General features: G+C 40.5%; 1 protein-coding gene and 1 long non-coding RNA gene across 3 annotated transcripts; one reads left to right on the plus strand and one right to left on the minus strand.

The window, feature by feature from the left end:
- The first annotated feature begins 394 nt into the window (after window positions 1-394).
- pkib (protein kinase (cAMP-dependent, catalytic) inhibitor beta) lies at window positions 395-47582 on the plus strand. 2 transcript variants are annotated; one of them, XM_047383035.1, is made up of 4 exons: window positions 395-642; window positions 1667-1720; window positions 42649-42800; window positions 45910-47582. In XM_047383035.1, the coding sequence occupies exons 3-4, from the start codon at window positions 42659-42661 to the stop codon at window positions 45990-45992; spliced, it is 225 nt and encodes a 74-aa protein (XP_047238991.1). In that variant the 5' UTR covers window positions 395-642; window positions 1667-1720; window positions 42649-42658; the 3' UTR covers window positions 45993-47582. The 2 variants fall into 2 exon arrangements, with proteins under 2 accessions (XP_047238991.1, XP_047238990.1); XM_047383034.1 differs by lacking the exon at window positions 1667-1720 and having other exon boundaries at window positions 399-642.
- A 13380-nt stretch (window positions 47583-60962) lies between these two features.
- LOC124879039 lies at window positions 60963-62095 on the minus strand. The gene is made up of 3 exons (XR_007040938.1): window positions 61826-62095; window positions 61436-61476; window positions 60963-61037 (listed from the first exon to the last, which is right to left on the minus strand). It is a non-coding gene; the product is annotated as an uncharacterized LOC124879039 (long non-coding RNA).
- Window positions 62096-72089: the final 9994 nt, after the last annotated feature.

Raw genomic sequence — 72089 nt, forward strand, 5'->3', positions numbered from 1 at the left:
TTACATATCTATATTTGTTATGTATTCTTACTGCATCTAATAATTCCAAATCTACTATTGTGTGTGGGAATATCCATGGATGTATGATTGATAATGGTAATATTGAACTAACATTAATATTATCGATTTGAATTTCTGCAGTTTTCTGGTTTATGATCCAACCCAAACTTTGTATGTTATTTGTCTTCTTCCCAGCATTGTTCTAACACTTCTTGTGTTAGATGGTTTTGTTTATGCCCTTTTCCATTTGACCAATAGTTTAAAGCTAAATGATTCATTTGCATGCTTGATGGTGGTTCTACCATTTCCTCTAATAACCATCCTGTTAATGTTCCTGATGCTCCAACCCGATTTGATTTCTAAGGCTCCTCCTCCCCCTCTCATCGTGCCCGCGCATCTTGACGCTCCTCTCTGTTGCTAAGCGCGTTGCGTGGCGGAGCAGTCAGGCTTTCTCCGCCGCTTCTTACACCTTGCGCAGGCCAACTGGACACGGCTTGATGTGCCGTACTGGCCGGAGTTGCTGAACCAGCGCACTTTTTCATCGTCTCCCCTCCCCGTGTCTGTCATGCTGAAGATGATGGCTGGCGGCTAATTCCAACTTCGGACTGCTTTGTTTTTCCTTCTCAGCAGCGCACTTCATTGGTGAGTGTTGGTCTTTGGTGCACGTCTACGCGGTCACCTGTTCTGCTCCACAGGTAGGACAAGCTGGCCTCAGCTAGAGATCCAGCTGCTGCTACATTAAATGACAGACACGGAGGGAAGAATCGGTAAAGCAGGGCTGAAACTGACGTATTATTTCCAAACAAAACGATAATAGAAGCTTGAACAAGAACTTATTTGGTCAACATGTCCGCCGATATTAGTTATAGTTGTGTATCGAAGTGTGAAATCTAGCGACCAACCTGTCACCTTCATCTGAGCTGCTAGTATTGTGTGCATCAGCTGTTCCTATTAAAATGCCACCCGGCGCCCAACAGTGATCCCTGGGGCACTTGGATTATCTGCTTCGGTTTATTTTAATGTGTGCTGACCGTGACCTTCATCACACACACAAAATAATCGTGTCAGAATTCATTTTTCAACATAGGAAATTATATTTCAGTGCAGGCTGTGTATAAAAGGGATGCATGGTGGGAAATAATTTACAACCTGCACCACGATGGAATGTGGAGAAATTAAAAGCGGTGTTGAAAACATTAGATACTCTAGGTCAAGCTGACTCCATAAGGTCGTAACCTCTTAATTCTCTTAGGTTTTGCCTTCATACCATTATTCCTAGTTCAGAATGCACTCTGTGCAAAGAGCCTCAAACAAGCCTGAGTCTTTCTGCTTTGGTGAATGTGGAGCTAAAAATATTCTCCTCAGAATTTTACACCCAGTCAGGCTGTCTGGCGTTGTCACGTCTTCCCGTGTGAGATGCTTAGCAGATCAGGAGTTGTGCAATGTCAGGTGTAGAGAAATGAACTCCCAGATTTTAATATTCATTTCAGCTCCAGGGCAGCTGCTTTCATTTGTGCTTTTGGTCTTTGTTAATTGATTTTGCATAAGGTTGCATCTTAAAAAATTCAGTTTATAGTTTTAGTTCAGTAATAACACGTGGTTGCTTTTTTTCTTCTTCTTCTTATTTGCTGAATTTAACATAGTTTTTTTTTACTTGGACCATTAGACACAACACTTGTGCGGGGCGGGGATGAGCGGCTGCCCGGACCTTACAAGTCAGGTGTGCAGAGCTGCAATTTTTATGCCGTCTTCTTCAGGCAGTGGAGAAAACTGTCTTTTCTTTAGGAATTTCTGGCTTGGAATATTTGTCTGCAGAAGCTCAGAAAGAAAGATCTTATTTTGGCCGATTTATGGTTGATGGACACACGAACATCAGCTCGTAATCAACTTTGTATCCTGGATGTAGCCCTTTATTCTGCTAGTGAGATCAGGACATTCACCTGCATGGTCTCCCCGATGCAACCTGTTGAAGGTTACAGGTAAAGAGAACAAATGGGGGTGCGTGGCACAGTTCTGTACTTTGATGTCAGGGAGATTCCAGCTATGACTCCTCCTTCCTGGGGCTGTCCTGAAAGTAGGTTGATGCTGTGCATTCTGGGATTCAGAGTTCTACCAGTCTCTTTTGTTTGTGTAGTTCAGTGGTTGTTCTCCATCCATGGCTTGGTCCAACACAATAATAGTTCATTACATTTAATAAAAATGCACAGTCTGTACATTACGGTCAAAAGTGGTAGACACACTTTCTCATTTAATGGTTTTCTTTGTTTTCATGACCATTTACATTGTATGTAGCGTCTCACTTAAGGCTTCAAAACTGTGATTGAACACATGAAATTAAGTAGCAAATAAAAAATTGTAAAAATAACTTGAAATATGTTCTATATTTTAGATTCCTTAAAGTAGCTGCCGTTTGCTGTGATGACTGAAATATTAACCTCTGGCTGTCTCGTGAATCTCTGGGAAGTTCTGTCAATACTCTTTGCAAAACCATTTCAGGTGACCACCTCATGAAGCTCATGGAGAGAATGCCAAGAAAGTAAAGTAGTAATAAAAGAAAAGGGTGGCTATTTTGAAGAATCTAAAATATAAAAATGTTTAGTTATTTCACACTTTTTGTTTACTGTCTAATTCCATGTGTGTTCATTCATAGTTTTGATGCCTTTAGTGAGAATCTACAGTGTAAATATTCATGAAAATAAAGACACCCATTATGTGAAAAACTGTTTAAAACTTTTAACCTGTGGTTAAATCTAATGCAAAATAAAAATAAATCAGAGATGAATAACTTCTCATGATGTGAAAATGCTTAATAAATACAATGTTCACCTCTCACCCTTTATGACACCAGTTTTTTAAAGCCAGGTGTTAAACACCAGTGTTTTATCTTTAGTGATGCTTTTTGGCTTTCCTGTATACCCATCACTTAATCTTCACTGATATCGTAGATAATCTGTAACCAATTCAGTGTTTTCCCCAGCGATGGTATCTTTTGGGGAGCTAGTAGCAGTAAAAGAATTGGTTGCTTTAATCAATATAGATGGAGCATAATTTATTAGTTAATAAAACAAACACTTGTTGTGATTATGAATATATTATTTAATATTTAATATTAATACTTTAATATTTTATTAAATAATATTTAGGTCTGTTAAGAGTTGTCCCGTGAATACCAGCCTAGTAAGGCGGTGGTATTAGGACAAAATTGAAAGGGATGAGCCAAGCTCTGGCATTATTGAACAGCAAAACTCTGCACACACACAGAATGAATTCAAACAATTTCTTAAAATACAAGAATTTATTAACAAAAATAAGTCAACTCAAAGTCAAACATATTTCAATTAACAAACTCTTTACTATGCTAAAACAATCCAACTAAACTACCAAGCAGAATGAAAGAATAATGAAGACCAACTATATTCACAATGAACAAGTAAATCAAAGATGTTTGAAAACTATGACCGAAAGAGTGATGCAACATTACCATGCAATATTTATGTTTGAGAACCAAGGATTATCTTGAAGTATCTGGAAATGAAGTTAATTTAGTCTTGGAACTAACTTGAGCAATAATTGGTATACCTTCAAACAGCCATTCACAATGCAAGATCATATAAAACATTATTTTAATAAAATTTTAAAGAATGATTTACTAAATAAAGCCAACCTTCTGGATGACTGATTCTCAACGGTGTTTAATTAGCTGGCTTTATTTATTAAAATAATATTTTAAGAAATATTAAGGAAATATAAAAATAATATTTAAGGAAATATTATTTTGAATTAGAACCAAAGCTTTCTGGATAAATGGTGTTTAATTAAATATCATGTTTAGTAAAATAATATTTAAGGAAATATTATTTCTTAGATTGGAAACCAACAACCTTTCTGGGTAAATGACCTTCAGCTGACTCATAAAGTGGGCGAGCACGTGTTCTTAGCTGTTAGCTAACAAGAGAAGCTTATAGCTGGTTACCAGAATCAAACACATACCTTTAAAATACCACTAATAAAAGGGTTGAAGTGCATAAGCATGGATGGCACGTTATGGCCGATATTCTTTTTAAAAACCACCCTTTAAATAAAGTTTGTCTTAATTTTTAAACACAACACAGAACACATCCTTAGCTGAGTTTCTCAACACCAACAAAAACAAACGTCATTGATTGAACGTTATTTAGATTATTTAACTCTAAACTAATCTTCTCTGCCCAAAAATAGCTTTTTACTTGAACCGTGCTGAGGAGAACTTTCTGGGGCGTCGAGGGAAACATCCACGTGTGGGTAAACAAAGGGTTAGCTTGCAGCTAACCTCCGTAGCTGTGGGAAAGGGCTTTTAGCTGGCCCGGCTGAAATGTACGACAAAGGCATGTTTGGCCTCTTAAGTGGCTACAATGCGGCGGGGTAGCTGTCGCTACCTGGACGTGCACGCAGGAAGGTGTGCGATGCGGTCCTGGCCTTCTTTTCCAGGCTGCTTCAATTAGGGCTGCTTCTGGAGGCATACTTTGTTGCATGTGATCGTAGTCACTCTGGATCCAAGTTGAAGAGTTATGTTTGTTTGCCTGCAAGAGACATTAGCGCGTTGTCCCTCCTTCCAGCTCTGTTTGTTGGAACGAGGGGTTTTATTCAAACAGTGACGTCACGGGGAGTCCGCTGTTACTCTCGTCTTGTTCCTGTTCTTGGCTGCTGGAAGTAGATTAATGCGATTTATTTTGAAAGTTCCATTCAGGAACTTTCAGAAAGTCGGGAGGTGTTTCAGAAGGACACCCAGGGGACAGCCCGGGACATGCTGGAGGGACTATGTCTCTTGGCTGGCCTGGGAATGCCTTGGGATTCCCCTGGACGAGCCGGAGGAGGTGTCTGGGGAGAGGGACGTCTGGGTGTCTCTACTGAGTCTGCTGCCCCTGCGACCCGGTCTCGGATGAAGCAGAAGCCGACGAGTACGAGTTTTTGAAAGTTCCACAAAAGTTCAAACTGGCCTTTAAATATTATAATCCATGGCTGGACCCAACACACTATACCAATGTCCAGCTTTGTTTTCTTTATCTGTCTTTCTCTGTCTGTTTCTTTCCATCAATTAATCAATCAATCAAAGTTTATTTATAGAACACTTTCCAACTATCCAAACAGTGCTCAAAGCGCTTTACATGTTGAGAATTTTAAAGCAAGAAAGAATAAAAGAGAAAATAAAATACAGTAACAGTATATAGAAACATGGTGAAAAGAGTAAAAAAGATATAAAGGTTTTTGAAAATGTATAAAAAGACGGGTAAGCTGGAGCAAGGCCCTCTCTCTATCTCTATCTTTGTCTCTGTTTCTCTCCATCTTTATCTGTTATACATGTATTTACATACATACTTACTTACTTACGAATGTCACTCTTGAACAACCAGGAGGAGGTTTCCCCTCTGACAGCCAAACCAAGTCAGAACATCTCCCAGTGACATGTCAATTTGTTTTGCACTATTTTCTATAGTTGGTTACAGAGTAGGAGAATAAGTGCTGCCTTCCTTACAACTATGGGGGCGTTTAAAACAGGCAGATATTTTAGCTTGTTTTGCAGGTGGTTGCAACATCTTGTCTGCGTCTTTTGGTGGGAGTTTGCGTTCACCTGTATGTGTCGCATATTCGTCTGCTTTGGTCCCAGTGCCTTGTTCAAGCTAATGTTGTGTTGTGTGCTGCTGTCAGTAATTGCTTTTGGCAAAGAACATCTGGGTTTGACCTTGACCAAATACAGGGATATCATGTGTTCCCAGCACGTAACATTATAAGCAGTGTTATCTGTTTAAGCAGTGTTATCAGTTTATCTGTCAGTGGTCACAATACTGATTGATACGTGTAAATACACACACCCAAGCAAAGTACAGCTGCAGGAACACATGATCCTTATGTCAAATCAGAGTTAACGGCACATGAAAAAGAACAGACAGTGAGCAACAAGTGTTCAGAGAATTCAAGCTTTCTAAGAAAATGTTCTACTTCAAAGATAAACATGCCGATTCAGCAGATCTGCTTCTTTGGTGGAGAATTTGCAAAACTTGGCTCTTTTGTGGTGATCTCCTTTATTTTCTGTTGTCCATCTAAGTTGGAGTTGGCTGTAATTAGTAACAACAGGACGAATCTTTAAAAAAAGATTTTAAATCAGGCACAAACTTTCAGCTGTGGGCTCTAATGGCTATAAGGCGAGGCAGTTCTCTTAAAAGTGTGTATTACTTCTCCTGTTTAAAAAAAACTGAATAATTCATTCAGCTTCCTGTTATTTCTTAAAACAGCAGAAATATATATAGTGCAAAATACACAATTTCCTTCTTAAAGGTTTTTCCAGTTTTTGCTTCTTCTGTCAGCTCAGTGGTTTAGATAATCAAACAGATTTTTCTATCAAAGATAACATGGGTAAATACAAAATGCTGTTTTGAATTATTGCTTCATTTATTAAAGGGGGAAAAAACTATCCAATTTAACCTGACCCTTTGGGGCAGGTGTGGCTGACTTACCAAAGTTACTCAAGAAGATCAAGTTACTAAAGGAGATCATAAATGAACCAATAACAACTTGTACAGCGCTGCCGACCTCACTTTCCTCAGTTAAGATCAGTGTTCATGATTCAACGATACGAAACAAACTGGGCAAATGTGGAATCCATCGGTGTGTTCCTTAATTAAAACCAATGCTGAAAAGAACATAAAACCTGTCTTACATATGCATGTAAGTACTCTTGTTTTAAAACTAAAGGAGCTGTTTAGGAAAAACACCACACTGACAGTCAAATCAAAGAAAGAAATTAATCCTGGTCTGAAAGAGAATGTCCTGCCATCAGTTTGTCACCTTAAGGTCATTCTCACTCCAGATATACAGCAGGATGATGCTCCAAAGCACACCAACCAGTCCAGAACCGACAAAATGAACAGTGTGGTTTGGCCTAGTCAAGGTCCAGCCTTAAAGCTGATTGACATACCATGGCGTGACCTTAAAGAAGCCACTCCAGTGTGGCTGAATTAACAAAATTCTGCAGAGAATAGTGGGCCAAAATTCTTCCACAGCAATGTAAAAGTCCAGCTTTAGATGTTCAGTTTTTAGATGAAACATTCAATTGTGACAATAAAGTAAAGCAGAAGAATTCCAAAAGTATGTATATTTTACGTATATAGTCTGCTCACGAGAGCATAAACATTAAAATGCTATTAAATTAAATGTAACTAAAAAGACAAAAAACACACTAAATGTAAATATTCAAAACGATAGAAAGTCTTCAGCTGCTTTTTAAAGACAACATAAAAACAAAGGAAGCTCATTCTATAGTGCAGGTGCAACTGTCTGAAAGTGGGGGCAAATAGTTTTTCACATCTCTGAATAAACATGTTGGTATAAACGGCAATCTAAAGGGGTCCAAAGCTGGCAAACAAAAACACGAAAATGGGGCAGAACTGACACATAAATCTTTATGGGACCACAGTCAGCTTTATGCTCCTATTCAAACCCAAGCTAATATTTGGTCTTACAGATCGCAGCTACATTGCCCACTCTGATGTCCCCCAGGCAACCTGCTGTCTTCTGTCACCCTTGGGTGAATCATCTGGCTTCCTCTCTCCCTGCATCCTGCTCTTTCTTGGAAACCAGACCACATGTCACCTAGGTTAACATAGATGAGGACAGACAGATGATGACGTCGCCTTGCACGAACCTTCTCGTCACATCCATTCTGATTGTGTAGCAGAAGAAGTGATAGTGTGACTGGTTGCTCAGCTCATTATTACCAAGCACCTCACCCCACCCCCTCCCAATACTTCCTCTTTGTAAAAAGAAGCAAAGGTTATTGGCTTTGTTCTAGCTTAGCAGCTTATCTTCATATGCTATCTCACTGTTTCTCATGAAAGAGCAAGGAAGAACAGAGAAAGTTATATATGTATTCATATCTAAGCAGGATATACTGTAGAAGTGACTCCAGTGTTTTTAGACTGAACGTGTCAGAGACTGATTATTATTATTGATTACTGGTTATCAATGATCTTTGAAATCTTTCACGTCATAGGTGACATGGGGAAGATTTCTCGGTCAGATTTGTTTACATCCGATCATCATTTTGTTATGTAGTTATGAGGAATATTTCCTGTAGCTTTGTCCATGTTGATGTGTTGACAGAAACATCTAATGGAGTTACTGACTAATCTCAGGGAACATACAGGTTCCTTCATATTTGTAACATTTGTTTGTACCTCTGGTAAAAACAATGCATTAAAATAAGTTCATGTTTTATAATAGTAGCATAATCTCACATAGAAAGTTTACCCCTAACAATTTCTAATACATAAACAAAATTTAAGCATTTTGTCATTTATGTTGGGGAGCTAAATTTGTAATCTTGGACTTCCTGTTTCCCAGGACTATAAATATGATAGGACCTAGGGGAGCCTTTCTCTTAGCCACTCTTGTGGCATGTTAAATTTAAGTGAGGCAGATGTTTGTGTTGATCTTCATAAGTCAGAAGGCTACTACAGGGAAATATATTCTCACCTACATTTGCCACGTATCTACAGTCACATCAATAATTTAAAAAGTTTTAAATGATGGGAACTATTACAAACAAGGCTGGACAAGGACCCATATTTTTCTTGTCACCGTGCAGGATGGTTAGTAACATAAAAAAATCTTCAAAGTTTACTGTTGGAAAGCTGCAGTGTGAGATTATGCCATAACTGTGAAAAGTTATGAATCTAAGTTCTAAAAGTGGTGAGTATTTATGTAATCTACATTATATACATTTCCAAGGCCAATAAACTGGCATTATTTGCTGATTCTGATCGATTTAAGAGAAAAAAGACAAAAAATATGCTGTTGTTTCTTTGATAAAAGTAGCAGTTTTGAATCCAACCAAAAGTGAAGGAATTACAGAGTTATCACTATTTAGACTTCAACCATACAGGTGAATCTCAGTAAATTAGAATATGAAGTTTATTTATTTTACAAATTGAAACCAGAAAATAAAACAGGAAGTGAAAAATGAAACACCCTTTGACAGCACATGTGCTTTTCTGCATTCTGTAAAACACTCTGTAAAATGTTAGGAAAATACAATTTCTGGACAGGAATAAATTAAGACACCCTCATAATTATTACCACTACTACCAAATTCACAAATCAGGAGCATAATTAGAACATTGTAAGGGAGTTTTGCCCTGTTTAAACCTCAGACATTTAATCTAGGGTGCCGCCAACTATTAAAGTGAGGTCGAACACCATGGTAAGATTGAAAGAGCTGTCTGAGGCCTTCAGAATGAAGTTTGTTGGAGCTTATAAGTCTGGTAAGGGATTTAAACTAGTCTCAAAGGAATTAAACAGTGGCCATGGCACTCTTTGGAAAAAAGCTCTACAAGTGTGGGACCTTCAAAGCTACTGCCAAAATGCCCAGGTCTGGCAGTCCAAGCATATTCACCCTGAGATCAGAACGCAATATGCTAAAAGAAGTCCCCAAACAATGTCATCACAAAACCCACAGACGGCTCATGTGAAGATGTGGAAGCGTGTGCCTGGAAAATCAGGAGACTCTGCAAGTTTATATTTCTTAAAGGTGTCTAAGGAGAAAAACGTTGCTCTTTAAAAAAACAAGAAGGAAAGACGGAAGGTTGCCAGAGAGAACTTGAGGGAGGGGTGGTTGAGGAAAAGGCAGGAACAACTTAAAAAAATTCAAGCCAAAGTAGAACTATATTTTGCAAGATGACATTGAATCCACCTAGGACTAGCTAAATAAAAAAGGGAAGATCTGTCAAAGACTAGATCTTGATCTGATTAAGGTTCTGTACAGTGGCTTGAAGCAGACCGATGTTTGCACCCCAGCCATGGGTTACAACATGGATGAACATGGACTCTGAACTGTACATAATCAAAGGCCGGTATGAACTTTTATGGAACTTTCAAAACAAATCACATTAACCTACTTCCTGAAGAGTCAGAGCTGAACAAAAACGCTGTTTTTCCAACATGTCGCTCTCAATCAAAACGGAGGGACACAGCACACGTGAGTTGTGTCCTTGCTGGCAAGAAGGCATTCTTCATCTTGGATCCAAAAGTGTCTAAGATCACGCCGATTGTATGCAACAAAGATAATTATTGATTTGCTGTTAAGAGTACCCAGCATTCATTCGTAAAAGGGATGTAATAAGACAAGTGTGGCTTGACTTTTCTTCTGAGGCCTACAGAAGCAGCATGGGTACCAGAGAACTTCCCCACAGCAGCCCTAATTGAAGCGGTTTTTGCCACAACCTGGAGGAGGTATCGGAACTGCAGTTCGGCCGGCTGAATACAGCCACCCTCCACAGCTGCTGAGAGTAGCTGCAATGCTAGTCACTTTGTTAATGCCCACACGTGGTGACGAGTTTTGCTTTCCTCAACTTGTCACCGACAGGACATCTTTACCTCAGCACGGTAAATGTAAGAGGTGGTGTTTGGGCAGAGAAAATTAGTTAAGATGAAATATTCGGAATAATATTTATTCCATGACGTTTGCTTTTGTTTGTGTTGAGAAACTCAGTTATCCAAGTGTTAGCAGACTAGCTGCTCAGCTAACGATGTGTTTTGTGTAATGTGTTGTGTTTTAAAGATGAGACAAACTTTATTTAAAGGCTGGTTTTTAAACACAGATTGGCCATAACGTGCCATCAATGCTTATGCATTTTGTTTCTAATTAATGGTATTTTAAGGTACATGTTTGACTTTAAGGAAGCTATAGGCTTCCCTTTTGTTAGCTGAAACCGCTAACGGCGAGCATCGGTCAAGACAGGGGTAACAAAAATAATATTTCCCTAAAAAATTATTTTACTAAAGGTGATAGCTAATTAAACACCAGTTAAGAATCACTTACACAGGAAGGGTGTTGGTTCTTATTCAAAATAATATTTCCTTAATAATATTTCCTTCAATATTATTGTACTAAATAAAGACAGCTAATTAAACACCATTCAGAATTAGTGATCTAGAAGGTTGATTTTATTCGGCAAATCTTTCATTGAAATATTATTTTACTGAAATAGTGTTTTATCTGATCTTGCATTGTGAATGGTTGTTTGAAAGTATACCAATTATTGCCAAAGTTAGTTCCAAGAATAACTTAACCTCGTTTCCAAATTCCTCAAGTCCTTGGTTCTCAAACATAAATAACATTGAATGGTAATCTTGCAGAATTTTATTGGCCATGGTTTTCAACCATCCTTGATTCACTTGTTTATATTGTACATAGTTGGTCTTCCTAATTCTTTCATTTTGCTTGGTAGTTTAGTTGGATTGTTCTAGTATAGTAAAGAGTTTGTGAAATATGTTTGACTTTGACTTTGAGTTGACTTGACTTATTTTTGTTAATAAATTCTTGTATTTTAAGAAATCGTATGAATTTATTCCATGAGTGTGCAGAGGTTTGCTGTTTAGTAATGTTAGAGCACATTTCACCCTTTTCGCTATTGTCCTAATACTCCAGCTTATTGGACTGGTATTCACAAGACACTTAACAGATCAAGTTATTATTCAATAAAATATTAAAATATTTAATATTGAATAATATAATCATAATAATAATTACAACACCAAGGTCAGCAACTGTTATATTACTCCAAATGTGATTTTCCAAGGCCTTTTTCTCTTCCTCTCGGTGGAAAACACGCATTTTCTCTCCCTCCCTGCTGATCCCTGCTTCTGCTTTTGTCTGTATTTTTCTCAGAGCCTCGCTTTGCATGTCCTCCAAACTTGTAAATTATGGATTTGGTCAGCTGGAGTCTCAACGTAATTGGTCAAAAAAAAAATTTTCCTACGGGAAGACAGGGTAAAGGATACCTTCTTGTCCAGGCGGGACATTCTTCTTTGGATACACAATGGATTCTTGGCAGCAGTGGAAGATTGTGTGCCTGACTACAATGTCGGTCGCGGACGTAGAAAATGTGGACATATTTGGACTTTGATAACAGAATTTCTGCTTTTTGGAGTTGGTGGTTACCTGGCTTATCGAGTGATTCGCAAAACGTGGGCGGCTGTTCAAAGCATTCCAAAGCTTCCTGCAATGTTAGATGGAGTCTAGAGCGATCAACACTCAGACTGAAATGTTAAGAGAGCAGAATCGCAAGCTGGACACGATTCTTGAACAGAATCACAGCCTGGCAGCGGTTGGACTCAGAGGTTAAAGGATATAATCATGGAGAAGTTGTACGCTCCAGATCTGTGGAAAATACCAGAAATTTGGCTATTTGGATTCGCAATTGAAACATACCAGTAAAACTCTTAAGGTGGTTGGAAATTCACAACTGCCTGAACCACAACATTTTTTGTTTTTCTAAATCTGTCTCCCCAATATGTCCTTGGCAACTTCTGCTAACTGGCTATCGACAAAATATCTCCTGGATGTTATATAAACACGACGCTCTTCCCCAGCGCTCCCCTACTAGCTGTGTGCCGATAGGACTATGCGGCCGATTGATAAAACTTCCACCTCTCTTCTCAAGGACAATGGCGCTTCTATCAGTGTTGACAGTCTAATTCTTGCAAACACACTCAGACTTATATATTCGCACCCTCAAGTTTCCACCGTACCCTTGCTGAATCTTTACTTATGTGTGTGTTGCTTACCCCTGCTGAGGTTTTTTTGTACTACTTCAGACTCTATTCTTAGCAGAATAGAGTCTGAGATATGATTTTTTTCCCCTCCTATCTTACTTTACCTAAATGTGTGATTTCATTACTTTTCATAGATTTTACCAGTGAAAACCAAACATTATTATTAACTTGGACTTTAGCTGCTCTTACACCAATGACCCAGCTTTCTTAATTAGATTACTTAGTTCAACTTCAGCACCAGTAAAAGCAATATATTATTAGCACCTGAAAATGTGGATTATAGCTGTTTTGTACCAGTGACTCAGCTTCACTAGTTAGAATTCAGTGGAATGATGAGACTTCTTAGCACAAGATGCTTTCCCCTACATAGAGGACGTAATGATATAATTACCTCTTTAGAAAGATTGGTTTAGAACCAGCTCTTACCAGTAAAACCCAAAGGATTATTAATGTTATCTGTATCATTGTAATATTGACCAGAGATTTTTAGATTTCTCAGAAGGATTCATAGATTTTTAGATTTCTTAGCATTTGATTTGTTTTTCTGTGTTTTTTGTGATTGTATTGTAATTGTATGTACAGCGCTTTGAGTGTCTTGTTACTGAAAACGCTATATAAATAAACTTACCTTACCTTACGTTACCTTAAATGCATTGCCTATAATAATAATAATGCAGGAAAACTATGGATAAAATGTAGGGCCCACATTGGTCTTATTGTGTTGTGAAATTTGGACAGATTTTCTTAATACCAACTGAATACCCAGCTAAGACCTATGTTGGCTAGGCCTCAGGCTGTTGGAAGAGGAGGGCTTTGTGAAAGAAGGTTCAAAGTCATACTGTCACTTGTAAGAACTTCCTTCTCTATTAGAATGATTCATGAGGAAATTCTATTAAAACGTTATGAAAGTTTGCTGGTTGAGGGTTATTTAGGTTGTTGCAGTCTGCAACTTCCCCATTAAATGTTTCTTTCTTCTTTACTCTGCACCTTTAGAATGAAATGAAAAACATTGTAAAGACAATTAGGAATAGGGCTGCACTATATGTGGCAAATTAATCATTATCACAATATCACTATATGCAGCAGGAGCTGCTTGGACTGCAACACATTTTTGCACATCTTTGCTATCCTAGAAATATACAGGTCCTTCTCAAAAAATTAGCATATTGTGATAAAGTTAATTATTTTCCATAATGTCATGATGAAAATTTAACATTCATATATTTTAGATTCATTGCACACTAACTGAAATATTTCAGGTCTTTTATTGTCTTAATACGGATGATTTTGGCATACAGCTCATGAAAACCCAAAATTCCTATCTCACAAAATTAGCATATCATTAAAAGGATCTCTAAACGAGCTATGAACCTAATCATCTGAATCAACGAGTTAACTCTAAACACCTGCAAAAGATTCCTGAGGCCTTTAAAACTCCCAGCCTGGTTCATCACTCAAAACCCCAATCATGGGTAAGACTGCCGACCTGACTGCTGTCCAGAAGGCCACTATTGACACCCTCAAGCAAGAGGGTAAGACACAGAAAGACATTTCTGAACGAATAGGCTGTTCCCAGAGTGCTGTATCAAGGCACCTCAGTGGGAAGTCTGTGGGAAGGAAAAAGTGTGGCAGAAAACGCTGCACAACGAGAAGAGGTGACCGGACCCTGAGGAAGATTGTGGAAAAGGGCCGATTCCAGACCTTGGGGGACCTGCGGAAGCAGTGGACTGAGTCTGGAGTAGAAACATCCAGAGCCACCGTGCACAGGCGTGTGCAGGAAATGGGCTACAGGTGCCGCATTCCCCAGGTCAAGCCACTTTTGAACCAGAAACAGCGGCAGAAGCGCATGACCTGGGCTACAGAGAAGCAGCACTGGACTGTTGCTCAGTGGTCCAAAGTACTTTTTTCGGATGAAAGCAAATTCTGCATGTCATTCGGAAATCAAGGTGCCAGAGTCTGGAGGAAGACTGGGGAGAAGGAAATGCCAAAATGCCAGAAGTCCAGTGTCAAGTACCCACAGTCAGTGATGGTCTGGGGTGCTGTGTCAGCTGCTGGTGTTGGTCCACTGTGTTTTATCAAGGGCAGGGTCAATGCAGCTAGCTATCAGGAGATTTTGGAGCACTTCATGCTTCCATCTGCTGAAAAGCTTTATGGAGATGAAGATTTCATTTTTCAGCACGACCTGGCACCTGCTCACAGTGCCAAAACCACTGGTAAATGGTTTACTGACCATGGTATCACTGTGCTCAATTGGCCTGCCAACTCTCCTGACCTGAACCCCATAGAGAATCTGTGGGATATTGTGAAGAGAACGTTGAGAGACTCAAGACCCAACACTCTGGATGAGCTAAAGGCCGCTATCGAAGCATCCTGGGCCTCCATAAGACCTCAGCAGTGCCACAGGCTGATTGCCTCCATGCCACGCCGCATTGAAGCAGTCATTTCTGGAAAAGGATTCCCGACCAAGTATTGAGTGCATAACTGTACATGATTATTTGAAGGTTGATGTTTTTTGTATTAAAAACACTTTTCTTTTATTGGTCGGATGAAATATGCTAATTTTGTGAGATAGGAATTTTGGGTTTTCATGAGCTGTATGCCAAAATCATCCGTATTAAGACAATAAAAGACCTGAAATATTTCAGTTAGTGTGCAATGAATCTAAAATATATGAATATTAAATTTTCATCATTACATTATAGAAAATAATGAACTTTATCACAATATGCTAATATTTTGAGAAGGACCTGTATATGGCGACTCTTGTTCTACTCATATTCTGGAGCATATGTTTGCCATGAACCCAAGGCAGAAAGCATTAATACTGTTTGCTCTTGTGTTCAGTTATTGCAAGTCATTGTTTCCATATTCACTAACGTTATTGCATATTTTCCCAATGTTGTGCACTAAAAAACGACGCAACTTCCTAAAAGGTTAGAAACACAGTAAAGGCTTTTAAACTGCCTCGTGTAAGGGGGGTGTTGGTGCCTATCTTCAGTGGCCACTCGGTTGAAAAGCAGGGTGCACTCTGGACATGTCTCCATAATAGGTCAACACTGAGAGACACTGGAAAAACAACTATGTACACACTCACTTATAGAAAAGTTTCATTTTTAATAGATTTTTACAATTCTGTGCTTTCCGTTCTTCTTGCTCATACTGAATTTAGTTAATGTTGAGTGTTCTTTCACTAACAACGTCCACACGAACCCGCTTACGAAATTAATTGATGTTCCAACTAGCTTTTCACCAGTCAGGACCAGTCAGGTTGACAATTACCTGATTTGAATCTCCAGCCAATTTAGCTGTCACATTATGAATTATAGCTTGAGTTGCTTCACTCCACCTTGTTCTGTTGATCATTTTATTGATCGTTACTTGCAACAGGCAGCTATCATTGAAGCAAAAAAAAAAAAAAACAGACACAAAATGTAGACTACTCTGTGGGACTCTGTGGGACTTTCTGTGAAGGAAATAGTAAATTCTGGCTGTTCAAAGGTAAAAACAAAAGCACATTTCAAGCCGGACTGCTTGTTTTCTCAATAGTATATGTCTTTCCATTGTTTATATTTTTAAATAATGCTACCTGACGTTGGAAGGAATGACACATTTTCAAAGAAAGCACTGATTTAGAAGTAGTTTGAAATGCCTACTCCCTCACATTTGGCTGAAAAGATTGCTGTACAATTACCAAGTGCCTGTCTGTAGGGGTTGATGTCTGTTCCTTTCTCACAAAGCTGCCAAAAATGTGCAGCAACAATGCCTTGAGCTCAAATCCCAATCTAGGAATTTTCTGCATGAAGTTTGCATGTTCGCCTCATCCACCCACAGCCCCAAAATATGCTTGTTCATTAGTCTCTCTAAATCCCTCTTAGGAATGTGTGTGTGTGTGTGTGTTCTTGTACTTGCTGCTGTGTGAGAACCATTTTTTTGTATTTTTATTGCAAAGTGAGGACATTTTGACAAAGTGAGGACATTTTCCCGGTCTCCACTTTTCAAAATTCAGTTCTTGGTACAGGGGTTAGATTTAGGACTATGGTATAAATTGAGTTATGGTTAGGGTTAGGGTTGGGGTCAGGGTTAGGCCCTAGAAATCAAGGAAAATGAATAGACGTCAATGGAAATAACTGAAAAGTTCTCATAAAGATAGTAAAACATGTGTGTGTGTGTGTTCCTGTTTTGGCATCACAGTGAGAACCATTTTCCCGATTTCACCATCAAATTGAGGACCATTTATTCCAAAGTGAGGACATTTTGCTGGTCCTCACGACCTATTTTGCTAACGGTTAAGTTTAGGTTTAGGACTAAGGTGTGAATTGAGTTTAGGTTAAGGTTAGGGTTAGGTAATGGTTAGGGTTAGGGTGAGTTTAGTGTCAGGGTTAGGGCATAGAAAGGGTTGACAATGACTGAACATCTATGGAAGTCAATGGGAGTCAACACATGGTCCTCACTACATAGAGCAAAACAAGAGAGAGTGTGTGTGTGTGTTTTTATATGCCTTCAGTTAATATTGAAGCGGCTCAAACGGATTTGCGCAAACCAGGAGGAATGCGTTCTAAATACCAATAGATTTCAGTTGGTTTCTTGAATTTTGTGTCTTTTTGCACATCCTTTTCTTCATGTGTTTGATACTTATTCTCTGTCATTATAATTTTTCATGCACAAGTTCATTTGTGGACTAATTTACTTTAATTTCTTTATATCTGGATTACAGATCTTGCTGACATCTGGTGTGAATTTTAGATATATTTTAACTGAGAAACTGGCTGAGGTGTTCAATACGCACGCACGCACGCACGCACGCACGCACGCACGCACGCACGCACGCACGCACGCACGCATAAATCAGGCCCAGGACCTTGACTCCGCTGATGAAGGCTGCCAGGTTGTGTGTGTGCCCTCACAGAATCAACTGCGTGTCAGCCGTTGCCCCCATTTGCCCCAAATGTTGTGAGCATGTGCCAGAGGCCCATTTGTGGTCGCTAGCGTGCTGGAGCAGCACATGCAGCTGCAGCAGTCCGGTCTGTGTCTCTGTCGACATGATGGTCTACTTCCGAAAGCGCCCGGGGTGCAAGATGGCCTTGGCGGCGCTTGTCCGAACAAACAGCCTATGTGCTGAAATATTGATGTAACGGAGGTGCATATTATACAGCCATTGTCATCCATGTTAGATACAGGAGATTTATTCAATTCAATTCAGTTTATTTATATAGCGCCAATTCACAACACATGTTGTCTCAAGGTTCTTCACAACAGTCAGGTTCATACATTCTAATTAATCCTAACCATTGAACAGTGCAGTTGGAGTTAGTTTTTATTCAAATTGGATAAAAAGTTTTTTTATCTAAGGAAACCCAGCAGATTGCATCCAGTCAGTGACTTGCAGCATTCACTCCTCCTGGATGAGCATGTAGAGACAGTGGACAGTCACTGGTGTTGACTTTGCAGCAATCCCTCATACTGAGCATGCATGTAGCGACAGTGGAGAGGAAAACTCCTTCTTAACAGGAAGATACCTCCAGCAGAACCAGGCTCAGTGTGAGCGGCCATCTATTGTTAGGATCTATCTGTTAGAATGATATGTGATTGCCTAAGGAAGCTGATAATAGTAGTTTGGGCTTAATATGTGCTAAAAGAAAAGTAGAATGCATTTTTTTCCATATGATATTGCTACTGCAAATCTTGCATGGTTTCTTTGTTTGCAGCTTAATTATTATCTTGAATTTTAATAACAGATGTGTTCAGGAAGAGAGGAGCAGATGTCACCTTGGACTAAACAGGGGGATCATCAGCATGTATACTGCATTAGCTATTCACTTCACAGGTGTTGCTGCTGACAGATAAGGCTAACTGAGGTCAGGAAGCTCAATCTGTGGACACTGATGCTGGCCAGAGAGCACAGTTTGTAAAAAAGAAAAAAAACTATATACTTGAAATGCTATTTATGTCAGTTCTTACTAAGGTTTCTTGTCACATTAAATCTAACATAAATGTAAGCTGATTGTTGGTTAAAACATTTACTGAAGTTTCCTTTATTAGCAGCAAGGTCTCATTTGAATCTTTTTAAGTGTTGTTCTTTGAGTGATTTTAAAATCAAAGCTCCATTGGCCAAAATACAGAAAAGGGTAATCACAAAGCACAATACTAACCCAGTGTCCAGAGAGACTTTGGGACTTTCATTGTCCTCATTAAGCAACTTTGGCAGATTCACTTCACAAAGCAAATTTTGAGTTTTCTGTCAGCAGCTCAATACGAGGTAAAGAATCTAAAAATGTATTACTTAATTAGGGAAGGGTACCTTTCACATTTGGACCGATAGGGTACCGATGGCCGGTACCTGGGAATTGGCATCGGTACTCAATGGTACCAGTTTTCGGTACTTTTGTGTGTGTTTATGTGGTAATAAATGTTAATTCATTTAATAATAAAATCTCATAATTTTTTGATTTAACATATTTATTTGTCAATATATAAACTTGAATGAATATATCAAAACAACATCCAGCTGTTTGTATTGTAACATCTCAGTTAATATAATAATAATAGTACAAATATTGCAGTGAGTGAACCTGCATCACATTTTGAAAAGTGGAGCCAGACTTTCAAGCGCTTTCTATCAGACATGCTTTGTTGACGGTACGAGCAGGTACTGACGTCATTACACTCTTGTGGGTGCAATGCTGTGTTCATGTCTGGCATGGAAAATCGCCCACTCTTCCACTCCCTCAGTGTCACAATGATGCGTTTAGGTACCGAAACATGGTACCACTTGATTTTATGTGAAACGGTACTCTGTAGTACCAACGGAATTTGGTCGGTACCTATAAGAGTACTGAATTTGGTACCCATCCCTGTAGCTATCATTTCTTTTTTCTTCATTTTGTTTTGTTTTACATGGAGTTTTAACAAACCTTTTTCTGTCTCAGTGTCTGTTTTTGGCTTAGTGTGATGTCTGCAGTGTTTTGCATGTTCACCCTCACCAAGATCTAGTCCTCAGTGACATTCACACCAGTAAAACAGATTTACTAGTTTTCTTTTACTTTTTTGTCTTTTTTACAAAATAAAGTCCTAAGTAATATATAGACTATGTGATAATTTAGAATTTGGATTTCTAAAAAATAATCATCTAACATATTTAGCATGGCTCTTACCAGCTGCTTTATCAATTTAATTCTCTCCTGCTCTCTTTGTTCATATAAACTGTATTTTAATGTTGACGAACTCTCTACAAAGCTGCTCTCATTCAAATATTTCCATGTTTCAGTTTTCAAATTAAGACTCCCTCAAAGACATACAAAGTTGGTCTTCCCCTCGGAAAAAATCCAGATTCTGTCTTAACACCTCGGCTCATAAAATTGTCACTCAAAACCTTTAAAGAAGGCATCTGTGCTTTTATTTTTGCTGTACTTAATGCTACATTCGTCAAAGATCAAAAGTAGACCTGACTTCTCACATCCTGCAGCAGCCTCCTGCTCAGTAACAACAGGAACTAGATGCAGTTTAGATAGGCCTTCAATTAGTATAGAAAGATTTAAAGAGATCTATACATTATTAATAAATGCTCCCCACAGAGACAGATATATGTGTGCACAATAGGTTTCACCTCACGCCGACACTCACACATGCACAAAAACACCACAGTCACCAACCCTTTACCTTTAAGGATAACTCTCATGACTGTCCTCTGTGTAATGACGCTGAAATTTGTTCTAAAAGTTTCTCAGTTTATGTAACTTGTTCACTCCTAAATAAATCACAGTTCAGGGGGCGCTGCACCCAGTTCAAATTTGTCTTTTAAATACAAGACAGCTCAAAATTCCCCAAAATGTTAATGCCACTCATAAATGTGTTCATTTGAACACCTGTACACACTCTCGTGTTGTGCTATGCAGATGCTCTGTCTGCACTAATGAGGATTTACTCACCTCCACCCGCTGAATGCTCTAACAGAGGACAACCCAACCTACTTTCTGATTTCTTCAGCTCAGAATGTTTTGACCACTTTGGAGCAATCATAAGAGTGGATTTTGGTTTTTTGTTTGAAAAAATCAGTGAAGTTAGGGTAAAAATAAAGTCTGCAAATCTACACTCTTCATCCTAGTTCACATGCACTGTACAAAATAGAAGCACATCATAAGTGACGCATACACTTCAAAAATGTGACAGGAGCTAATGTTCCACAAAAGGCATTTTATGCTCAGTTCTTTATGTTCTTTATGTTTAGACTCATGTAAAAAGTGTTTTTAGACACACCGACATACGTAGACACAAATCACGCCAGAGCAAAAAGAAGGTTGCTTTTAAATGTGTTTTGCTCTAGTTTAAATGTAGAACTAAATGTGCACAGAAAATACATATCTCTAAAATATTTCTTTTAGTTCAAGCAATTATGTGAGCATGTGTCCAAGTGACCACATGAGTTGTGGTCATGTTTCAGCTCCCTTTTGGGAAATAGGACACCATCAATGATAACTAACACCATATGTTGCCCACAATTTTTGCTGACAAAGGAATACTGTCTGTTGTAAAACTGCAACACTTAGTATTCTTAGTTCCCTAATTCTTTAAAAGGGTATGTAGAAAGAAGAAACTATGTAATACAACTCTTCTTGGGCAATTTTTAGGTGTTCCTTGGCATGGGTGTTTTCATTTGTTCAGAATGTCTAAATACAATGGAAAGAATTTTGAAAATACTTAGTTTTGTGTATTAGATTTAGCTAAACTGGTGCAGCAGGCAAAGAGAAACGAGGCTTCTTTGTCTGTGGTACATAAAACATGTGGTGTCTAATCTTTAAAGGTCCACAGACTGATCAAACTTAACATGTAGCGATTGGTATTAAAGGCCACCATCCATATTCTCTCTTCTTTACTCTTATTAGACTAAGTAATCAATAACCACACCAGACGCAAAACAGGGAATTCTGTGAGGTTAGGACTGGCCTCTGATTTTCTTGCTTGACCTTTACCATGCAGAAGCTGTATCTGTGAAGTAATCAATAACCTGGACTCATTTAGAACATGATGCTGAAAAAAAAATGTGCAGATCTTCCAAAGTGGCCTGTTCTGACTTGTCCTGTCCCGTTCCCTTCACGTTCTCTTCTCCTCATAGTGGGACCTTTGCCAGTGCTGCTGGGCCTCTGTTTTTTACAGCTTTCTGTCAAGTGTGCTAATTTCTGTAAACAGCTGAGTGCTCTGTTGTTTGGATTGACCCTTATTAAAAGCTGTTCAATCTGTTTCCTATTTGATAGTGTTTGGGCCTCTTCTTGTTAAATGGCTTGTTTTTATTATTGCACATTAAAGTCATTACAGAGAGGGTAGCAAGCTTTTAGGCTCTAATTAAGGGATTATGAACTAGCTTTCCATAACATTGAACTAAGCTGAATATATATTTATAGTCAGTCAGTCATTCAGTCATTTTCTACCGCTTATTCCATAGTGGGTCGCGGGGAAGCTGGTGCCTATCTCCAGCAGTCTATGGGCGAGAGGCGGGGTACGCCCTGGACAGGTTGCCAATCCATCGCAGGGCAATATTTATATTCATATATAATTATATATTTAATACTTTTTTCTGTTTATTTTGATCATTATGGCTTGAAATTAATTCAAATCCAACATTCAGTTTTTCAGAAAAATACAATTTTACTTTATGCCACAGCTGTACCATATCATGTAAAGGCAAAATAACTGATAAATATTTAACTGACAATATCACTTGCAATTAATACATATTTTCTTTACTCCTCTGTTTCTCATCTGTGATTCCAACACTGTGTCTTTAGCATTTTGCATATTGTAATCTGTGTCAGGTGTGGGCATCTACTGCTGTGAGTGTTCATCCAACTGGCTAAATATTACATTGACATGAAAAGTGGGAACTCATGAAGCTTGGAATAAATCAGCCAACAATTATTGAATTGCATTTCTTTGCCACACAAATATTGCACAAACTGACATTGGGATATCAATATACTCGCAATATATTGTGCAGTCCTACAAAAGAGCAATATATTTTTTTTCAATACAGAAATGTCTACTGAAAAGTATTCCAATGTACTACACTGCACATGCATGCAATAAATGCTCAGGTTCCCTTTGTGCAATTTTTTACCACACTTTTTCCTTCCACTCGACTTTCTGTTGAAATGCTTGGATACAGCACTCTGTTAACAGCCAGCTTCTTAATAACCTTTTGTGGCATACTTTCCTTGTGGATTGTGTCAGTGTCTGTTGGACAAATCAGGAGTCTTTATGTTAATTAAGTTCTAATTGGTCTTATGCAATTTTTAAGTTGTAAAAGCTAAAATTTATTTTAGTCACTGTGGAATGAATCGATATATTCAAAACACAGCTTCTACTTTTTGAAGTGAAGTAATGAAATTACCTTTTAAATATTTTATATCTTTAGGATGCACCAGTAGATGTTTGGATCTATTTCTCCCAGCACAATATTGCAGGAAGATGGGAAGTGAATATAATGTTGAGTCGACCTGAATGACTCTTGTCTAATCTAAGTGTGGAGATAAGAGGTGCAGTCTCAGCACTTAGCCTTTGCAAACATCCGTCCTTTTGAGAGACAGAGAATAGTAGGAATTAATTGTGGCCAAACTTGAAGCAACAGACCTTGAAATTTCTCTCTGAACACATTTGTCCCCAAAGCCAAAGATCTAGAAGGTTAGGATAGGATTTAGTCAGGCCTCACATTACAGCAGACAGTTTGAGCAGGAAAAAGGCTGTGCAGAGATCTTCCTGTTATGTTTTTCAGATCTGAGGGAAGGCTGTGATCGCAACATCTCATTAGATCAGACTCTCCTTTCTTTTTCTCCATCATACTTGCTGTGTGATAGCAAAAATATAATTTTTACATGTTTTATTTATTTTTTTATTTTTTATCCAATCAATATCAAAGTTGAGGATCACTTTCCACACACGTATATGACCCTCTCTGCTCTGGTGAATGCAGTTCAGTTGATCAGTCTTTTCTCTCTTTCTCATTTATCTCATTTGCTACATGTGTTACTTCTGCATTAAATACATTTGATATTATCATACATCCTGCATCAGTCAGTGCACATCATTATGTTTTGAACCAATAACCAGTAGCCATAACAAAATGACCAGGTTTACATTGTTCTGTGTTGTTGCCATTGTTTAACTGCTGACTCCTTTTCCCCTCCAAGCATAAAACGACACTCTCTAACAGAGGAAGTCTCTGTGAGCAGAGGAAATAACAATACAAATGCCATAGAAAATAGTCTTCTTCTACGTTGGCTCCCCTCCTCCACTATTTAACTGCCTTTGTACCAACAGTGTAGTTTCCATGGCAGCTAGAGCATGTTGAGCTTTAAGATAACAGTGAAAAAAGTGGGGAGAAGGATGGGGAATGATCACTGGCTAAGAGGAACTAAAAATAGTGAAGCACCTAATCCAGGGCATTATTTATTCATCCTAAACTTCTCATGTCTGTGCCGGCTGTGCAAACATGCCTTGTGCAGTTCCTTGTTGAGTGAGCTACCAGCTTTCTAACCTTAGCCACCACAGACTTAGTGACTAATGCCCCAGCTACAGCAGGGAAGGGGACTGCAACACAGAGAAGAGACACCTTGGGTGGACATTTGAAAACATTGAGAATACTTAGTTTTTCTTTGTCTGCAGAGTAAAAATCAAAATAAATTAGGTTAAGTTCTATATGCAAGTTTTTGATTCTGGCTAATTTGCTTTAGTCAAGTTCTCTGGTTAAATAATACTACCGTTGGCTTTATTTGTTTCCTTAGCAGAAATGAGTAACCGCTAGTACACAAGTTCTATAGTGTAGTTAAATGACCCCTTAAATGATGCCACAAACAATGTGAACCAGTTTAATCTGACCGGTGCAGGGTACTGTAGAATGAATGGTCTGTAGCTATCACTCTGTGGGTGTTAGATTGATGAGAAGCAGAGGAGAGGTCAGCCTCTTGCAGCAGGCAGTGCTGGACTGTTTGATTCATAGAGCTGATATCATGCTATCATTGTTCCTGGTTGAGAACACTGCAATTGATTAATGTTGATTACCAGAACCAAGCAGCAGTACCAATTTTGCATGCAACAAGAGACAGAGAGTAATGTCAAAACGTGGAAGGGTTGTACTAGGCTGCAGTCTAAAATAAGAAATTATTCTTAATCTCTTCGGCCTGTTTAAATAAACATTGATTAGAAAATAAAATACAATTCTTTAAGAAACACATTTAGAATCATGTGTAGCAAAACATGGCTGGCACCAAGTCAAATGATCTTGATCTTGATATGTAGAAGTGTACAAACTAAATTAGAAAATGTGTAAATGGAAAGATGAACATCAAAGCTTCCTTAGACTGATTCTTATACTCCCATCACACAGTTGTGTGTTTGCTTTGACATTCTATAGCACATGCATCTTCAAGATAATAACAACTCAGACAGATGATGCGCTGCATATTTTCCTCTAAAAGGATGCACTTGAATAATTAGCCAGTGATGTTGGTGGAACATGGGCTGTTAATGGCTTATAGCAATCTGGTAATGTTATCTCTATATTCATAATATTGATCATGCTGTTGTCTTTCCAGCTGTATTAAGTAACACCAGACCATTTCAGAACAAAGTTACTCTCACTTTTGACATTCTCTTGCTTTTAAGCTAGCTGTGTCATTACGAAGACATTTCCTATCACAATAAAAACACTTCCTGTTCAGTTTCTGTTCTGCAGAAATTTGACATTGGACAGTGGATCGGATGGTAGGGTTTCATCCTGTACCTGAACCTGCCAGTTTGAACCCCCGCTCCATCCATCTTAGTCATTGTGTCTTTGGGCAAGACACTTCACCTATCTTCCATGCTGATGGTGGTCAGAGGGCCCAGTGGTGCCAATTGTATGGCAGCCCCACTTCTGTCGGTCTGCCCCAGTCGACCAAGGGAAGCTGTGGCTACAATGTAGCCTACCACTGTCAGAGTGTGAATGTGTGTATGAATGGGGGGATGACTGATTGAAGTGTAAAGCGCTTTGGGGTCCTCAGACTTGATAAAGCGCTATACAAGTTCAGGCCATTTAACATTCATCAGATTGTATTTGTAAAGAATGTTTATTGTTTAGACTTGACAACCAACATTCTTTCACACTGCTGCATATCGGCCGTGTGTTTTAATGGTATATAAAGATAAGCACTTTCCTGCAGCCTTCCTGCAAAACTTTGTGAAATTTTGTGAAACAAAATGGGATTTGTTTCTTTACATTGGAAGCAGTTTAGTTTCTTTAAACCAACATATGTGGCACGATAAGAAACCAGAACAGAGAACCATTAGAACCAACATGTTGTGTTAATTGTGGCAAAACTTGGTTGGACCAAGTCAACTGATATTACCTTTTTAACAGAGTAGGAAACTTATAAAGGGAGACACACAGATCGATATCACAGTGTCAGAATACTCCAGAGCCAATAAACACTGATCCTTATAGGGACTCTGTCAGGGATGGTTCTTGGAGAAGACCCAAATGCAGACACGCAGACAGGAGCAGCACGCTGAGTTGAAAAGGGTTTAATATGATGAAAAGCAAAATCTTACAGACTGGCAGAAGCAGCTAAAGCTGGCATGGACATAGACAGACTTGGACTGAAGTATAAAAATAGTCCAACAAACAGGTGAAACAGGGAAACTAATTGGCATTACACAGGTTTGAAGCTAATGAGAGTGGAGAGTAGTGGCATGAAAATACAGTGTAGACATGAAATGTGATCAAGCAGAAATAACTCAAAATATACAAAGAACATAACATAACCACCGGAAAAGGGTGGCTTGTCCTCTTAAGGTTCGAGGGGAGTTCCTGCCTCAAGTGGAGGAGTTCAAATATCTACAGGTCTTGTTCACGTGTGGGGGGAGAATGGAGCGGGAGATCGACAGACGGATCGATGCGGCTGCCGCAGTAATGAGGGCGCTGTGCCGGTCCGTTGTGGTGAAGAGAGAGCTGAGCCGAAAAGCGAAGCTCTCAGTTTGCCGGTCGGTCTACATTCCTACCCTCACTTAGTCTGGGTCTCTCTGCTGAATCTGCTGCACCCGCGACCTGGTCCCAGATAAAGCGGAAGATGACGAGTACGAGTACATAACATGAGCAATAAATGCAACAACAGGAATAAAACTAGACAAAGATAAAGCTAATCTAAAATACACAATGTACAGAATACTAGAACTAACAAAACATAGAGTACAGAAAAACCAAAAGAGATCCAAAAGAAAAACAAAACCCAAACACCTACAGCCTCAGTTTTGATAACAGGCACATACCATTAAATACGATATGATATAAAATCCACCTGATGATAATCACCATCATATTTATCAGAGACCAAACAATTCGTTCATTGGCCCATATACAGTTCACTTCAGCAGACCAAAAACTGCTTTTTTTAATCAACAGCAAAAGTAACAAAAGTGATCGGAGAGTAGACTTTGACTATTATAAATCTTAATGAAAACCATCCAAGTACACAACACATGATTTAATTGACTCATACCAGTATCATCTCAACGTGAGAATTTAACACAATATTTATGAAAGATATAAATATCTAATGGCCTTATTGCAGAACATCTCACCTCAGTAATGCAGTGCTAATTATGCAAACAGCACAGTAGAAACAACAGTTAATACAATTGCACCACAGTGAAGCCCTTCTAAAGATTAGATGTAAAAAATAAATATGTACTTCCTTAATTCTGTGTCACCCTAAGGGTCATTCCCAAATCCCTTAAGATATCACATGGTTGTACAATGTGCTGTTAAAGACTGTGTGATCATGTTACACTTAAGAAAGAGTTTCAAAAAAAGTTTTGGTGCAGATGTTTAAAACCAGGTCAAGAACAAAAACAAAGGGTAAAGAACTCATGTAATCAAGGAAACCTGTTTAACTCATGTGAAGAGCCAAGACTTTCTAAATCCTGAAGAAATAAGAATAATTTATTTTGCTATCATAGAAAAACAAATTACTCTTATACTCACCGACTTAGAAAATGTATTTCACAGCCCTTAGACTTGGTTTATTGTTAAACACAGCACTGTTTTTTCTGCAATCACTCGTGGAGATGAGAATAAAGAAAACATGTAATTTATTCTGACATAATTACTGATTTTATAATGGAGATGACATTTTCAAAGGTCCTGCTGTATGCACTTGATTTACAGCTGGGTAATTCAACCAAAGCATGTTAAGAAGGAACCATAGATGTAGGGTTTGACATTTGATTTGGGTACTGATCACAAAGTATTGATCTGCCCATTTTAACTTTCTCGTACAGTAATAACTAGGGATGTCCTAATCAAATACTGATCAGAGTAACTTAGGAATAGGCATTTGCTGATACACAGTATGAATTTGATTCTTCACTGAAACCCATGCTATGTTTGCCTTCGAGAACCCAGTAACTTAGAGTAAGTAAATAACACACTACATTTCATCAGTATTACATGATCTATATTAGTATTGTGAGTAGGGCTAAAACAATTTATCGGATTAATCGTGATTATTCAATTATTGAAATAATCGTCAAATAATTTAGTAATCTAATAATCGTTAGCTGCAGTATACAGACACTAAAACATGCCATTTGCTGAAAGAACCACCCAGTCAGAGCAGTAATTAAGCCAAAACTGTACAAAATATATACATTTTGCATTTAAGATTAAAAACCTTTTTTGTCCATTTGCTATTTGATTATTATTTGATTAATTGAAAAATATTGTCAACAGATTATTAGTTGCAGCCCTAATTGTGAGTGTGTTCCATGCTGTAGTCTCTCAGTCCGATTTTCTTTAAAGCAACAGATTTTTGTCCTGCAGGAGCTTCAGCAGGATGACCTTAGTTCTAAACTTACAGTACATCTGAGTCAACAAGTACAGCTACAGGCAATAATAAAACCCTGTCTTGCTCCTGCTTACAAGGATTTTATGTGGAGCACTTTGCTGTTTTGATATGATTTGTTAATAATTTTACTCAAATCATACATCACTGTTATTCCTCTTAATTAGTAGCAGACAAGACTTACAGAAAAAGTTATTCCCCTGCAAAATAAACTTAGCCCTTTTTCTTTGAACATCATAAACTTTAATGACTTGAGTTTCAGCAGCTCTTCCATGCACTGATGTCTGGGCACAGAGCGCAGAGCAGGTTAGATCCCATAGTAGGTCTGCCACAAATAGTCGATGTAATCCATGGCACTGATCAACACATAATTTTTGTGAGTTTGTCTTTAAATTTCTATTTCTTAAGCTTTTCAATCAAAGCAAAGGCTGTTTTTCTACAAACTGCTGTGTGTGTGCAATGTCACCCCTGGCACCCTCTGACAAATTAACAGATTTTAAAAAGTTCTTTAACGTTTTCGAAGACCAAGGAGGTGACATGTTTGGCCACCTCTGTGCTCTTTATGAAGGTAGACAGGTTACCTGTCTGCTACATTTTCCTCTGAATAAATGTCTAAAGAAACGTTTACAGAAGAATTTGGCACAGACTGTGATTGATTAACACTTGTTGTGTACATTATGCAGCCTACCTTGTAAATATGGGTTCTGCTTTTTTATCACGTTTAACTGTATAGAAAATGTCAAGGTCTCAATGTTAAACAGTTGAACATTCATAAGTAAACTCATAAGTAATACACACATTTTATACATACATTTGATTTGTATGTTACTCACTATTATTAAATTTTTAACAGTTTTAAAGGGTTCAAAAGACAGAGTCTTTTTCATAAGGAGTATCCCCTAATGAATCAACACTAATGCACTCATGACTGAAAGTGGTACTAAACCTATGGGCGAATTTGTATTTTAATTTGTCTGAAGTCCATAACATTTTTGTGGCCTGCAATAAATGCCAAAATGGCTGGCAAAAAAAACTGCTTAAAAGTCGATTTGTGGAAGAGAATTTGTCATTGAGATGAAATGATTCATTGAAAAATCAATTTACAGATTAATGGAAATAAACATATTGTCCATGGGAGCCCTGTTACACAGGAAGTTGAGGTGGTCTCTCTTTCACTGTGAATGTCATTGTAAAGGGTGTAAAACACTTATGGAAAGCCAAAAACCAACTGATGAACAACAAAATGTGCGCACAGCCTATAATTCAGTTTTCATGCCCTGCAAAAGACAATAGTATGTGATTTTAATAGATCTAGTCCAAGGGCGCCCACAATTTATCAGCTTGCGAGCTACTGTACTTATAAAGTCCAGCTGATCATCAGTCACGGTGGAACGATATTTGAACTTTATTATGTTTATGTGAGAAAACGCTGACTTGCATAAATAAGTGGAGCCGCATAATGCAGTCAACGAGGTAGTACATTTTCTCATGTTAGGATATTTTTCCTCTGCAAGTAGGTTCCAGAACTGTCCGTGAGCCCTGGACTTCAGCTGAATGTCAGATTGTTGTGTCAAAATTTCATCCTCCACTGCAGACACATTCAGGTGAAATAACATTGCAATTTTTGAAGAAGGTGACTCAATCTGAGCATCTTCTTTAAAAGGATAGCGCATGAATGTAGCAACTGGCTCAAGTACTGCAAAGTCTTGAAAGCGTTTGTCAAACTCTGACAGTCATTTTTCAATCTGCTCTGTGTAGTGTGCACTGTCAAGTTGTGCACACACCTTTCCATCTCTAGCTCTGACACAATGTTCAGGAAGTTGGCTAAGTCATGACGCTGCAGCTTTGAGGACAGATATAACATTTTCCGTTTGAAAGCATTAACTGAGCTGATCATATTGATCATGGTTATGTTTTTTCCTTGCAGCTCTACATAAAGGTAATTTTGTTAGATTGGTTAGAAATGCCAAGTCTAGAAGCCATTGTTCGTCATTTTGTTAGTTGTATTCTGCATGTTTCATTTCAAGTAAAAACTCCTTAATCTCTGGACAGAGCTCTCAAAACCTTTGCATGTCTCTTCCCTGACTCAGCCATCTTACGTCGTCTGTGGTTATGGACACCAATTTGCACACAGCAAGTTGCTTTTTTCAGTGAAGTTTAGGAAAAACTGAAAAATATCCTGTCCCCATGTGTGTTCTTTCATGGCCAGTACTCCTCTTTAGCAGTTGTATCAGCAAATACCATCCGGATAAAAATGCACAACAGGGCTGTGTTAATAACATCCGTTGAGTCGTCTAATTGCAGCGAGAAACACTCGCAGTCTGCAATATTCTTCCAAAGCTGATGGGTTAAATCATCGGCGATGGCTTCAGAGCGCCGTGTAACTATTCCTTGATAGATGGAGAGCCTTTATTGAAGACAATATTACAGAGACCCAAAACAACGAGTTAGCTGCTTCAACGAATGCTTCTTTTATCATCTCTCCGTCTTGGAAGGACTTCTTGTGTTTTATAATTAAGTGTCTCACCTGGAATGATGCTTCAGTGGCTGCTTTTGCTTTAAGTTCCTTCACTTTTCTCTTTCTCAGTTCGCTTTTAGGAGGAACGTTAATGTCATAGTTTTTATGAACAGTGTGAAAATGCAGCTCCACATTTCCCTTCTTTGGAATAGCAACAGAAGATTGACAGATGAGGCAAATGCACTTTGAGAATGACATGAAAAAAAAGTCCTCCCATCCCATATGGAAGTTGTTGTTTTTTTGCCTTTTGCTTGGTCCAGGTCCACCACTCATTTTAAACCCTTTCTTAAGTTTATTATTATTAAACTGGAGGCTAACTAGCTACTCAGTACTGCTAGGCTCTGCTAGTTTTCCAGTAGCTGGCATAAATCAACGTGCATGCGTGAGGTGGTGTCAATAAAGAGATGAGATGTCATACTGTATGTCCTGTATGTCAATCAAGTGATAAACGTCATGATGGTGATTTTTTATTTATTTCTTTCTTTCTTTTTGGTCTTGCGATCTACCAAAATTACCTTTGCGATCGACCAGTAGATCGCGATCGACGTAATTGGCACCCCTGATCTAGTCACACAATTACTGCTAGTCAGCTCGATGGCAGTGGTGCAGATAGTACACCAACAACACGTACCTAGAGTAGGGTTCAGTTTGGGACTATGATACCATATCTTTTAATTGTTTTATACACTGATCGGGGACAGCCCTAGTAATAACTCAAGGATCCTGAGGTTAAAACATGTGGAATGCCCCTGTTAGACAACAAGCATTTTGAATATATTCTTTGTGTTTCTTTATATCCACTAAAACAGGCTTTCTGACCTCTATACAAAATCAACATAAACATAGTGCTGTATATTTACAACACGTATTGAATATCGAACGTTTTTATAGAGGGGGAAAAGTACAGATTTGCTATTTTGCTAAATGATCTATACTAAGTTTAGCTCAGTCATTAATTGTACTTGCCTGGTTTGTCCCATTTAAGTTTGTGAAGGGGTCGTCTGGTGTGAGACCCTGGTAAGATCCCTATACATCCCTCACTGTAATCATATAACTCAAGCAATATTTCTAATGGCCTAAACCTTTTAATCAGTCCTTAATCCCAATGGGATGTTTAAAAATTTTTTTAGCTGATAGTTTGCTGAGCTAGCATGTAAACAATGCATTTCTCTCTAAAACTTATTCAAACATTAAAACCTTCTTAATAACCTTGTTGGTTATGTACTGTTTATAAAAAAAAAACCACAAAACAACAGAATATCAGTCTCTGTGTTCTCTTTACTTCTTGCACCTGTAGAGGCAAACTAATCGGGTTTCTTTAATGACCAATGCTGGTGCCGATTTGTTAAACTCAGTGCAGCTCACAGGTATGTCTCATTGGTTTTTCTTAAGCATACTCAAGAGTGGGCCGATAACGAGCACATCATTTCTTGCCATTAACACTCATTGGACGGGTTACTCTGAACCGAGACAGAACAGATCAAAAAAACAAAATGGCGTCACACACCAGCAATGTTTTCAACGTTTGTATAGTATTTGTAAAGAACAGGAACAAAAACATATCCAACATTTTCCTTCTTCTAAGAAAACACTAGTGAAGTAAGCTGTCGTTTTGTTGGTTATACAGAGAATTAGTTGATTTGGAAAAAATCCTGTTTTTCCAGTTTTGTTGCTTTCTCTTTGTTACAGGGACATTTACTTACTGGAAGCTTGGGTAAAGTTTGGTTTTCCTCAGATCTCCAGACAACAAAAGGAACAAGATGTCAGGACTGGTTGCCCAAAATCACCAGATATCAAGCTCTAAGCATCTTTCTTTTTGCAGTTCCTGTTTTCTTGTCTGTGCCCTGTGTGTTATGTTGACATCTTTCATTGTCAGTTAATGTGTACTGAGAAAAGGTTTCCTGATCTGGATTTTGTGAAATCCATCAAGGGGTCTACTGCAAAAACGCATAGGAAAACCGGTGTGAGTCAAAACCATTGGTTCTCAAAGCTGTACTTCAAATATTTAATGAGTTTAGGGTTAAATATGCCAAAGTCCATTTCACTATATTATTATGTTATGGTTTGCCTCAATCCCAGTTAAACTACTTGAACCTTCAACCTTATCCTAAACCTTTTGTTTGGATAAAGGTTCCTTATCTGCAAATCTAAGGGTTCCTACACAGTCCTAAAAAGTTTAGATAAGTGTGCAAAAAAGTTTGAATTTTTTTTGAGTTTTTAGAAATTATTTCCCCTTTTTTGGTCATATGGGGAAAAACAGCCTTTACATTAATTTACAGTCAGATGATGCCTTGATGATCTTTGTGTTGGATAGGGTGTGATCACCAACCATGGATACCTTTATCTACAGGAGGCTCAATAGGTGTGGGATCAGGGCAACAGCACTATAGGCATTGAGGAATGATGGGTGAGTTTTCTTTGGTAGGGTGGGATGTTGGCTGTTAGCAGGACATAAGGATGCTGAGCTTGTTTCTGAAATGAACCTATTGAAGAATATGTTTAGTTCATTGGCTCAGGGCAGACATCCATGTCCGATGGTCCCTCTGCTTGAAGCCTGTGATCTTCTGCATCCCTGACCACACATCTTTGACATTATTTTGCTGATGCTTGCTCTCCAGCATCTTCCTGCACACCTCCGTCCTGCCACTAATGACTTTAAGTTGCTTCTGTACGCTTCTCAATAATTGGGAGACAGGGAATATATGGGAGTTCTGAGCAGTTTAACTGGTATTGAGGCAAACCTAACACTAAATAAAACAAAGATTTGATTCAGTTTGTGAATTAAAGAGTCTGTCTCTAAAGTTGATGATCCAGTAAAGATTTTTCATTAGTATAAATTTTGAAATGGAGCTGATCTAAGTTTGTCCAGAGGCCAATAAAGAGAAATACCCCTTTAGCAAACTGCCCAATCAGAAACCAACTTAGCATTGTCTTTTTAAATGATTTGTCTAACATGCAGGTAATAAAACCCAGCCAGGTAAAAGTTGTGTGCTAAAATATCCAGAATATTTTAAATATAAGTGATAAATAGTGAATTAACATTTTGAAATGTAAGCTTTGTAGAAATCTTGAGTAGTGGTCACCTACCCAACCAAAAGCTTCTCGATACTTTGTAGTAATAGATTGACAGATGACCACTTCTTTGCATGGGGAAGGTGGTTGGGTCAAAATCTTGGCAGTAATCAAGTCAATTGTTACCTTTGATGTTTCTATAAAAATAAGGGATTTTTAAGTGTATATATAGCCCTAACCCAGTGACAGAATATCTGTTCTCATTAAAACAGTTTTTCTTTGTCAGACACTTTTAAACTGCAGCAGTAGGCTCACCACTAACAAGCTTTCAGTCAAATCAAGTCAAGTTTATTTACAGGGGTTGGACAATGAAACTGAAACACCTGCCATTTTAGTGTGGGAGGTTTCATGGCTAAATTGGACCAGCCTGGTAGCCAGTCTTCATTGATTGCACATTGCACCAGTAAGAGCAGAGTGTGAAGGTTCAATTAGCAGGGTAAGAGCACAGTTTTACTCAAAATATTGAAATGCACACAACATTATGGGTGACATACCAGAGTTCAAAAGAGGACAAATTGTTGGTGCACGTCTTGCTGGCGCATCTGTGACCAAGACAGCAAGTCTTTGTGATGTATCAAGAGCCACGGTATCCAGGGTAATGTCAGCATACCACCAAGAAGGACGAACCACATCCAACAGGATTAACTGTGGACGCAAGAGGAAGCTGTCTGAAAGGGATGTTCAGGTACTAACCCGGATTGTATCCAAAAAACATAAAACCACGGCTGCCCAAATCACAGCAGAATTAAATGTGCACCTCAACTCTCCTGTTTCCACCAGAACTGTCCATCAGGAGCTCCACAGGGTCAATATACACGGCCGGGCTGCTATAGACAAACCTTTGGTCACTCATGCCAATGCCAAACGTCGGTTTCAATGGTGCAAGGAGCACAAATCTTGGGCTGTGGACAATGTGAAACATGTATTGTTCTCTGATGAGTCCACCTTTACTGTTTTCCCCACATCTGGGAGAGTTACGGTGTGGAGAAGCCCCAAAGAAGCGTACCACCCAGACTGTTGCATACCCAGAGTGAAGCATGGGGATGGATCAGTGATGGTTTGGGCTGCTATATCATGGCATTCCGTTGCCCCAATACTTGTGCTAGATGGGTGCGTCACTGCCAAGGACTACCGAACCATTCTTGAGGACCATGTGCATCCAATGGTTCAAACATTGTATCCTGAAGGCGGTGCCGTGTATCAGGATGACAATGCACCAATACACACAGCAAGACTGGTGAAAGATTGGTTTGATGAACATGAAAGTGAAGTTGAACATCTCCCATGGCCTGCACAATCACCAGATCTAAATATTATTGAGCCACTTTGGGGTGTTTTGGAGGAGCGAGTCAGGAAATGTTTTCCTCCACCAGTATCTCGTAGTGACCTGGACACTATCCTGCAAGAAGAATGGCTTAAAATCCCTCTGACCACTGTGCAGGACTTGTATATGTCATTCCCAAGATGAATTGATGCTGTATTGGCCGCAAAAGGAGGCCCTACACCATACTAATAAATTATTGTGGTCTAAAACCAGGTGTTTCAGTTTCATTGTCCAACCCCTGTATATAGCGCTTTTCAGTAACAAGGCACTCAAAGCAGTCCACTATGTTGTTGCATAACATACCTGCAGTTTGTTCCAGTCACTGCAGTAGCAAGGATTTTGAGGTATGTAGGTCAATTTACTTGACAAGATAATCCCCTCTAACCTGTTGTTGGATTACAATCTAAAATAAACTTGATCACATAATAGGTCACTGCCTGTTTAATGTTTAATCCTCCAGCTTAATGAAAGTTACCAGATGTTCTCATTAGAATAAGACTAGCAGTGGTTTTACAAGGCGGATAAGAAAGTGCTGTTGTTCAGTTGATACTGCAACGATTTACAGCTGGTTAAGCAGTTGACCTGTCAGCCATCACTTCATTTTACAGTCTTAAAACTGAGCCGTACCACAAATCTTGACACTTTAATAAATAAGTACATCAGCCAAAGTCAGCCTTTATTTATCCAGATTAAGAATCAGACTGGGGCTTTTCACTGATAATCAGTTTCAAGAGCCAACCAGACTAAATCAGCAAAAATGGGCCCAACTCAATTTCACACCCTTTTTGAAGGCTGGATTGTAGCCTCCGATTCAGCACAAAGAGCAGGTCCAGAATATGGAAATAATATGAATTTCCTGAATACCCATAGCATTCCACTACTGATAGGCCTAAAACAGATTTACAATCGAAGACTGGAGAGCACTTCATTTCAGGCCTGAATGGAGTGGTTATCAAAGAGAGGTCATATCCTCTACATGTTCCTGTGCAGTGATGTTGCTGAGTAACACAGAGATTGTTACGGCCCTACATTTGGCCCCACTGACCTACAAATGAAGTGTCTCCATTCAAATAGTGCGAATGTCTTCCTTGACCCTCTCTGAGTTGCGGTCAAAGGGTACTCTTTACAGTTGCTTTATCCGCATTGCGTTGCATTTTGGGATGCAATCAGTGGTGGAAATTCTGACACTCTTGATGCCTTCAAAATTCACATGGTCTTTAATGATTTTCTGCTGTATTTCAAGCTGTTTATTGGCATTGTCTTGACTGACCATGTCAGCAATGAGGGTCTCTTAGTGTGAGAACAACATAGATGTCCTTCCTACTGATGTGGCAGTTTTGAGATTCTACAAAGGACCATACAGTTACCCCAAAATACATTCAAAACCAGGCCTGCAAGTATAATGGAAAATTCCTGTAATGAAACACCTTTTTACAGAACTGTATTGAGTCATATTGTAAACATGTACGTCATGAAAAAAGCAATTACCCGTTCTCCTGTCTGAATTTACTTAGGTTGGGCTGAACTCGTAGTCCCACTTCCCTCATTGTCAAAGCACAGACAAGAATATGATGGTCTATGACAGTTGCCCGTATTTCTTCTGAAATTATTGTTCTTTGTCTCATACCCCCTCTTCCTCATCTTCCTTCTCTTCCTCCTCTTATACTCTGCCTCTCTGGTTTTTACTATCCAAAGTGAAACTTCAACAACCATGGATCCTTGTACTGTCTTATATTGTTTTTTTTTCACATCACTAGCCACACGTGTGATCAGTGTTGAGTTGCTGTGTTTAAATTCAGACATCGGGGCTTTAAATGAGTTTCATGATTGCTACCTGTGCTTACCATTATGCAACGCAAGTGCATCACAGTGCTCCATGTGTTTTAGTAGGTGAAAATAAGGTTGCAAATTAGTTTAACTGGGTGAAAATTGTTTATGCCAAAAAAATGACAATTTCAATAAATGGGTTCAGGACAATTCAGTTCAGACGACAGGGCTTCTTGTTTAAGCAGTTGAGAAAAACTGTATTTTCTAGAGTCACCCAACTACATTTTCATACACTGGCAAGAGAGTAAATAGTAGTGGTAGTAGTAGTGGTAGTAGTAGTGGTAGTAGCACATGGTGTGATTTGAAAACAAAACACAGCTATTTTCCTTCCAATGAAAATCTGGGATGAGGAAACTGCAAAATTAGGGGAAATAGAAAAGGAATAGCCAGGATCCATAAAACATATCTTAAAAAAATTGTCTAACCACCCAGACAAATATGTTGGAAAAGTTAAAGAAAACAATTTTTAAATAGCAGTTCTAGGTTTACCAGACAGAACAGTGTTCTACTGATAAGTTATACAGATTCCATGTGAAATAATGATTCACTACCTGCCATAGCATAAATATTTGCATCTTTATTGGCAAAACAGATAACAAAATTGGCACTGTTTTGAGGTTGAAGTCAATTTGACCATTATTCTCACCCCATACATTTTAATTAGTGAAGCGACCATGTGACAAAACAGCTGAATGAAGTAAAGCTTCAAATGTTTTTGTCTTCTATTCTCATTTCAGCACAGTATGAATTGTTTCCTACCTGAATGTGCAATGTGTTTTCAGAGAATTTAGCAGAACTTTATTTTGGTCAGACCTAGCTAGTAAAACTTGATTTATCTATTCGTTGTTTGCATATTAAGCGCAAAACATAACAGAAAAATCTACTTTTGGAAAAGTATCATCAAAAAGGGTCATTTGAAGAGGCCGTCTAACTCATTCAGCTTTTTCATTAAAGTTGGTGGTGATCTTACTTTGGTTTTGTGTGGTCAGGGTCTGAATAAAGATAGTCCTGTTTCCATAGTATTAAGTATAGAGTATTTAGAACTGCTACACAGCAGGTACCAACAGTGGACAGTCGCTGGCGTTGACTTTGCAGCAATCCCTCATACTGAGCATGCATGTTGCGACAGTGGAGATGAAAAACGCCCTTTTAATAGGAAGAAACCTCCAGCAGAACCAGGCTCAGTGTGAGCAGCCATCTGCCATGACCGACTGGGGGTCTGAGAGAACAGAGCAGAGACACAAAGAGAACAAAGATGCACTGATCCAGGAGTACTTTCTATGGGAAGGAAAAGTAAATGTTAATGAATGTAGCTCTTTTAGTGGTTTCACCTAGAAAGAAAGAACAGATAAACTCTGAGCCAGTTTAGAGTATAAAAGAGAACACATACAGTTAGTCACAGTAAAGCTCAGTCGGTAGCTGTGTCTAGGAGAAAAAAAGGGTTAAGGTTAGGGTTAAACAGAAATCTTGGAGGAAGTATTTCGATGCTAATGGAATAATGAGCATGTTTTGGTATGGTTCTGCTCTGCCGTAGCCTTTTTTCCCAGAGATCAAGATTGTTTGTGTAAAAGTGTGGGTGCTCATTGCTGTAAGGATGCATTAACTCACATACTGTTCAGAATGGTATAGTTATTTACAGCAAAGCAATGCAACAAAAGACAGAGACTGAGAAGTGAAAAGTGCGATAGCGGAAAATGGATTTGAGTCATGTGTTTACCTGCCAGTGGTCCTTTTTCTTTATCGTTACTATAGCAACAGCAGATTCTTGTATTTGTGTGTGCTGTGCTGGGCTTCAATGTAGCCCATGTGAGTGTGTTTGAGACAGAGGATGTAATTGTGCCTGTCACCAGAGGAGCCCAGAGCGGACTCCTCAACTGCTGGTTGCCAAGAGACCAGACAGACACATCCACCTCCTCTTCAATGATAAACCATTTTTCTCTGGATTCATGAAACCCTAAACATATTAGGTATATCTTATTATTTTGGACATTTCAGGATTAATACACATGTTTGGAACTCATAGTCAAAGACTGATCATGTCAAAGTCATCCTTATGTATTGTACTGGATTGGATTGTTTGGTATTGGTTTATTTGTCATATGCAGGTTAAATCAGTCAACAATATGCTACAAAATATTGAGCCCAGCTAACTAGATCATGTAAAATATACTTGGAATAAACTTTATCTAGTCATAGTGATAGTGTTTTTTTTTCTCTTTACATTACATAACGCTAGGTATGTGGTAGACAGGTTAATTGAATCCCTCTTGCCCACCCTGTCAGTCTGTTATAGGTCAGGCTGAAGGGAACATTGTAATTATTAAACACTGTTAGGTTGTGTTAACGGATAAAGCGGAAGACGACGAGTACGAGTATGAGGTTGTGTTAAAAGAGAACCAACCTTCTAGCTGCTGACACTCATAAGTTAGACAAAGCTAACAATTTAATTTGTTCTGTAACACAGTTCAACCTACAATTATTCAGACCCACCCCTATCCATACTGGGCCCTCTTGGTGTGGAGAACCTTGACTGTCCTGCACAGAGTCCTGGAATGAATTAGAGTGGAGGCTGCATTTCTGATTTTCTCATCTAACTATGGACCTAGTCTCAATCCTTGTGGAAGATGATTACAGAATGGTTAAAGTTGCTGTTGCTGTGAACGGGGATGGGTCCATCAACAAACTGGATCTTATAGATTAACTTTGTCATCAAAGTTTATATACATGTAAAAGTAGACAGACAAGTACACATACACACATGTACAGGGGTTGGACAATGAAACTGAAACACCTGTCATTTTAGTGTGGGAGGTTTCAAGGCTAAATTGGACCAGCCTGGTAGCCAGTCTTCATTGATTGCACATTGCACCAGTAAGAGCAGAGTGTGAAGGTTCAATTAGCAGGGTAAGAGCACAGTTTTGCTCAAAATATTGAAATGCACACAACATTATGGGTGACATACCAGAGTTCAAAAGAGGACAAATTGTTGGTGCACGTCTTGCTGGCGCATCTGTGACCAAGACAACAAGTCTTTGTGATGTATCAAGAGCCACGGTATCCAGGGTAATGTCAGCATACCACCAAGAAGGACGAACCACATCCAACAGGATTAACTGTGGACGCAAGAGGAAGCTGTCTGAAAGGGATGTTCAGGTGCTAACCCGGATTGTATACAAAAAACATAAAACCACGGCTGCCCAAATCACGGCAGAATTAAATGTGCACCTCAACTCTCCTGTTTCCACCAGAACTGTCCGTCGGGAGCTCCACAGGGTCAACATACACGGCCGGGCTGTTATAGCCAAACCTTTGGTCACTCATGCCAATGCCAAACGTCGGTTTCAATGGTGCAAGGAGCACAAATCTTGGGCTGTGGACAATGTGAAACCTGTATTGTTCTCTGATGAGTCCACCTTTACTGTTTTCCCCACATCTGGGAGAGTTACGGTGTGGAGAAGCCCCAAAGAAGCGTACCACCCAGACTGTTGCATGCCCAGAGTGAAGCATGGAGGTTGATCAGTGATGGTTTTGGCTGCCATATCATGGCATTCCCTTGCCCCAATACTTGTGCTAGATGGGCGTGTCACTGCCAAGGACTACCGAACCATTCTTGAGGACCATGTGCATCCAATGGTTCAAACATTGTATCCTGAAGGCGGTGCCGTCTATCAGGATGACGATGCACCAATACACACAGCAAGACTGGTGAAAGATTGGTTTGATGAACATGAAAGTGAAGTTGAACATCTCCCATGGTCTGCACAGTCACCAGATCTAAATATTATTGAGCCACTTTTGGCCCACTTTGGGCCCTACACCATACTAATAAATTATTGTGGTCTAAAACCAGGTGTGTATATATATATATATATATATATATCTATATCTATATATATATATATATATATATATATCTATATATATATATATATATATATATATATATATATATATATATATATATATATATATATATATATATGAGAGAGAGCAGAGAGAGAGAGACCCTGTAGGAAATCCTTTGGGCTTCCACTTATATTTCTATGATTTATTTTTAATGATGAGCTCCAAATCTTCAAGGTTTGAAATCACCAGCTTACCATCAAGCGTTGCCACTTATTGTATCATTTATCGTTATCGTGCAAAATTTCTTATCATGGTAAGAATTTGGATTTATCGTGACAGTGGTAAATTCTAATTAATGAAAGGCGCTGTATTTTTGGAATTGTTATTTTCACAGTTTTCTCCACTGTTTATTCCATGAGAGCAATAATTAATATCAATGCATTCAAAAAAATAAGTAAATGCAGTTACTGTGTGCAGTTTTGTGATAAATATCACACTTCTTTATGTATTTTATGTTCTTTATGGGTCCTGAAGAAGCCTATTTTAAAAATAGGTGTTTTTACATAATCTTTTTTGTTTATGGTTGGGTCGCATTTGATTGTTCTATTTTAACTATTACCTGAAGCATCATTAGTCTCTGTCTGTAGTCCAACTTTTCATTACTTTCCTTATTATGCCACTGAAATGTTCTTTTAAGTGTTTATGTCCTTTCTTATGTTTTCATCATGGAAAGCACTTTGAATGGTCTTGTTGCTCAAACTTACTATACAAATGATCTTGCCCTGCCTAAGAGCAGTGTTTGTGAGACCCCCATCTACTTCAGATGATACCACACATCATACCTTTCATTTTCTTTTACTTGCAGACAATTTATAAGGGTGTTTTCACACTTGCCACTGTTGGTGCGCTCCCAAACGGACTTTGGTGCGGTTTGCTTATGGTCTAAATACAAACCGGCCCTGATCCAACTACTGAAAACATACATGTCTTTGGACTTAACAAGCTACCGTAGCTGGTAGCAAAGGTGTATGTTGTACTGAAATCATGCCTGATCAGCTGTATGTTGCTTAGCAACGCTGCTACAGGCATGTTGTGGGATAGGGCTCACAGAGCACATCGACTCCTTTGGCTTGCAGCACGCATTCACAGAACGTCATGAAACCTGCAGTTAATGAATGAGATGCTATTGACACTGATTGATGATTTTGCAGCTGTAATAACTGCGTAATGCAGCATTACTTCCATGATAGTTTTCCTCCATTTCCGGGTCTGTGCTCTGTCCCACCCTTGTCATTTCTGTCCAATGTGAGCAATAATCGTCACCTGTGTGGCTTATTTTACAAGTTATAGATCACTTGCAAAAAGTACAATGTGAAAGCGAACCGCACCAAATGAAAAATAATAAAACTCCGCTTTTGGTCCGGACCCAAAAAGCGGACTAAAGGACTTTTCTTGTGTGAATACACCCTAAAGGCTTTTTTCCTGAATAAGATATTTCTTTGCTTTCAATTTAGCCTTTACTTTATAACAAATCAAGGTTCCTTGCTTTTCAAATGAACATCTTTGTTAAGTTGTGACATTGCACACTGTTTCTTTGTCTCATAAAGTGACGCTGTGATGACGGAAGTGGAGCCTGTGCTCGACTTTGCCTCCTCGGGCCGCTCTGGGAGGAGAAATGCCCTTCCGGACATCCTCGGATCTCCAGCAGGAGTAAATCCTGGCGACCTGCCTCTTAAACTGGCCGAGCTGTCCCTCGAAGGTTTAACCACATTAATTTGTTGTCTGTATTTATATTTTTTAAAGTAAACACTCATGTAAAGGACAGTTTATAAGGAGTTCAGATAATTAGAATACTAAAATACATAATATAATTGTGCCAATTTTTGCATGGTTGTTATTTTATTTAAAAGGAAAGCCTTTTAAAGACCATGTCTAGTTAGAGAAGCCTCTGTTAGCTTGAAATCACAACTTCAGATTATAGTGCAAGCCTGACACTTCTAGTTGGGGAAAACATGCATTCATTCCTGGCAATGACTTCATGGTGAACATTTGAGGAATTAACTTTGTTCCTGTTTCAGTCTAAATAAAGCCTGTCTGGATGTATGTATATCACAAATGGTAGTTGATTCATATGCCTCTCATACTAAGAGTCCTATTGAAAGTGATTTAGCACAATGTACAGTAGGTGTCAGTTGGTTAATTGTCTCAATCTAAGGTTGTACAAGAAGAACACAAAAGACAAATTATATATAATTAGAAATATATTTTAATAATTTAGATGCAATAGTAAAAATAGTAAGTTCAGTGCATGTATTTCAGTTATGCAACATGAAGTCAAATGTGTACTTCACATTATAAACAAATAATAGATAAATAATGATGAATGAATAGTTCCATAATTACATACACTAATACACTATTTTCTTATCATGAAACATGGAATACAAGGACTGTACAATAAATCCATTTAAAATGATCCTCCTCACATATAAAGCCCTTAATGATCTAGCTCCATCATACATCAGAGATCTGATTGGTCCATATGTTCCTAACAGAGCACTTTGTTCTCAGACTGCAGGTTTACTGGTGGTTCCTAAAGTCTCTAGAAGTAGAATGGGAGGCAGATCCTTTAGTTATCAGGCTCCTCTCCTGTGGAACCAGCTCCCAGTTTTAGTCTGTGAGGAAGACACCCTGTCTACTTTTAAGGCTAGGCTTAAAACTTTCCTTTGTGGGTTAGGTTATCTAGAGCTCTTTCTGTAGTTACGCTGCTATAGGCTTAGGCTGTTGGATGAGCTACATTCTCCTACTACTCTCCAGTTTTGTATCATTTGCTGTTGTTTTAACTTGATGCTTTCTCTCTTCATAAAAGCTACATCTGGGTTGCCATTTAGTGTAGCTGTGACACCTTCATCGGCTGAGCTGCTGCTGTCAACTAATTAATGCTCACCTTATACAAATGATACAGTGCCTTGCTAAAGTACTCGGCCCCCTTGAACTGGTCATCCTCTTGCCACATTTCAGGCTTCAAACATAAAGATATAAGATTCAAATTTTTTGTGATCAACAAGTGGGACACAATCGTGAAGTGGAATGAAATTCATTGGATGTGTCAAACTTTTTTAACAAATAAAAAACTGAAAAGTGGGGCGTGCAATATTATTCGGCTCCCTTGCGTTAATACTTTGTAGCGCCATCCTTTGCTGCAATTACAGCTGCAAGTCTCTTGGGGTTTGTCTCTATCAGTTTTGCACATCAAGAGACTGAAATTCTTGCCCATTCTTCCTTGTAAAACAGCTGGAGCTCAGTGAGGTTGGATGGAGAGCGTTCGTGAACAGTAGTCTTCAGCTCTTTCCACAGATTCTCGATTGGATTCAGGTCTGGACTTTGACTTGGCCATTCCAACACCTGGATACGTTTATTTGTGAACCATTCCATTGTAGATGTGGCTTTATGTTTTGGATCATTGTCTTGTTGGAAGATAAATCTCCGTGTCAGTCTCAGGTCTCTTACAGACTCCAACAGGTTTTCTTCCAGAATGGTTCTGTATTTGGCCCCATCCATCTTCCCATCAATTTTGACCATCTTCCCTGTCCCTGCTGATGAAAAGCAGGCCCAAACCATGATGCTGCCACCACCATGTTTGACAGTGGGGATGGTGTGTTCAGGGTGATGAGCTGTGTTGCTTTTACGCCAAACATATCGTTTTGCATTGTGGCCAAACAGTTTGATTTTGGTTTCATCTGACCAGAGCACCTTCTTCCACATGTTTGGTGTGTCTCCCAGGTGGCTTGTGGCAAACTTTAAACAAGACTTTTTATGGATATCTTTGAGAAATGGCTTTCTTCTTGCCACTCTTCCATAAAGGCCAGATTTGTGCAGTGTACGACTGATTGTTGTCCTATGGACAGACTCTCCCACCTCAGCTGTAGATCTCTGCAGTTCATCCAGAGTGATCATGGGCCTCTTGGCTGCATCTCTGATCAGTCTTCTCCTTGTTCGAGATGAAAGTTTAGAGGGACAGCCGGGTCTTGGTAGATTTGCAGTGGTCTGATACTCCTTCCATTTCAATATGATTGCTTGAACTGTGCTCCTTGGGATGTTTAAAGCTTGGGAAATCTTCTTTCGCAAGGCACTGTAGACTTGGTCCTTTCACTGAGCCTGTCTTTCAGTGTTTAACCCTGTCTCACCTATACATAGCTACTGGTTGAGCTTCTACTGTGACTAACTGTGTGTGCTCTCTTTTATACTCTAGAACTGAAGACTGGCTCAAAGTTCATCTGCTTAGCTGTCGTTCTTTCCTAGGTGAAGCCACTAATGATGCTATGACCATTAATGTTTTACTTTTCCTTCCCATAGAAAGTACTCCTGGATCAGTGCTTCTTTGTTCTCTTTGTGTCTCTGCTCTGTTCTCTCAAACCCCCAGTCGGTCGTGGCAGATGGCCACTCACACTGAGCCTGGTTCTGGTTCTGCTGGAGGTTTCTTCCTGTTAAAAGGGCGTTTTTCCTCTCCACTGTCGCTACATGCATGCTCAGTATGAGGGATTGCTGCAAAGTCAACGCCAGTGACTGTCCACTGTCTCTACATGCTCATCCAGGAGGAGTGAATGCTGCAAGTCACTGACTGGATGGGGTTTCTTAGATAGAAAAACGTTTTATCCAATTTGAATAGTAAACTGAATCTGACTGATTGATAGTTATTGGAATGTATGTACCTGACTTGAAATCTGTATGATGCGACTGAATTGACTTTGTAAATTGTCTTGAGATGACATGGTGTGAATTGGCGCTATACAAATAAAACTGAATTGAATTTTATGTAAGGTAACTGTGTTTTTGCTTGTAAAACCAAGTTTCCAATCTATTTGCAGATGGCCCAGGAGGAGCTCAGTCACCCACGGCAGAGGAGCCTCCCACGCCACCGGAGAGCTCAGAGGAGAAAAATGGATCGTAGAACCTTGCTTATTTAACTCCCCAAAAACAATGCAGAGATCACCTGAGAGGAAGGATAGGGAGCGAGGCAGGGAGCGACCAGTGGAAGAATGAACAAGGATCCGTGGAGAGTCTGTCTGCGTTGCAGAGCAGCAGAACCACAGGGGGAGAGAGACAGAGGGACCCCCGAGAGGACTGAAGCCTGGAGCTTCGGACTGCTTAACACTTCGCACTATCTGAAAAAAATTCAGATGACACTTTGTTCTGAATCTGTTGGTGTCTATCTGTGCAAAGGTGGCTCATACAGCTACTGAGAACACAACCCAGAGAATCAAAGGGACTGTAAACATTTGCACACTGTACATTACTATTTTTGTATGATTTATTTAAAACTAAGGAACTCAAAACTATAATTTCTCTTAATTTGCTTTTTTTCCCTTTTTATAATGTCTGGTTTGTTCAGCTTTGGTACGAGCTGGAATTTGACAGCTTTGAACCTTTTTATCCCCCATCAGTTCAAACTGATATTTACCTTGAGTGAATAAAGGAACTGTTTCTGTTGTCTTGCTCAGATATGCTTTAACTCTAAATGTGGATTCTCTGCTGTATGTTTTCAAATTTGAGGCTGGGCTGGGGTGCACTGCACTTTTACTGCTTCTACCAGTTAGACTATTTCAAATTGGAACTGTCCATATGATGAAGTGTAATTACTTGGAAAAATCCAGTGTGGTTTCCAAATCTTGAGACATTCCTCTAGAGAACAGTGATGCACTGCCAATGATGCCCCATACGGTTTTATAACATTGCTGATAGTATAATAGTGATTTAAAATGTATTTAGAATTTTGATGAAGGCTGCTTATTTTCCAAATCTCTGAAAGCTTGTGCCTAGTGGCAATTTAGCTGTAAAGTACTGTTATCTTCTAACTTTGGGCTACTGATATTTCGTCAGATTTAACTGGAGGTCCATCTTTACAACTGTGGGCACACATGGACCTGTTGTGTAAAATCTCTCCGTTTTGTGTCAGCTGTTCTTTGTCCCAACTACAGCATATGCCTGCTGCAAACAATGTGTTTCCCGCAGGGAGCACGGCGGCACGCTCGCCTTCTGCCTCTCCTCCCAGAGGAAAGTCTGTTCACAGTCGTCAACACATAAGCCGAGCTGTGAATTGGCTGTGGGGCTGAGTGCTACAAGCAAGAGACGGAGTCCCACCTTGTCAGCTAGCTGCTCAGCGCTACTGTATATAAACTGTACTGAAGTGAAACTCACGTTATATGTTGCTGCATGTGTGGTTGCTAGACTGTACCCACAAAGCAATGCTGTTCTGTGATTGTCTCTATTGGAACATGTGTTGCTGGTGGCTGTTTGTCTTTGTGTGGATGTTATCTCACGATTGCAACAAGGGAAGCCGTGTTCCGCTGCTCTGTTTCAGATGCTGTAATCCCATTGAGGTGGTTTTCATGAAGCTGTATGACCTACATCATGAATCAGAGGTGTGTTTTGTAGTGTCCTAATCTCTTAAGTGGTGCATATGTCTTACTTAGCTGGACTGAATCCATAATGTTGATTCTATCTGGTTGTGAAAATTGCCATATTAAATCCACAAGCTTTATATATTCCTCTGTGTGTAATATCATTTCTACTATATGATCTGATTCTCTTTACTGTGAAACAGTTATTGCAAGTAATTCAAACACCTAAGCTCGTTAAAAACTTTTTCTGCTTCATGTTTGAAACCCTTTCTTGTTTCACACGTTTTTTTCTGGTTTCCTGAGCATTGACATCAGCTCTAGCACTAGGACAGCTTTCTATCCCTTTCTTCATCTTTTTCTTCATCTCTCCTGGTCAATATGTCAGATTTTTTGTTAAATCTAGTTTTGAAGGTGAAGCTGTTGAAACTGAAGGTTCAGCTCTCCACTGTTAGAAAAGTCTGCAAATTAAAAAGCAATAAAAGTAGAATAGGAGGCAGATCTTTTAGTTATAAGGCTCATTCACTATTGAGCCAGCTCCTAGTTTTTGTCTTTTAGGGATACACCCTGTCTAATTTTGAGACTAGGCTTAAAACATTTCTTTGCGATAATGCTTATAGTTAGAGTGGCTAGGTGATGTTTTTCTGTTTAATCTTGTCTCTCTTAAATTTTATTTTGTGCATAATTTACCATATATGTCTGTGTACAAATTAGATTTGTCTTGTAAAGTGCCTTTAAATTATAGGTATTGAATACTAATTTGAATGGAATTGAACACAAAATTTGAATCAGCCAATTACGTGGCAGCAACTCAATGCATTTCCCCATCTAGACGTAAATACAAGCGAGCATCAGAATGGGGAAGAAAGGAGATTTAAGTGAATGAATGTGGTGCGGTTGTTTGGTGCCAGGTGGGCTGGTCTGGGTATTCTCAGAAACTGTTGGTCGAATGGGAAATTTACCACAGTCATCTCAGAGAATGCTCCTGAAAAGAGAAAACATCCAGTGGGCACTCCTGAACATCAACAACACATCAAGCCATGAGGCAGATGGGCTTTAGCAGCAGGAGATCACACCGGGTACCACTCCTGTCGACTATGAACGGCAAACCGAGGCTACAGCTCACACAGTCTCAACCAAAGTTGTTGCCAATCATTGCTTGGTCAGATAACTCAATTTCAGCTGCTGCATTCAGACGGTGGGGGTCCCTGCCGTTTCTTTAGCACCACTACATGTTCAACAAACGCCAGTAAATGTTTAATACCTGGTGTTCAAAAAGTATAGTTCCACCAGGTGTTAATTGAACAACTGGGCCGTGTAAGAAACTGCCTCTCTCTGTCTATCTAACAGAGCTATGGCTGTGTATGTCTGGCACCTGTACTAAAAAGAATCCTAGGATTTTCCTCTCCATGACGTAAAATATGCTATCGCTGCTGTAGCTTGGCAAAGGTTTTCTATACAGCAATACACTGATTTTCCAGGTTAAGTAGGACTCTTCCAGCAGTGTACAGCCATTTCTCCCTAGTTTTCTGGAGGTCTTCTTTTAGGGACGCAGCTTTGAATCCTAACTTGAATCTGACAGAGAATCTGTGGAAGGAGCTCATCATCAAAGATAAGCACCCGTGGACATATAAAAGGGGTGTCAACAACTATAATAAGGGTTTTGTGTCAGGTTTAAACAACCTAAAATACTTATAACATCACAAAAAGAAGAGAGAGACAAAGAATTAGTTATTTACTCACTGCGAGGAGTACGGACAAGATGTGTTCAGTTACAAATCTCCTACCGCTCTGAAAAACATCTGTCCGACCCTCTCTTTTTATTATCATTCGGGGGTCCCTAATTACAAAGAACATTACTCTCTAAGGATGGGAAAAACAGCTGCATCGTAAACAGGTCATAAACAGCATTATCTTTTAACAACACACTTCCACAGCCTCTCCATCTTTAGGATTAGTGCGTCTTCTGTTCAGCGCAATCAGCCTTCATCTTTATGACCTCCTCAACTGGACTGCTTCTTTCTCAGCTCCATTTATGACCTTTGCCTGCAGACAACTCACACAAACATCATGAAAGGTTATAAGATCAAATAGTCAAGTTAAAGAATAGGAGAAAATATAAGATAAATCTATATTCAATTATTCCAACATTTGGTTAGTGTAATGACAATAAAAATATTTGCATTAAAAAAATGCATTCATGCAAACAGTTGAAATGCATTCTTCAAATATGAAGCTCTGTTTGTTTTAATTTGGAAGATGCCCATTTCATTTCCTATCAGAAACACATTTCCTGGTTAAATGAAAGAAAATATCTTTCTAAATTTGCCTGGAGTATGAATAATTTTGGGCCTAACTGCATGTTGTTTTATAAAACACAGACATGTTAAAACAAGTGCTTCATTAAAACGGAGCATAGTGATTAGATATTCTTTCAAACATCTTTCGTAACATTCAATAGGAAAACACAGGTGAGCATCCGTGTCTTATGAAAAACTGTCCTCTTGTGAGATATTTATGACAAATATTGACAAGAGATATATATTTACTGTATAAGAATCTCATGTCTGTAGGTAGCAACCCTAACGTAGGACTAAAAGTTTATGAAGAGCTGTAGAGAAAACTAGGCTTATAACATATTTCTATGTGGAAGATAAGAAGAAATTCACCATAATACAAACTTAAAAGCAGTTTCCAATGACAAAATGCTAAACACTTTTTTATGATGCCAACAGATTTATTTGCTAACCCAGTCAATGTGATTTTAACAAGTCGGTTTATTGGTATTTGTAGTAATATTCACACCCAGGTGTAGTTGTTTGTGTTCATAAAAACAATAAGCATCTTATTGTGTGGCTCACTTATTTCTCTTTATCAAAGGCAGATGTCTGGTTTTACTTGTCTTTACAGAACAGACAAGGTGCACTCTGGCAAAACTTCTAACCATCTCTTTTTATCCGCTCTCAGTCTGCTCTTTTGTCCCATCAATCGGACCCTTTTAGTCGTCAGATGGATGCTAAGAATCCACTTTTACTCCTTTAACTCAGAATGCACTAAAGCAAATCTCCTTCTTCAGAAGACATTAACATTTGAAATGTTACACAGCAGCAACACCTCCTGCTGCTCCACACATGACTACAGGCTACCCACACTAAGGTGGCAAACTGAAGCAGAGCTTAATTGTAGAGCTTACACAGCACCAATGAGGAGGTGGAGGGTAATCTAGGCTGGTGGATGTGAGTTAAGCCCTTTTCCTCATTTAAATGTCAAAAAGTGGGTGAGCGTTGTAAGGAGCGCTTGAAGGCTGCAGCATTCTTCATCTGTCAGCATCAACGTTGCTCTTACATAACACAGCAGTTCCTGCTGCCAAGCAGCAGATGGAGACATTCCCTGTGTCATCATTCAGCCTAATGCCTCCAAGGATGGGAGGATTTCTTCTGTCTGGAGCAAAGAAAATGGCTGAAAGTGGCTCTAATTTTGAAAAATGAAGGCTTGCATGGATTCGATGCAGTTCTGTAAAACTTCAGTTTAAAACAACAATTGGTGTCAGTTGGTCGTTCTTGCTCATATCGTTTATGTTCTTATAACCATTGAGGAGAGTTAATAGGACACACCGAGTAGTATCTCATCTTAACACAAACAATGAAGACTTTTCTTGTTATTTTAGGTCAGCTCTAACCTGTGGAGGTGAATTATGAAGTGTGTGTATGTGCAAACCAGTTTTGTTGTCCAGTTGTTTCTATACATGATTACCTTCCTGTAGACAAAAACAGAGAACCAGATCAGATGGTCTGCTCTGTTGTTAATGTAGGAATAACCTCATTAAAATGTAGCAATGCTTCTGCTTCATATGGCACTTTGGTATTAATACATCAGCTAAACATAACTATGACATCCTGTTATTGTTCTTGGTTAAATTTCTTTCTTTGTCTCCATCCTCAGACATCATCATCCTCCCCAGCTCTGAGGTGGCTCCCTGTACCCTAGCTGTTGCTGCTGCTACGTAACTTGTTGCCAGGGCAACCTAGCCTTGAGAGAAGCTCGGACCTCGTTTCATTAAATGTAATCACACCTCTCAACTGTCATTTTTACCTGCAAAAAAAAAAAACACAGGAAGTATTTGCATTTAAATTAAATCACATTAGTTCCTAGTGAACTGAAGTTTCACCCTGCAGCTTTTCAACATGAGAGAAGAAAGGGAAATGACAACATGTCAGTCTTGATTTTCCTAACCAGCACCCTAAAAATACCCTTGGTCGGGGTAAACAGTCAGGCTTTTCCTATTCAAAAATAACATTGCACAAGGTTTTCAATAATGCAGCACAAAAGAAAGCAGCCTCTTTTTACATAATTGAAGAACACAACATAAGCGGTCAGCCATTGGCTTTCCTCAAGGAAATCTCTGTGTAATTGCCTTGCAGAAATGCACTGTGGTTCCTCTCACAACCAGATTAGAGCCAAACCCTGCGTTATCAATTGAAGCTAAGCAAATGGAGGGCAGAAACGACCTTAGAGCCTCTCCACAGCACTCTCTCTCTCTCTCTCTCTCTCCATGTATCTCTCAACCCCTTCCACAGACAGATAGAAAAAGACAAAGAGATGGAGAAAGGAAGAAAAGGATGAGACAGGCACTGGGGCCACGCAGAGGCAGGTCACAGGCAGGCAGGAAGGCGGCCCAGCCAACACACAGGGTTTCACGTGGAAGCCAACGTGTCGTATCTAACATGCAGGAGCCTCATGAGAAAGCGACGCAGCAGAAAAAACTGATGCAAGACATGAGACTGAGGAAAAACTGTGCAAGAACAAAGAAGGAGGAGTATAGAATAACAAAGCTTCTAATTAAGGCAATATTGTATTTTGTAATCATCCATCACATAATTTGAAATGTTTTAAATTAGCATAATTTTAAAAAGCAATTAAGAGGTTTTTAAAATTTTTCAAAAACATAAATAATGATTGTCTTGTATTACTAATCAAGCAAGTTCCAGTCTCTAATGATTAATTAAACAAATTAATAAAACAAAAACTTCCATTACCCCTCCTTGAACCGCCACCTTAACGTGGTAGAGGGGTTTGAGTGCTCAAATGATCCTAGAGGCTATGTTGTCTGGGGCCTAAATGTCCCTGGTAGGGTCTCCCATGGCAAACAGGCTCTAGGTGACGGGTCAGACAAAGAGTGGTTCAAGAATCCCTCATGAAGAACAAAATATCGAGGCACGTGACGTCGCCCGGTACGGCGGAACCGGGGTCCCACCCTGGAGCCAGGCCTGGGGTTGGGACTCGTCGGAGAGCGCCTGGTGGCTGGGTTGCTCCTCACGGGACCCGGCCGGGCCAAGCCCGAACGAGAAACGCGAGGCAATCCCCCAGTGGGCCCACCACCTGCAGGGGGAACCGTGAGGGACCGGTGCAAAGAGGATTGGGTGGCGGACGAAGGTGGAGACCTCAGCGTCCCGATCCCCGGATGCTTAGGCTGGCTCTAGGGACGTGGAATGTCACCTCGCTGGGGGGGAAGGAGCCTGAGCTTGTGCGGGGGGTCGAGAGATATTGACTAGAAATAGTCGGGCTCGCCTCCACGCACAGCGTGGGCTCTGGAACCCATCTCCTTGAGAGGGGTTGGACTCTCTTCTACTCTGGAGTGGCCCACGGGGAGAGGCGGCGGGCTGGTGTGGGTTTGCTTGTTGCCCCCCAGCTCAGCCGTCTCGTGTGGTTTACCCCAGTGGATGAGAGGGTCGTATCCCTGCGCCTTCGGGTTGGGGAGAGGTCTCTGACTATCATTTCAGCCTACGGGCCGAGTGGTAGTGCAGAGTACCCGGCCTTCTTGGCGTCCCTGTCGGGGTTGCTGGATAGTGCCCCTCCCGGGGACTCCATTATTCTGCTGGGGGACTTCAACGTCCATGTGGGAACCAACAGTGACACCTGGAGAGGCGTGATCGGGAGGAATGGCCTCCCCGATTTGAATATGAGTTTACGTTTTGTTATTGGACTTCTGTGATAGTCATGGATTGTCCATAATGAACACCATGTTCAAACATAAGGGTGTCCATCAGTGCACTTGGCACCAGGACACCCTAGGCAGGAGGTCGATGATCGACTTTGTTGTCGTATCATCAGACCTTCGGCCGCATGTTTTGGACACTCGGGTGAAGAGAGGGGCTGAGCTGTCCACTGATCACCACCTGGTGGTGAGTTGGATCCGCTGGAGGAGGAGAAAGCCAGACATACTTGGCAGGCCCAAGCGCATAGTGAGGGTCTGCTGGGAACGCCTGGCGGAGCCCTCAGCCAGGGATGTATTCAACTCCCACCTCCGGGAGAGCTTTGACCAGATCCCGGGGGATGTTGGAGACATAGAGTGGACCATGTTCTCTGCATCTATTGTCGATGCTGCTGCCCGTAGCTGCGGCCATAAGGTCTGCGGTCCCTGTTGCGGCGGCAATCCCAGAACCCGGTGGTGGACACCGGCAGTAAGGGATGCTGTCAAGCTGAAGAAGGAGTCCTATCGACTGTGGTTGGCTTGTGGGACTCCTGAGGCGGCTGACGGGTACCGTGAGGCCAAGCATGCTGCGGCCCGGGCTGTGGCAGAGGCAAAAACTCGGGCCTGGGAAGAGTTCGGTGAGGCCATGGAGAAGGACTACCGGTTGGCCTCGAAGCGATTCTGGCAAACCGTCCGGCGCCTCAGGAGGGGGAAGCAGTGCTTTGCCAACACTGTTTATAGTGGGGGCAGGAGACTGCTGACCTCGACTGAGGACATTATCGGGCGGTGGAAGGAGTACTTCGAGGATCTCCTCAATCCTGCCATCACGCATTACGTGGTGGAAACAGAGGCTGGGGACTCGGGGTTGGACTCTTTCATCACCCAGGCTGAAGTCACCGAGGTGGTTAAAAAGCTCCCCAGTGGCAAGGCTTCGGGGGTGGATGAGATCTGCCCTGAGTACCTCAAGTCTCTGGATGTTGTAGGGCTGTCATGGTTGACACGCCTCTTCAACATTGCGTGGCGGTCGGGGACAGTGCCTCTGGACTGGCAGACTGGGGTGGTGGTCCCCCTTCATAAGAAGGGGGACCGGAGGGTGTGTTCCAACACAGGGGGATCACACTCCTCAGCCTCCCTGGTAAGGCTTACACCAGGGTATTGGAGAGGAGAGTCCGACCGATAGTCGAACCTCGGCTTCATGAGGAACAGTGTGGTTTTCGTCCCGGCCGTGGAACACTGGACCAGCTCTATACCCTCTACAGGGTGCTCGAGGGTTCATGGGAGTTTGCCCAACCGGTGTTTTGTGGACCTGGAGAAGGCATTCGACTGTGTCCCTCATGATGCCCTGTGGGGGGTGCTCCAGGAGTATGGAATCGGGGGCCCTTTATTAGGGGCCATCCGGTCCCTGTACGAGCAGAGCAAGAGTTTGGTCCGCATTGCCGGCACTAAGTCGGACCTGTTCCCGGTGCATGTTGGACTCCGGCAGGGCTGCCCTTTGTCACCGGTCCTGTTCATAACTTTTATGGACAGGATTTCTAGACGCAGCCAAGGGCCGGAAGGGGTCTGGTTTGGGGACCAGAGGATTTCGTCTCTTCTTTTTGCAGATGACGTGGTCCTCCTGGCCCCCTCTAGCCAAGACCTACAGCATGCACTGTGGCGGTTCGCAGCCGAGTGTGAAGCGGTTGGGATGAGGATCAGCTCATCCAAGTCCGAGGCCATGGTACTCGACCAGAAAAGGGTGGCTTGTCCTCTTCAGGTTGGAAGGGAGTTTCTGCCTCAAGTGGAGGAGTTCAAGTATCTCGGGGTCTTGTTCACGAGTGAGGGAAGAATGGAGCAGGAGATCGACAGACGGATAGGTGCGGCTGCCGCAGTAACGGGTCGCTGTGCCGGTCCGTTGTGGTGAAGAGAGAGCTGAGCTGAAAAGCGAAGCTCTCAATTTACCGGTCGGTCTACGTTCCTACCCTCACCTATGGCCATGAACTTTGGATCATGACCGAAAGAACGAGATCCCGGATACAAGCGGCTGAAATGAGCTTCCTCCGTAGGGTGGCCGGGCACTCCCTTAGAGATAGGGTGAGGAGCTCGGCCATCCGGGAGGGGCTCGGAGTAGAGCCGCTGCTCCTCCACATCGAGAGGAGCCAGTTGAGGTGGCTCGGGCATCTATACCGGATGCCTCCTGGACGCCTTCCTCGGGAGGTGTTCCAGGCACGTCCCACCGGGAGGAGGCCCAGGGGACGGCCCAGGACATGCTGGAGGGACTATGTCTCTCGGCTGGCCTGGGAACGCCTTGGGCTCCCCCTGGAGGAACTGGAGGAGGTGTCTGGAGAGAGGGACCTCTGGGCATCTCTGGTGAGTCAGCTGCCCCCACGACCCGGTCCCGGATAAGCGGAAGACGACGAGTACGAGTACGAGTACGAAACTTCCATTACTGGGACTGAAGGCTTGGAATAGCGTTGTGACTAAATGAAAGAGAATGTCTAACTTCTCAATGAACAAAACAGAAAGTGCTTTTCTTTAAAGAACCTTCTGATAATGCAGCCAGCTAGCTTGAAAGCAAAAGGATAAAATTTTGAATTAATATTTTTGTACCTTGAGCCAATATTTGTTGTAAATTGAAGGGAAATAAAAACAATACATAATTTTTTTTTGTCTTTGACAGATCCTTGTTTCTCTTCAGAAACGAAACATTCATAGGGCTAAACATGTATGATGTAAATATTGTTTTTTTTAACCACTCAGATGTCTGTGCAACAGCCACACACACTCAGAATTGATAATAGCTTTCTTTCATGTTCTTTCCCTGCCTTAATGAAGTTACCTTTTATTGATTACGTTACACTCTGCTCCTCCTTTTCCCACCTGTCATTACGAGGCATCATCTTTAATAACGGTGCACATCCAACAGTTATTTCTAAACCCAGGATATGGCTAAACCAAGCAACTCCAGGACTGTGAGCTTTTGTTTGTGAAGCTTGAATTGCACTTAAGGCATGGACTACTTTCATGATGGGCTACCTGCACTGATGCCTGACAGCAAGAAGGTCCAAGGATTCTTTCCTATCAATTTATTCTATTATAAGCATCCCCTTGTGTACAACCTTCACTGATGAAGAAGAAGATACAATTACAAGCGGATTTGACTCACTACTGAGAAGGCCAACAATCACGAAGTTCACAAAAAAGAACTGTGTGTCAGAAGAATTCTCACAATATTGACCTGATCAAGGGTTTTTCAAACAAAAGAAACATGCATGTTGGGCCAAATGGTGACTCCAAGGCTACATTCACACAGCAGGCAAATGTGACCCATATGCAGCTTTTTCATGGCAGTCAGAACAATTCCGATATCTTCACCTCCAAAAAAATCAGAATTGTGCCACTTTCATGTGGTACTAAATCAGATACATATCTGATTGTTTTCAAAGCATCCGCAGTCAGAATGGTCATGTCACATTTTATCCGACTTTCACGTCATTGTCCTGGCTCCAGCTACGCCTCCACACAGACTTCTCTACAGCAGTAGCAGTCACTGCTACACAAACGACCATTGTTAATACCTGTGCTCTCTTTTTTCTTACCTTTCTTCGTCTTGTTATTATCTGGTCATAACATTCTCGGCTCCCATTGTTCAACAACTTAATAAAAACACAGAGATGCCGACATCCTTTTAAATCCATGAACAGTGTGCTGCTGTGTGACGTCTACATTCTCCATCCAAGAGGGTCGCTTTGGGGTCATGAACTGTTTAAACTGAAGTTTGATGCCGGTCGCATTTAAGTAGCAGTTTGAACAACCACTTAAAAAAATTGGATTTCAGCAGAAAATCGGAATTGAGCATCAAGACCTGCAGTGTGAAGTTGACACTAGCTATGACTCTGTGTGTACATGGTTTTCATTCTATTTTGTTTGCCCTTAGATGGACCAGCGCTCAGGATGTCCTCCCCTAACAGTACTGGGATAGACTCCAGTCCCCTGCCAACAAGCAAAGGATAAAGCAGGTATAAATATTTCCTTCATGGCGGGGGATTGTGTGATCTTGGGCATACTTGTTAGGGTGGTTGCACATAGAGCATGGTAAGAAAACAGGGGAGCATCATGGGGAAATGGAAAATAATGGGGAAAATGGGGTTTATAGTCATTTATCCACAGAGGGCTGCAGAGGTCAATGTGCAAGAGCTGAGGTACACTGGACAGGCTGCAAGGCTATCACCAGGAGACACACGACAAACAACCATGCACAAACACACTAATACCAAAGTATAGTGTGTTGATTTATACTAGATATCCAGACAGTTACATAAATAACAGAAAGCAATCTACTCAAAGCATTAAGCCAGTTAGAAATGACCAGATAGACAGTGTGTGTGTAGTAATCTATGAACAGACTGGTGATCAGCGACCCAACATCAGTCGAGTTAAGTAAGTGTAATCAAAACATCATTCTAATCTCCTGCCTAGAGAGTAGGGAAGATGCCGAGACTTGCAGGAAATAAGTGGACTGGAACTAATGTTCACTTATTTGTTTGTCAGAATTTTCCTTCTCACTTCCCTCTCCTTGCTAGTTCCCATCCTGCTTTTCCTCCTGGCAATGACTTCATTCTTTGTCCAAGGCTGGATCACAAGGCTGCAAACACACACATGCTCCCACAACCAAACATATGACATCATTCAAGCATTGATGGGGCGGAGACTGGCAGAGTAAGCCTTGCATCACTGACACACACACACACACACACACACACACACACACACACACACACACACACACACACACACACACACACACACTTACAGATGCACAGCAGGACGGAACAACTCCTCACCCTCCATAAGCTCTCTGTCAGACGGTCCTGCTTGGCATCACTCTGTCCCAATAAGATGAAACGAGCATTAGCCTGACCCCATTCTCACTGAGATAGAGTCACTCTGTGGCAACGTTACAAATCTCTGCCGCCTGTCTGCCATGTTTAGCCTTTTATAAAGCCTCAGTCCCTCCTTCTCTTCAGTCATTTCAGCAGAAGAGAGTCAGACCTTCTTAACTGGTTATCTTCAACAGCAAACTACACCGTAGAGTTGCCCCAGGCCCTGCTACATCTCATAAATATTTTCACTGCTTAAAGGTCAATGAGTTCATTGTCAGCTGTGGCCTACACTGTCCCTCTTTCAGAGAGCAAAGGATATGAGATACATTAAACCTAACCTCCAGCACTTGTTTCGTACACTTTAAAATCTGATTGTAGCATTGCTAAAGGATTCTAATACAAAACATGTTTGAAGGCAAGATTTTAAAAAAAGAACGGCCCCTATCCCTACTTAGCTACAATACCCATTGATGATTTTTTAGTTTTGCTTTCTTTGTCACAATTAAACGACTCAGACCATTAAAGATAAAGATAACCCGAGAAACAGTTTCCAAATGTCAATTTTAATTATTAAGAAAACAATATAAAACTTCCAGAGGAAGATTTACCAAACTAACGTCCAATCAGTAAATAAGGCGTTGATCTATCTGCCCATACAGGTTGCAGCTATTGGAGACACTTGGGGCTTTAGGGAGGGGGAAGCACTGCTGTCAGCAAGCATCCGCAACGCTAATTTTAAGGCTCTTTAAACATACACAGCTGCATTCATAACAACATTTCACTTAACCACTCATGCAAACACAAGGGGGGGGGGGGGGGGGGGTTCTTTTGGTGGGCTGCAGGGTGGTCCCTCTTTTGTTTCTGTCCATGCACCCATGCTGGTTTGACAGGGACTGGAGGTGTGGAGATGGCCTGGGGGTCTCTGGAGACAGAATCCTCCTTGGTAGGGTGTTCTTTGTGTGGGTGCTTGAACCACCGAGTAATGTGGGCGGTCTACTTTGAAGGTACAAGTGCCTGAAGGTTAATATAGTCAATCATGCAATTATGGTTCCATCTGGCACATGACAACTTTGAGCTTCTTTATATGGTTAACCTGAAATACAAAGACAGTACACATGAGAGAAAATATTTTAAAAATAACTCCCTTCAGACATCATCATCATTGGATCGCTTTAGCCTGCTGCACTTGAGCTTAAGATCTCAAACTGATAGCTAGACATTCTTCTTTAATATTTTCAGATAAGGAGCAGAATTCATGGTTCTATCATGGACAAGGAATCAAAGTCCTTGCTGTGACGGATGGAAATGGGGCTCCTTTGCAAGTCATCCAGGTTCTAAATCAGCAAAGCCATCATACTACCATCACCATATTTGAGCAGCATTCAGCATTATGTTCCTTCTCCAGAATGCAGAGAAATTACTGATAACTCTGCAGTTGATGGGTGACTCAGTAGTAGGTAATAAGTTGAATACAGATGGACTGTTAGGTGGCCTGGGTGAGAGCAACCACTCCACTTAGAACACAGATTAAACAGAAGATTCATTTGGATTTTTCCAAGAGTAGGAATATACCAAAGACTGTTACCATCCTGGGGGAAAAAGGCTGATGTGATATAGAATTACAAACTCTTTGGGGAAGCAGAACATACAACTGGAGCAGAGAATTTACTGGATGTGTTCAACATACATTATTTAGTTTAGATTATGGATTTATAAAATAAACCAGGTGGCAAAAAACTTATATAGTTACACAGCAGCTATAGCATTATTAGGCAAAACTGTTTTATCTAAGGTAGCCTAAGAAAATCAGACCCTCAACATATAACAAAAGCAGGTATGCGACATGTTCTACATCCAGTAAACCAGTAAGTCTGACAAAGAGGGAGATGTTTGTACCAAGCAACATTTGACCAGCTCTGTTCCTCGCATGCAATATACATACAGTTCAATAGCTTAATCTGCAAGTATTTCCTAAAGAATATTTAAATGGGGGCAAAAAACTAATGCTTTTTTACTGTTTTATTCTCAGCTTTGTTATCCTATTCTGTTTACACTAAAACATGACAAATAAACAGATTATTTTGTGAAATTTATTTATGATAACAACAGACAAGAGAGAAGTTGAAAAGCTTCCTCTTGAGTGTCTTTTCCAATTATTTAAAACTGGGATACAGTTTTCCCTTTTAATCCAGTCTCAGACCTATTTCCATGTAACAGGAGCAAATAAAGGAAATTGACAGATACTCACATTCTGTTCTCTTTCAGCAAGTCCATGTGAATGAACAGTTAAAGTAATAAAACGTTTGGCTTTGTGGGCAACAACATAATGCAAACTATATACACTAACAAGCCTGATATGTAGTAAAAATTAATATTTTTTAAAAAGTGTATTTTAAAACAGTTGTTATTTTATTTTCTACCTGGTATGGCCTCTTCTTGCGCCATTCACAAAGAAAATACAGTCCAACACCCATTCAGCAGGTAAACTGTTGCCAAGGCTGTTCTAACATCAGTTCACAATGTTTCAGATGGAAAACATGAACAGTGCAACAAATCTGCCAGAAGCAACAAATCTTATGCTAACTTCAACTTACAACAACAGAACCTGTCGGCTGACATTATTTAGCTTATCTGCAACTTAAGGAGCATGTTAGAAATTTGTTTAGACAGCAACTCATTCATTTAAAGATTTATTTACCTACTTACGTTGGATCAGCTGATTGAGGCGCATCGGTAGGTAGGTTCAGTTTTCCTTTTCGCCGCATTTGCTTGACAGCAATGGAAGGTTCATCAGAATGAGGATCAACAGGACCCAGGGGACAGGTTGTTCATTATATTTTTAGCATATGTGGCCTATGCCAAAATTAGGCCCTGGCTAAAGTTTAAACTGAGTATCTAAATGCCCAGAAGGTTTTCAAAAAATTGACAATCCTTGAACTTAATTATCAAATTTTAAAACCCTCTTTGCCACAATTTGTTAGTTAACAGAAGTTGTCTTTATTTAAAGTGATCAGACATGCACTAATGGTCCTGACTTTGGATTGGACAGGTTTTTTGAAAACTTCCTTGAGACGACATTTTGAATATATATAAATGAAGTGAACTGAATAGAATAGACTGTATACTTATTAGAGCTGCCATTTAAAAGCAAGTTATGCAAGTTTACCTCTCGATTCAATGCAGTGATATATAGCCTTCCTCTAAAACCTAAAAAGTAAGAAAAAAAAAAAATGTTTTATTTCAAACCTGTGGAGTTTTTTGGTTGTGCAAAACAGGAAACTTCTTAAAGTTCTGAAACCTTCATTTTATTTCTTAAATTTCTTGCAGTAATGTAATATTTCATCTCCCAGGTGGGTAAAAAAGAAGGCCACAGTATGTGAGAGCTAAATATCACGAAATAAGTAAATATCATGAGACCTGGGCAGCATGAGATTATACTGATAAATAAACTGAGCCGAGCTTTGCAGGCAGACATCTGACTTGTTTGACTAGATGTTGATATGATAATATCATTTCAACACTAATCTTCTAGATTAGGATTATGTTTATTACTCACCAACAAATCCCCATACCAGTGGACAAATCTAAAACTGCATGAGGTTAGCAGAATTCAAAAAGTCCAAGTCTGGTCCAACTTTTGGGAATGTAGTGTTCTGGTTCTGTTTGTTTTTATCACAGGGTGGAGGATTTAGACTGGCACTTTTTACACTTCTACTTCTCCATCTAATGAGATTAATTCATCTTTCAGAGGTCATCTGGAGGTTATCTGTGCAGGTCTTTGTCAATCCCCTTGAAATTTCCACAACCACCGACCACTCCCTCCCATTTCTTTGTTTGACTTACTTCCTGTCTCTGCCCTAGGACTGACATCACACCCCCTCCAGAGTCCTGTGATGTTAACAAGCCCTAATTCAACAACAAGTAGCCTCATTTACGGTTTTCTCTGCATCACTTTGCAGTCAGTGGTTGCTCGGTATCCTATCCAGAGCTCCTTACCCTTCTAGCATGGTTGACACCATTATTGTGCCTGAACAAGGGAACAAGCATTTTTTTAAAGGAGGAAATGCAAACTTGTGTTTCTGGTCCCCCAATTTTCACCCAAAGAAAGCTTATCACTCTGCAGTCCAACAACTTTACAACGTCTGGGTTATTTGTCATTGTACTTTTTTAAACTAGCAAACAAAAATAAATGCTACGTATTCAGCCTCCATCCCTCCCCTCATCTCAGAGTTGGTTCAATCCAACTCACTGCATAAAACTTTGCTTCGTCTCAACTTCTCTTCAGTCAGACAGTTAAAAACCATGGACAGGAAAGGCAAAATGACCCGAATCTGAAAGTGCATCATAAGGATTATAACAGAGCTGTATACGAGGGCCAGCTGGTGCAAACACGCAGCAAATGACTAAACGTGTTCCAGAACATAAACTATAAAACACAACTTCAAAAAACAAATGCAACAGAAAAATGCTGCAATCACAGAAAATAGAATAGGATAAATGGAGCAAATACCAAAAAAACAGCAAGTTTCAAAAGCTGCAAGCTTGCTTCACAAAACGGAAGTGCACCAGACCACTAGGGGCATACTAGTGTTACTTACATAAATATACTGCTGTTCTATAATATTGTAAAAGACTATGGCCATGAGTTTGAAAGACATGGAAAAATAAATGTTTCTTTCTTCCCTCCAGCTTTCATCTAGGCGTCCGGTTAATGTCTTTATTGAGGGTCTGGTTGACTTAGTGGTTGACTCTCCATAGTCGTCTTGTGCACTTCCATTTTATGGCGTGATCTTGCTGTTCTTTGAACTTGCATTTTTTTATTATTTTTTTGTTATTTGCAGCACTTTTCCTTCTTTATATTTTCTGTGATTTCAGAATTTTTATTTTGCAGCATTTTTCTGTTTCATTTCTTTTTCTGTTTGTGGCTGTTTGTGTTTGTTTTGCAGTTTGCATCATTTATGTGTTTGCACCTGTAGGTGTATCTCTCTAAACCCTTTGCAAATAGAATAGTCTCACAGAAAGGACCTGTGGGATCTATTAAGACTCACCCTAAACTAACAATGTCCAACCAAGTTGGGCTGATATAATGTAGAAGCTCAATAGTTTCTATTTGATGCCAGACAGGTGAGTCTTATATTCAGTTAGAAAGGTAGAATCATTATAAGGATCAGAAAAGAATCCAACTATCTGCTGCAGTGTGTATTACTTTAAAAGATTGAAAAAGAAAGGAAATAGAAGTGGTGGTTTCTACAATACGTCAGAGACCAAAGAAACTGTGCTAAACTCCAGGAAGTGAAAACTTTGCAACATTTCCTAAAAAATGAATTGACAAATTTATGAATATTTGACAGCAATACAAACGGTTTGAGAGAATCACGAACATTTTCAACCATCTCTTCGTACCTTAAATTTGTTCTTTCTCACGTAAAAATAAAGTTGTTTCTGCTTTCTGAAGTCAATACATGCAAATCTAGTTGAATCTAAAGCCTCCCACAGCGTCAGGCGTACTTGACTCCACAGACATCCGCGTGGACTCAAGGTGGACTTAAAGCAGACATCCGCGAGACACGTCCGTGCAAACTCACTTTTTACGACTGCGTACGTGTTGTCACACAATAAAGTGCTAGACTTCACATCAAACTGTTTTATATTAGACACACTGCTCCTAGCAACCACTCATGTGGACGCGCAATATTACTGCCACTCTACGCGTTGCACTGATGGGTCTATTTCTCTTCATCCCAAGTCTGGTTTCATGGCCTTTTATACCAACTTCTTTTCTTTTGTTTTTCCAAAGCTGCATTTTTGTGATGAACCTAAAGCAGAAAAACATTAACCCTTTTTAATTATTTGTTTATTTATCACAAGCCATATTGTAGTTGCAACACTTACCAATATTACTGCATTTTGCATGTTTTCCTGATATCCTTAAGCCCAACTTCAAAAATAAAATAAAATAAAACATAAAAACCCTCTAGTGTTCCCCTGTAACAGTTGAAGGTCTAAAACAATGTTGGGCAAACAATAACTTTCATTTCCTATTCAGACCTCTGTCTGAATATCCTGCTCTTCTATTCATATTCAGAGAAAGAACTGAAATGGTGGAAGTCAATCAGCAGCCTGTCAACACTCAGCTAAAAATATCTCAAACTCCATTAAATGGTTGAATATATTAGGCAGGGCATGTGACATTCCTCTTGTTAGTAGGAACTCCGTATTAGAAAATAAAATGTGCTTGATCCCTCTTAAAACCACTTATGTCCTCACTGACCCTTGTTGAAGAGTGCTGGTGCTTTTGTTTATGTAGGTTTATTGAATCATTTTTGTTTAAATATATACTAATATAAGTAAGTGATAATTATCTATATTTGTGGCAAGAAATTATACAAAGAATTGGAAAATCCCAGAGTTCAGTTCAACTGAAAAATGGTAACTGCACCCTGGTTTTAAATTAACACCACAACACTATAGTACATTCTGCACGTGTGCAGCCATTACTCAGACATATATGCCCCCTTGTGCGCACACAGACTACACACACATGCAGCGAAGGTGGGGGTGGGGATGCTGGACCCGCTTCCAGACAGCCTGCATCCTCCTAGAGAGAGAAGAGCATCTGATCTGGTGATTATGTAACCCAGTTACATAAAGTTATCACCACAATTAAACACAAGAGCAGCGTCTTGATAACACGAGACATACAGATTTATTTTCCATGCATTATGTGCAGAAGACGTTTTGGGTTGGGTTAGGTTACCCGGAGGGTTCCGTTCTTAGCTAAGTCTGATTTTGTTTATCTGCCATCCTAATAATTCAGCTCAAATGGTATCTGTGTTGTTGCTGCAACTTGGCTACCTGAAAATGAGCCCAGCGCTCCTCTGCTCAATCCTGAGTGTCCCTGTCATGCTTCTTATCTGGACAATCACTGCAAAAAGATCAGGATCCCCATTGTTCAGCTCTCTACTCCATTCTACCATTGTTGATTGGAGAGGCAGCAGGGAGGAGGCAGAGCGGTGGTCCGCTTACTGTGTGCACTGAAAAATGGGTCAGGCTTCCAGCACTACCCACAACATAGCCCAACATGCTATGGTGTTTCTGAAAGCAGAATCCTGCTCCTCTTCTGTCTGAGGAGGAGTTGTTCCTGTGGATCAGCTTCTGTTGCAGCTATTAGCAACCTTGTCTGTGATGCACAGATTAATCACATTCTCCCCCATGCACCCCCATCATGCAAACATTTATGCATCTTTTATCAGGCAGTGGTAAAATCTCCAGTGTCTCCCGTTAGATTTCCAGTCTTCTTTTTTAAGTAAAAACTTATGGTGATTAAAACTAATTAAATTTGCAAGAATAGATGCTTGATAAAATTCCAAACCTGACTTTATTTAAACTTTTTGTCAACATTCAATCCATACAAATCTCCCTGGTACACAAATACAAAGTCTGAAACCATGTCTCTCCAGACAAGGTTAATCATCTTCCACATCCACACACATCTCTTGTTGCTGGACCCTGCTGTCCTCCTTTGTCTCCTGCTGCACTCCCTGTCTTGCCCATTTCATCCTATACAGCATTATAGATCCAGTCAACAGAGAAAGGCCAAGGCTGCCAAGCCACGACTCTGCCGTCTGGCAATCCTTTCAAGACAGAGCAGTTTGGATACTGCTCTGTGTTGTGAAGAGCAACAAACTGCACATACATAGCTCCTCAGGCAAATGGGCAAAACACATGTTGAGGACCATGCAGTTTCCAGATAACTTTAGTCCTGCACTGTGTGGATAAAATAAAATAAATTACTGAAAGCCAACATTTTATTCATCAATCATCAATCATCAGACTATAAAAAAAGTCTGCATTTGACTATTTACCTGTTTTCTATAAAATAGAAGTATCATGCCAATTGCAATGATAGTTCCACTGACAAAAACAGCAGCTTAAAAAAGGAAAATATATTTCTCCAAATGCTGCATTTTTCATAGAGCTGACGTCCAGAATTATTACCACAGCTGTTAGTTTGCAGCCAACATATATACAGGTGCTGGTCATAAAAAATGTATTTATTTCAGTAATTTCTTTCAAAAAGTGAAACTTCTACAATATATTAATTCATTACCCACAGATTGATATATTTCAAACGTTAATTCTTTTAATTTTGACGATCATAACTGACAACTAATGAAAATCCCCAATTCAGTATCTAAGAAAATTAGAACATTACTTAAGACCAATACAAAAAAAAGGATTTTTAGAAACGTTGGCCAACTGAAAAGTATGAGCATGAAAAGTATGAGCATGAAAAGTATGAGCATGAAAAGTATGAGCATGTACCGCACTCAATACATAGTTGTGGCTCCTTTTGCCTGGATTACTGCAGCAATGCGATGTGACATGGAGTCGATCAGTCTCTGGCAGTGCTCAGATGTTATGAGAGCCCAGGTTGCTCCGACAGTGGCCTTCAGCTCTTCTGAATTGTTGGGTCTGCTGTACTGCTTGTTCCTCTTCACAGTAACCCATAGATTTTCTATGGGGTTAAGGTCAGGCAAGTTTGCATCACTGACTGTGGTGATGGCACCCCAAACCATCACTGACTATGATGGTTTGGATATGGCACATGGCGTTGATCTCGGACCTCAGAAAACACAGTGGACCAACACCAGCAGATGACATGGCAGAATGTACTGTAGTGTTGTGGTGTTAATTTAAAACCAGGGTGCAATTACCATGTTTCAGTTGAACTGAACTCTGGGATTTTCCAAACCATCACTGACTGTGGTGATGAACCATCACTGCCACAGTCTGTGATGGTTTGGGGTGCCATCACTGACCATTACTGACTGTGGCACCCCAAACCAACACTGACTGTGGAAACTTTACACTGGACCTCAAGCAACTTGGATTCTGTGCCTCTCATCTCGTCCTCTAGACTCTGGAACCTTGATTTCCAAAGTAAAAGCAAAATTTACTTTAATCAGAGAACATAACTTTGGACCACTCAGCAGCAGCCCAGTCCTTTTTGTCTTTAGTCCAGCCAAAATGCTTCAGACGCTGTCTCTTGTTCAAGAGTGGCTTGACACAAGAAATGCAACAGATAAAAAAAACACAAAAAAAAAAACAAAGGAAATGCAACAGATAAACCCATGTCTTGCATATGTCTGTGTGTGGTGTTCTTGAAGCACTGACTCCAGCTACAGTCCACTCTTTGTGAATCTCCACCACATTTTTGAATGGGTTTTGTATGGGGTAAGAACGCTGTCAAAAACAATGTGTATGTAAAGACGGAAATGTGTGCATATTAGTCAATAGTTGTGCATAAGTAAAATCCAAAAGAGGTATTGTATATTTTCTCTATAAGAATACAAAATAAAATGTTACAGCTTCAAGAAATTACAAACACAAAGTTCAAGTTTAAAGTTGTGGTTTATTCTTTATGAATACAATATGCTATAACAGTTTGTGAATACGATTTCTTTTCTATGACAATACGAATTTACCTCAGCAACTTGGTGTCACGTGATCTCAGGCTGGTTAGTGGAGCACAGAGTTAGTCAATTTGCGTCGTGCATGCGCTGTCACACTCCTCACCGCCAGTAAACGTAGTGCCGGGATTGGATGACGGAAAAAAGGTCATGGGAGATAATTCAGTCTAATAGGAATATTAGGAACAGAGGGGTGATAAGGGGGAAAATCAAGAGTATTTTAAATAAAGGATTATTCTTATTTTTATGAAATTCAAAACTAAAACAGAATATAGTGGGTGGAGTTATACAATGATGTACAGTAGGTGGCGGTATGCACCTCTGAATTTGTTGCGTACCACCAACAGAAGAAGTAGAAGCAGCACTAGCGCCAAGATGACGGACCAAGAAACTACGGTACAAAGCCAGGTAATGTTAAAAAGTTTATTTATGTCATAATGTCGTTAATATATGCTCTTGGTCCGTCCACTAGGAGCTAGTGCTGCTGCTTCTTCTTCTTCTGCTGGCGGTACGCAACAAATTCAGAGGTGCATACCGCCATCTACTGTACATCATTGTATAACTCCACCCACTATATTCTATATTTTAGTTTTGAATTTCATAAAAAATAAGAACAATGCTTTATTTATAATAATACTCTTATAATAATGCTCTTTATAATACTGTTGATCCCCCCCCAATAGTTACTTATGCACAACTATTGACTAATATGCACACTTTTCTGTCTTTACATACACATTGTTTTTGACAGCGTTCTTACCCCATAGTTTTGTTTCACAATCTATTGCTTGTACACTTTTTCCTACCACATCTTTTCCTTTCCTTCGCCTCTCTATTAATGTGCTTGGACACAGAGCTCTGTGAACAGCCAGCATCTTTAGCAATGGCCTTTTGGGTCTTGCCCTCATTGTGCAAGGTGTCAATGGTCGTCAGCAGTCTTCCCCATGATTGTGTAGACTACAAAACTAGACTGAGAGAGCGTTTAAAGGCCTTTGCAGGTGTTTTGAATTAATTAGCTAATTAGAGTGTGGTACCGGGTGTCTTCAATTTTAAACCTTTTCACAATATTCAAATTTTCTGAGATACTGAATTTGGAGTTTTCATCAGTTGTTAGTTATAATCATAAAAATTAAAACGAAAAACATTGAAATACCTCACGGTTCCCCCTGCAGGTGGTGGGCCCACTGGGGGAAAGAGGATTGGGTGGCGGACGAAGGTGGAGACCTGCTGGGAACGCCTGGCAGAGCACTCGGCCAGGGATGTATTCAACTCCCACCTCCGGGAGAGCTTCGACCAGATCCCGGGGGATGTTGGAGACATAGAGTCCGAGCGGACCATGTTCTCCGCATCTACTGTCGATGCTGCTGCCCGTAGCTGCGGCCGTAAGGTCTGCGGTGCCTGTCGCGGTGGCAATCCCAGAACCCGTGGTGGACACCGGCAGTAAGGGATGCTGTCAAGCTGAAGAAGGAGTCCTATCGGCTGTGGTTGGCTTGTGGGACTCCTGAGGCGGCTGACGGGTACCGTTAGGCCAAGTGTGCCGCGGCCCGGGCGGTGGCAGAGGCAAAAACTCGGGCCTGGGAGGAGTTCGGTGAGGCCATGGAGAAGGACTACCGGTTGGCCTCGAAGCAATTCTGGCAAACCGTCCGGCGCCTCAGGAGGGGGAAGCAGTGCTTCGCCAACACTGTTTACAGTGGGGACGGGAGACTGCTGACCTCGACTGAGGACATTATCAGGCGGTGGAAGGAGTACTTCGAGGATCTCCTCAATCCTGCCATCACGCATTCCGTGGTGGAAACAGAGGCTGGGGACTCGGGGTTGGACTCTTTCATCACCCAGGCTGAAGTCACCGAGGTGGTTAAAAAGCTCCGCAGTGGCAAGGCTTCGGGGGTGGATGAGATCCACTCTGAGTACCTCAAGTCTCTGGATGTTGTAGGGCTGTCATGGTTGACACACCTTTTCAACATTGCGTGGCGGTCGGGGACAGTGCCTCTGGACTGGGAGACTGGGGTGGTGGTCCCCCTTCATAAGAAGGGGGACCGGAGGGTGTGTTCTAACTACAAGGGGATCACACTCCTCAGCCTCCCTGGTAAGGCCTACGCCAGGGTATTGGAGAGGAGAGTCCAGCTGATAGTCGAACCTCGGCTTCAGGAGGAACAGTGTGGTTTTCGTCCCGGTCGTGGAACACTGGACCAGCTCTATACCCTCTACAGGGTGCTCGATGGTTCATGGGAGTTTGCCCAACCGGTTCACATGTGTTTTGTGGACCTGGAGAAGGCATTCAACTGTGTCCCTTGTGATGCCCTGTGGGTGGTGCTCCAGGAGTATGGATTCGGGGGCCCTTCAATAGGGGCCATCCGGTCCCTGTACGAGCAGAGCAAGAGTTTGGTCCGCATTGCCGGCACTAAGTCGGACCTGTTCCCGGTGCATGTTGGACTCCGGCAGGGCTGCCCTTTGTCACCGGTCCTGTTCATAACTTTAATGGACAGGATTTCTAGACGCAGCCAAGGGCCGGAGGGGATCTGGTTTGGGGACCAGTGGATTTTGTCTCTTCTTTTTGCAGATGACGTGGTCCTGCTGGCCCCCTCTAGCCAAGACCTACAGCATGCACTGTGGCGGTTCGCAGCCGAGTGTGAAGCGGCTGGGATGAGTATCAGCTCCTCCAAGTCCGAGGCCACGGTACTCGACCGGAAAAGGGTGGCTTGTCCTCTTCAGGTTGGAAGGGAGTTTCTGCCTCAAGTGGAGGAGTTTAAGTATCTCGGGGTCTTGTTCACGAGTGAGGGAAGAATGGAGCGGGAGATCGACAGACGGATTGGTGCGACTGCCACAGTAATGGGGGCGCTGTGCCGGTCTGTTGTGGTGAAGAGAGAGCTGAGCTGAAAAGCAAAGCTCTCAATTTACTGGTCGGTCTACGTTCCTACCCTCACCTATGGCCATAAACCTTGGGTCATGACCGAAAGAACGAGATCCCGGATACAAGCGGCTGAAATGAGCTTCCTCCGTAGGGTGGCCGGGCACTCCCTTGGAGATAGGGTGAGGAGCTCGGCCATCCGGGAGGGGCTCGGAGTAGAGCCGCTGCTCCTCCACATCGAGAGGAGCCAGTTGAGGTGGCTTGGGCATCTATACCGGATGCCTCCTGGACGCCTTCCTCGGGAGGTGTTTGTCAGGTTTAAACCACCTAACAATATTTATTAACATCACAAAAAGAAAAGAGAGACAAAGTATTAGGTATTTTACTCGCTTTGCGAGGAGAAACGGTCAAGATATGCTCAGTTACAGATCTCGCACCGCTCTGAACAGCATCTGTCCGCCTCCTCTTTTTATTGTCTTTCGGGGGTCCCTAGTTTACAAAAACATTGTTCTCTAAAGGATGGGGGGGAAACAACAACTGCAACATAAACAAGTCATAAACAGCTTTATACATTAACAACACATTTCCCACAGTCTCCTCCAACTTGAAGGGTCAGTTGTGCCTTTTGTTGAATGTAATCAGCCTTCATCTTTATGACCTCCTCAACTGGACTGCTTCCTTCTCTGCTAGTTCAGCTCCATTTATGATCTTTGCCTGCAGACAAACTCACACATCCTTTCTCACACAAACATCATGAAAGGTTATGAGATCAAATAGTCAAGTTAAAGAAAAGGAAAAAATATAAGATAAATCTATATTGAATTATTCCAACATTTCCTCCCTGTTTATAGAAATATTTGCTCATATTCTCATATCACTTAACAGCCACTTCTTTCAGATTTTTAACTATAAGATTATTTTCATGAGTACAAAGACAATTATACCCAGAGGAACTTACTGACATTTAAATCACAGATTCATATAGAGATGGATCTGGATACAGGTCAGAAAAGTGGTCAGTCCCATGCTCGTCATCTTCATCATCCTGATGTTTAAGTAACAGATAGAGTTGGGTAACTCTGTCTTCCATAGGAGAAATAGCTGTGGTGATGAGACGGTTAACAGAGTACAAAAGCAGGGAATACAACAACATCCACACAATGTCAAAATTGCAGCAAACACTGCAAAGGAAATTATTATTGATGATATTAAAATTTTATACTTCCCAAACACATCCATCCAGGAGTCCCACATCGAGGTGTCTACTCCATAATGCTCTTTCATTTTGCCATTTAGAGATCTCAAACCTTCTATGGCTTTCGTTAGGCTGCCATCAGCAGCAGTGTTGTTAGGTATGAATGTGCAACATTTTTCTCTGAAAATAGCACAAACTTCTCCTTTTTCAGCTAACAACATGTCCAAAGCAATTCTATTCTGGAATGCTATCAGGGAAGTTGAAGCCAATTAGTCATGGACAGTTTCAAACCCGCTTTGTGTCC

This window comes from Girardinichthys multiradiatus, chromosome 13 (genome assembly GCF_021462225.1).
Source record: "Girardinichthys multiradiatus isolate DD_20200921_A chromosome 13, DD_fGirMul_XY1, whole genome shotgun sequence".
NCBI classification, from domain to species: Eukaryota; Metazoa; Chordata; class Actinopteri; order Cyprinodontiformes; family Goodeidae; genus Girardinichthys; species Girardinichthys multiradiatus.

Excerpts from the sequence above, each read along its gene's own strand:
- pkib (XM_047383035.1), top strand. The coding sequence starts at position 42,659 with ATGACGGAAGTGGAGCCTGTGCTCGACTTTGCCTCCTCGGGCCGCTCT. Across the intron at positions 42,801-45,909 it reads GGCCGAGCTGTCCCTCGAAG|ATGGCCCAGGAGGAGCTCAG; the intron begins GTTTAACCACAT and ends ATCTATTTGCAG.